The 72,089-nt window shown below is 36.4% G+C and overlaps 1 long non-coding RNA gene across 1 annotated transcript; it reads left to right on the plus strand.

The window, feature by feature from the left end:
* The first annotated feature begins 11,298 nt into the window (after nucleotides 1–11,298).
* Nucleotides 11,299–53,513, plus strand: LOC123387843. Its single transcript, XR_006602323.1, has 3 exons — nucleotides 11,299–12,022; nucleotides 12,143–12,270; nucleotides 52,864–53,513. It is a non-coding gene; the product is annotated as an uncharacterized LOC123387843 (long non-coding RNA).
* The last annotated feature ends 18,576 nt before the right edge of the window (nucleotides 53,514–72,089 follow it).

Here is a 72,089-nt window from a genome sequence, read left to right on the forward strand (position 1 = left end):
TTCTAACGTGAGGCATTTTGGTCTAAGTCTTAAAGACCTGATTTGGACCACTTTGTAGCTGTATGTTTTTGGATAAGTAATTTATAATTGCTAAACTATTTCATCTCTGGGAGATGAAAAAAGAAGGGATTCTAGGTTGTTGTGGGTATATAAAGGATATAGACAGTATGGAGTATATAAAGTGCTTAGCTGACTGCCTGGTTGATGATAAACAGTAAAGATGCGCTATCTGGGCCCCTGGGTGACTCAGTTGGTTAAGTGTCTGCTCAGGTCATGATCCTAGGGTCCTGGAATCAAACCTCACTTCAGGCTCCCTGCTCCCTCTCCCTCTGCCTGCCACTCCCCCTGCCTGTACTCTTTCTCTCTCTCTCTCTCTCTCTCTCTCTCTCAAATAAATTAAATAAAATCTTAAAAAAAGAGAAAAAGATGTGTTATCATCATTATCATTGATATATGTGAAGAATCTGAAAAGTTAGAAACTTTTCACTCCAGTTGGTGTCATTTTGGTCCAGACTCAGGTTGTGAATTTCACATAGGTATTTAATAATACTGTTAAGCTTGGTATTACCACAAGTTGGAATACATTTATTTTCTCCTATGAGCTTTGCCCATAAAATAGGTATTTGTGAAGAGCTGTCTTATTATTTGAGGCTTCTTAGAGTAGATCAGAAGAAGACATAATGAGGTTTAAATTGCCAGAGACTTGGGTAATGGAATTGCATCATTAGCAAACACTAAGTGTTCAGAGCAAAAAGGGAAGTAGGGAATAGAGCTATTAATCAGGTGACTTCACACAAATTATTCACTCTAGTTCATAAGTGTCATTTCATCAAAGGAGCTAAGTTTATTTTTATAAGCAGTTTTCCAAAAAGCCATCAAATAAGGTTATGGGAGCTGTTTCTGTCCCTCAGAAGAGAAAACTTTCCTCCCCCTTTCCCTTCCTTCCTAAGATTTGCCCTTGCACAAGGAAGAAATATGCTCAGATTGGTCGGACACAGCACCATATTTTTCTACTAAGGAAATGTGGTAAAATGCCACCATATTAAAGGATGAGGTATGATCCTGACCAGGCAGTCCTTCAGCTTCCTGTGGAGCCTGAGATAGGACCCAGCTCCTGAGGACCTCCAGGCTCTACCAGTCCTATGAGTTTGCCTTCATTCCCTACCCTTTACCCCAGGACCCCTACCTCTCCTACAGGAAGATCTGCAGGTACTTCTTCTCCTTATGGGAGTTTGTACTGGATTATTTCCCAGATATAGATGAGACAACACATGCTGTACAGTGCTGGACACTGGGGACAAATATGTTTTTTCCTGCTGTCTCTCTGTTGCTGCATTGATGTTCATGTTTTATGATGGGGATTTTCCTTAGATTGCAGCAGTAAAGACCCACCATCATATCTGGGGGAGATGTACCCACAGACTCAGTGGTGAGGTGGGAAAGAAATAAGAAACTTCATTTAGAGATTCCAGTACAGGGTATAGTTTCCATCCAGTTTTCATTCGACCATTGCTTTGAGGTATTCAATAGGCTTCGTCAAGCTGTTAATAAAGTTGGTATTTTGTTCCCTAGTTGGCCTTGTGTCTTTGTTTGGTTCTCTTTCCCAGTTACTTTCAGGTATTAATAAATAGAACTATGTCATTTTTTAGGAGTTGAAAAGTCTAGTCTTGTCTAATATCAAAATTTCACAATCTCATGCAATCCAGTGTTTCTCCTCCAGGTCAGACTTGACTTGGGTTCTATGCTGTGCAGTGGGATGAGGAGTACAGTGTATCTTTTTCATTACCCCCTCTGGTACTTTCCTCCTCCCCCATTCTGCTTTTAGCCTTTTGGGGTAGGGGAGAATGGAGAAGGGATGGGACAGGTAAAGGAAGCAAAAGATATAGAACTGTATAGAACTGGGTGAATTAAAAAGTTTCTCTTGGCTATTAAAATGCTCTTGCTTGGGGCAGGTGTCCAAATACTGACTTTATCCTGTGCAGTGTTTTTTCCAGTTGCTGTATTTGTAGATCTTTGTTCTAGATAATGTCCTCATTGCTTCAGATTTCTCTCTAGAGATCCATCCCATCAGACTGTTGCAATCATTTTGGGAATGCTTTCCTTTAGGTGTGCTTTTTGTCAGACCCATATCTGGTTCATGGGAAACAAGCACATTCACCTTGCTGTTCATGGAAATGCAGCTCACTCCTATTTCCACCCTAGCCATCTCTTCTCTCCTTTTCAGGGGAAACTGCAGCCATCCTTCTGACTGTCAAATTTTCCGGGTGCCAGTTAGTCATAAGATTGCATACTCCAAACTCCAGCTCTCTGGGTGGTTCACTAACGCTATCTTCCTTAGCTTTAGATGAGGCAAATGGCCCCTTTCCCTCTGCTATTGCACAGTGAGGCTTAAAAGTGAGCCAAGGGTTTCAGAACTAGTTCTTGGTATCATAATGTGTCATCCAGAAGTGATGTTCACTGATTATTCTGCAGAAAGTCCGAGAAAATAGGAAAAGTAAAATTTAATATCTTGTTACACTTACATGTAGATACATTACATGTGGTTAATCAATGAAAATTTTATTAAAGTAATGCTCTTGAACTCTTAAACTTGGATATAGCCCAGTCCTCCAGTAGAGCTATGCAGTTATAACCATTATCTGACTCTTGAGAAATGGACACTCACTGGTTCTGGTTATAAATCATGTAATAGATAATAAGAAACCAATAAGGGCCCCTGATTCATTAAAAAGAGCCCAGAGTTTGAATAGTAGAGATTAACACACCCATAGATTAGGGTCTAAGTGGCATACTCTTTCCCAGCTAGTTAGTGTTTGAACTGCACATGTGGCATAACTCATCAAAACCTATGTTCTTTGCTTCTAGTGCTTCATTGACTGTTAGATGTTGCAGGTATTTACACAAGGGGTTCTTGTGGCTGTAAGAAAATGGAGGTTCTGACAACTGTTTCATAAATTAACAGTTGAAAATATAAAAATATACAAATTGAAAGCATAATTTGTTAACTTTCACCAAGTTTTTTCAGGCCTTCCCTTGCCAATAAAAAGCAATTTATCAGGAACTCCTGGGTGGGTTATTTGATTAAGTGACCGACTCTGGGTTTTAGCTTAGGTCACGATCTCATGGTCCTAGGATGGAGGCCTGTGTGTCAGGCTTCTCGCTCCACAGGGAGTCTACTTGGAGATCCTCTCTCTCTCCCTCTCCTTCTGCTTCTTACCCCCTTACCTTCTCTCTCTTTCAAAAATAAATAAATCTTAAAAAAAAAAGCAATTTATCAAGCCTCTTTTCAAGAGGAATTGAAATCTTCCTCCACAATGGTACCTGGGTAATCTAACTGAAAATTGTTCTAAAATAAATACATTTAGAAATGCACTAAGGGGATACTTAGAAAACATGGTATGTATAATCAGGATTAGTCCAGAAGAGGATACTAAGTCCACTAAGGGGATACGTAGGAAGCCTGGTATAAAAAGGATTAGTCCAGAAAATTCAAGATGGGGGCCCAATTTTTTGTCTTTAAAGATGATATTCACTCTTAGAGGAGAAACATTTCACTTTAAACTCTAATATTTCCAAAAATTTTATTTGAGTTTATTCCTCAGGTCATGTCATAGAAGAATGTTTAATAGGACTCTGGCCTTCTAGGTCCTCCCAAAGTTCCAGAGTCACAAAGTAATCTGAAGAGTTTCTTATTTACTTATTTTAGGAAAAGATGGATAGATTACAAACTCTGGAGTTGATTTGTCTTAGAGTAAACATGGATTCCTTTCATTTTCTTCTTCTGTGCTTAAAGGTTTGAGGCAGTCTTGTATTTTCAGGAATTGTTATTTTTCAGGAAAACCAAAGGGTATATATGAAAGATTAAACTGACTTCCCAAGGAACCTGTTTCTAAGATCTGGAGATGAGGGGAATTTCTAGAAATAAAAATGTTGGTATTGTTTCCCTTATCATATTTTCAGATATATAGAAACTCCCTGGAAAGTTTGCCAATTCTTAACTTAATGGATTATAATGCTTTTTGTTGTTGGAGGTATGTATACTTTCTATGTCTAAGAATCAAAGGACCCTTTGACCTAAGGGTCTAAACAATGAGGGTTGGTTTTTACACTGCAATGGATGTAGGAAGTAGTTTGGCATGACATATGTGAGACTTTCATTGGTGAAGAACAAAATTGAGTTATTGTAATTTTAGGTAACAAAGGAAAAAAAAAGCCAACAATGTCTTTTAGACAATTTCACCATTGACATAAATGTCAGAATCAGGAGAATGGGAATGGACTGATTGTCTCTGATAATTATAATCATTATACTGTTGGTAAAGTCTTACTGATATTTAGGACAATTGACTATTATAGGTACCTGTCTGGATATATTTCAGAAGAAATGTTTCCAAACCTGATTTGGTTATAAGTTTAGACATACCCCCAATTTGAGAGTTCACTCTGAGGTAACTTCCAAGGAAATGCCTCCTCAGGGAAACAGTTCTCCAGAGCTTGCTTTATGTCCCAGGTGGGACTTATGTTTGTACATGTCACTTGTGGCATGTACAAAAACAAGTACATGATGTTATTTTTCAAAGTAACAGTTATTATTTAATTTGTTGCCTTTTAGCTCCAGATTTACTCTTTAATATACGCCCCATGATAATAGAGGTGATTCCTTTAGCCATCTCTCCTTAGTAAGCATATTACTAAGTTTTCTCAGCAAAGCACTTTGGAGGGAATGTGCCCCCCTGCTGTTCCCTGCTGTGGCAAATGGAAGTAGGGGTGGACAGTCTCGGTGGTGTCAAAGTGCAAACACGTGGTGGCTCTCTGCCCCAGCCATGGTCTCAGTATTCTCAGCCACTTTGCAGCCTTTGTCTAGTGATAATATTTCTGTAGCCCTCTTGAAACAGGAACTGCTGTCCCAAAGGCTTTTTGCCAGCACCAGTGTCCAAAAGCCACCCAACTCTGTTGGCTCCCAGATTCCCTTTGCACCCTAGAGGGCTCTCATTACTTTTGTGTGTCCACACCACTGATGCTTATCACCTGTTCTTTGCCTCCATTCTGGAGGGTAACCTTTTGCTTGCCCGTGAGGCTGCAGACCAGTTCCAGGCTGGACAAACCAGCAAACTTCTGTTCTACTATGGGCTGAAATAAACCTTTTTCCGTGAAGTCTGAACCTCAGCCTCAGGAAGGGGACCTGTCCTCCCCTCCAAGTTTGTTCTTTGGGTATTCTCTCTCAGCCCTAGAGTACGAAATAGAGTTTCCTTATATTTTATAGTCACTCTTTAATCATAGTTTATTTTTTATATTCATCCTCCTCTGTTTAACTCATTCTGTGGGTTCCATCACCTGATTGAATCTATGCCACTGTACAACAAATCTCAGTTGTTCACATGGGCATAAAAAAAAGTGACTTCTAGGCAGCTTTTGAACTGAAGTGGGGGACACTTTTATGAAAGCCAGCTTAGTATACAGAGTGCAATGTCTGGGGCTAGCAGATGTTTCATGTTGTGGTGATACTAGAGACGGTCTGTAAGTGGCGCTCTGTGGCACCACCCTGTAGGGTTGATGCCTCCCTGGCTGTGTCTGGTAGAGAAGGCTAATGGAGTTTGAAAGGCACTACCTGGGACTACATGGCAAGTATGAGTGATAAAGAACAAGGCAGTTACACTGTCAATAAATTTTTGCAGAGTGCCTGGTATGTGCCAGCTACTGTCCTAGGTACTGAAGATAGAGCAGGGGGAAATACAAAACAAAAATCCTTGCATTTATTTTTACTGAGTTCTTTTCTCCACATTATCTTTGCCTATTTGACACTTCAAGTTGGTGTGTCTCACTTTGTACTGGCTATTCTTGTAAACAATAGAATAAGTCATTTCACATAGCGTGGTTACAGAGATACTTGAAGTCTGTGTATGTTGGGGGAGGGTGGAAATAATTGTTATGTGCCAATGGCCATTTTAAAAGATAAATTTGACTAAAAATGTCTTTTGGCAAAACATCTCAGAAGTGATTTTACTGCCTCCAAATTAATAGCAGCAGGATGAATGGAAAATTAAACCTAGGTGGTGTATGAAATTGGCTTTGAATTTCTTGTTAATTAAGAGTGCTCAGTGACCTAGTTGTTCTAATTACATTGGTTGGGGAATTTGATCATTAGTCAAATGAAAACATAGAGCTATACCATTCTCTTAAGAAACCCAAATAAAACTCATTGTGGTTATGAAAGAATCAATGCTTTGATTGCCTCTTGCCCACAGGAGGCTCAATGGGGCAGACCTTCTTCTTGGATTCTTATAGTATTTTCTTTTGGGTATATTCATTCCATCCATTTCGATCTCTGCCTCGTAAGGTCTGAGAGGGACTAAATCCGTTGTCAGTGGTTTGATGACAAGACATTTTAACAGGGTACTTTAGGATGCCTAATTGTTTATTTTACTTCCAATCAACAATCACTTAGACTGGAGGGGTTCATTCACATGTTTTCACTAAAGATAATCATTATTTTTTAAAGGAAGAAACTGATGGGAGAACATCTTTAGATTCTTTTGTTTGTAGTTCAAATGCCCTAAAGTGGAGGGAGATTGACACATTAAACTATTCATTTCTTTTTTTAAAAATTTTTAAAAAATATTTTTATTTCATTAACATATAACGTATTATTTACTTCAGGGGTACAGATCCATGATTCATCACTCTTACACAATTCACAGCACTCACCATAGCACATACCCTCCCCAATGTCCATAACCCAGCCACCCTATCCCTACCTCCCAACCCTCCCAGCAACCCTCAGTTTATTTCCTGAGATTAAGAGTCTCTTATTGTTTTTCTTCCTCCCTGGTCCCATCATGTTTCATTTTTTTCCCTCCCTTCCCCTCAAGAACCCCCACCCTGCCTCTCAAATTTCTCATATCAGAGAGATCATATGATAATTGTCTTTCTCTGATTAATTTATTTCACTTAGCATAATACCCTCTAGTTCCATCCATGTTGTTGCAATGGCAAGACTTTTTAATGGCTGCATAGTATTCCATTGTCTATTTATAGCACATCTTCATCCATTCATCTGTTGATGGACATCTAGGTTCTTTCCATAGTTTGGCTATTGTGGACATTGCTTCTCTAAACATTGGGTGTACATGCCCCTTCGGATCACTACATTGGTATCTTTAGGGTAAATGCCCAGTAGTGCATTTCTTAATTTTCACATCCCCTGCATGTTCACATTCTCTGGGCAGGTGTGAACTCACAACTACACTTCTGTCCTACTTCTCTTCACTTTCCCCAAAATAGGAAGGAAGAGGGTGGTTGTGGAGGAGGAAATCCTCTGTGGATACTGTGATGTGATAGGAAACAGAGATGCAAATTTTTTTCTTCCCCCTTACTGCAACTTAGTTTTTCTGTAGATAAAACTCAGCTGAAGAAGCTATTACTTCTTTCTAAAGTTTATAAAGTTTAATGGTTCCTAATACTTGGGGAAATATTTGCAACTCCTTAAATAAGGTGATGTTTTAAAAATCATGTTCAAGTTTCATGGTATATACATTAAAATAACTATTTCCTTGAAATGATCTTTTCATATTTAAATTTCATGATAAGAATTTTTTTAAAGATTTTATTTATTTGACAGACACAGCTCACAAGTAGGCAGAGAGGCAGGCAGAGAGAGAGGGAGAAGCAGGCAACCTGCTGAGCAGAGAGCCCAACATGGGGCTCCATCTCAGGACCCTGGGATCATGACCAGAGGCTTTAACCACTGAGCCACCCAGGTGCCCCCCATGATAAGAATTTAATTCAAAATCCCTATTTACGGAGACAGCAAATCAAAATGTGTGTAGCATTTTTTATTTGTTTTTAAAGATTTTATTTATTTGAGAGAGGGGGTGGAGGAGAGAGAGTACAAGTAGGGGTAGCAGTGGAAAAGGAAGAGGGAGAAACAGACTTCCTGCTGAGCAGGGAGCCCTATGCCAGGCTAGATCCCTGGATCCTGCGATCATGACCTGAGCTGAAGGCAGAAGTTTAATCAACAGAGCCACCCAGGCACTGTTGTGTAGCATTTAAATATATTATTTACATTTATAATATGTAAATAAATATATTATTTACATTTATATGTACATATATTATATACACACAGTACACTGTGTGTGTAGCATTTAAATATATTATTCATTGACATTATTTCAATATAGTGGTTATAAGGGTCTTGAACTCTGGAATCATTTTATGTTAAGAATTTGATTAATAAGCCTAATATGTTTTATTTCACTGTAAGTATAACTTTTAAAAAAACTAAAAATATTTCAAAAATAGTTTTATTAAGTCTGTAGTGTATACCTGTTAGAACCACAATTGCTTGTGGTAATATTATCTTCCATTTATATGTTCCTTTTATTAGGCCCCAAGTGGAGACTTTGACATATTATAGGCTCAGTTAAGAGAAAGCTACTATTATCACTGTTTTCAAATGACAGTCCTGGTATGCAGAATCAGGAAGTGTACCATGCATGCAATGCAGTTTTTCAGAGAATAGAATAAGATAACTATGCCTTTGGGATAGTAGGGTTAAAGGAACATGGTCAGAGGAACTCCTATTTTATTGAGGCAAGATAGCATAGAGAAAAGGGGACTCTAGAGATCTTGATTCTAGTTTCAGCATTGCTACTAACCTACTATGTGAACCTGAGAAAGTCAGTCAACATCTCTGAGCCTTGGTTTCATCATTTTTTAAATGAAGGGAACTTAGGTGCCCTCTAAAATGCTTCTAGCCATCAAATATGATTCCATCTCTTTGGGGGATTTAATTTACATGCCCAAGATTATTATTAGCAAGGTACAAATCAAGGAAAAGTCACGTTTAAGCAATTTGCTAGCCTCAGATTTTGTAAATTATTGTATTTGACTATTCCAAGGCTCTGAAATTTTTATATATTGACATAGAAGACTTTCCTACACAGGACTGACATTCAGAGAAGCAGCAAAATAGTATAATCTCTTTCTCTAGGAATTGAGTAAGGAAATCTGGTGATTTGGCAGTTCATCTTGGCTTCTGGTAAAAAGCAGTCGAATCCAGCAGCTTTAAAAAAGCTGCTTTTAATAACTTTAAGTGAGAAGGAAATTTAATGGAAACAGCAATGAGAGGATGTCTTCTTGGGTTCAGTTCAATAAGCACATATTGAGCTTCTATTAAAGGTCTACAACCTCTTATTTTAAATCTGAAATCCAAAAAGTTCTAAAAATCCTAAATTCATTTAGTTGCAAAACATGACCTGAATGGATACAAGGCTATGTGCATTTTTTATTTATCCCACTTAATGTAAATACTCATTTCTTTCACTGAAGAAACTGTGATGTATTCAGCTTTGAAGTGTCACCCCAGAACCTGCAAGGAATATTCCGTAAGATGTGGTACATGGCCTCTAATACCATTCTAAGTGCTGAAAGTTTTGAATTCCAAAACTCATCTGGTTGTATGGGTTTGAGTAAAGCGTCTTGAACATGTACATGACAAGGATGAAGGTGAGTGGAAGGATGGCTGGAGAGGAACTAGGTGAAATGCAAAGGTAAATGAGATGAGTAGTATGACGTCACTCTCCTCAAGAATTTCCCAGACACTCACCAATACATGTGGTATATTTTATAGAAGAGAGAGGGATAAAATTTAAGGACACTCACAGAGGGAGCAAATATTTCTGCTGGGATCTCAGGGCATAACACAGAGGAGGGAACATTTGAAGAGGGTCCAGAAGGATGACTAGGCATTTCTCAGAGAGAAATGCATTCTAACAGAAAAAAGAGAGGCAGATACATTCGTGGTGTGTATTGGGAGCCCCAGGGTTTCTCTGCGGCTGAGTCAGAGTAGCCATGTAGATGTAATGGGGCTGGGTGTCTGAAAATGAAGTTGGGATTTTTATTCAGTACATTGTATACCATGCTAACCATATAGGTTCTGTAACCCAAGGTTAGCCCTAAAGAGGGTACTCATGTGTAAATTCTTTGCTAAAAAAGCACACCCAGGGAGATCTATAAGGGAGTAGAGCCTCAGGACAGAGAAAAGCAATGAGACAAGTAAGGGAGTGATTTTTTTTTTTTTTTTTAAGACAAAGTGCCAGAGATGGCTTTAGCTTGATCCTGAAGTGGGGTAGTATAATGAAAAGTAAGCTTTAAATACTCCTTTCAGCACTTTTCAGTCATTGGGTAGGGCCACGGGGATGGACCAGATGGGTTGATGATGGAATTTCCAGGCATTTCACCTATCCCCCCTGCCTGGGTTCTCCCAAAAGCAAGTTGAAGTGCTTACTGAAGGGGAAGAGGCAGGTGACATGCACTACAATGGTGACCAGAGGTCCAAGGAGAGGGGTGGAGTGCCAGCATTTTCTGCCATGATGCCATTTGGTGACCGCTTATTGCATCTCAGGGTTTACACAGAGTCTGAGTACTTCAAACAATCATCTCATTTAGTTCTTATACCACTTCTGTAAAATAGGTCATATTTTCCCTTTTGCAGATGAAAATTCTGAAGCTTGGAAGGTCACCTGGGCAGTCTTGTTAGTGGAGTCTTGTGTCAAGCTCTTTTTAGTCCCCAGTTCCCTGTGCATGGCAGGATTCCCTAGATCCTCTTGGCTTCCCACTCACCCCCACTTGCCACTTGAGCGATGGTAATAATCTGCTTTACATGCTACTTCTTTGCAAACTTTTCTCTGAAGGAATTGTTCCAAAATCTAAAAAGTCTCCAAATTACAGCAAATAATGGATAACCAATACAAGTTTTTATGAGGATTGGGCTGAAACACTTCTAGAAAAGCTCTCTCTCTCATTTTGTTTGGCTCCTGGATAAGATTTTCATATTCCAATAGAGCAGAATAGTCTCTCTTATTTAAATTTGACCCAATTAGGAATATTAAATCAGACTGGTGCTTACTTTGTTGTGGCTATTTTTAAAAATTTGGAATACCTTCAGAAATTTTTAGAAACCAAGCTTTGGTTTTTAAATTAGTAAATGAAAGGAATTAGTTGATGCATTTAATTCCTGAAGATTCTGAATTGTGTCTAGTCCATCTAGAATTAGATAAATCCTAATTCTGTTCATTTCTTTGGTAGTTAAAAAAATCATTTTTAAATAGTTCTAAACAGGATAGTCAAAAGAGATGTCTCAAAAAATTATGAGTATAATTAGGTTTTGAGAGGTAAATGTGTATATTTATTAAAGTTACTAAGTTTATTTCTCTCTTTTTTCTCTCTCACACAGGTGTCAATGAAGTCAATTTTGTTTGTTCATTTATTTAACAAATATTTGTTCAGAATCTATTATATGCCAGACAGAAAACAAAACAGTCCAGATTTCTCTTCTTATGGTATTTACATTCAAAAGAAAGCAGAATAAGTTATTATCATTATGTCTTATTGTTATTGCAAACAAATACAAAACAAATTTTAAATTCTAAGAGCATGGTAAATTTGATTTGAGAGTATGGAGAAAAAGTTTTTCTCTAGAAATTAGTCATTTTATATTACATGTTTAGCTGCAAAGCAAATAAATCTCCTCAGAATTGAACTCAACAATTTTATATTGAATATCTACTCTATGACAAGCACTGCTAGCACTGTTAAAATGGAAGGCAGTCATTTCTTTGTTGGCTACAATGAATATGGCAAACTAAAACCCTATGAGAAATATATCCATGTGGATGATGATCTCTTAAAATTCTAATAACTGCCAAAATGGAATTCAGAGAGGAGCCTTCAAAGTAGAATAAATACTCAGAAACACCATACATAGCATGATTAAGATTTTGTTACATTTTTAACTGAAAAGGCTTTTTTTCTTAATTAGAAATGCTTGAGGGAAGAACGCTGACTTTGAGTGACTTCTATATATTTTTTTGAGTGACTTCTATATTCATGTGCAGTTACTCCTATTATTTCAGAAGCATTCTGTTTTCTGTAGGAAACAAGTTAGCAGCATTGCAAGAATTTCCACTTAAGTACTTTGAACCTTTTGCTCAGTTTCATGCCATCCCATCTCCTCTCTTTGGTGAGAAGAGATGCTTTTCTGTCTTTTCATGTTGTGTTTTATCAGTTGTATCAATATTGATGAGCCAAGAGGAAATGAATGTTACTAAAAAATAAATCTGTTCCTGTGTGTTTCTCCCAGACTGCCTTCCATATTCATCACAGTGTCTGCACGCTTGACTGGGAAAATCATGAGGCCTCTGCCAAGTTGGTTGCATTAGTTCTACTGTGACACTCTGAAGAGAAACTTGGGTTTCAAACCAGTGATCAGTAGGTACAAAGTATTTTCTCTACACCTGTTCAACTGAAAGAAATATGGGCTTGAAATATATTCATAGACCCTAGGCCATCTTTTCCTACTTCTCCAACAAAGAGTAGAGCTTCCATTTTTGCCTACAATGCCATTCTCTTTCTTGTCCCATCTACCTTGAGCTCCCCTTGCCTTCTCCATCATGTTATGCTGGGCTAATCCTGGATTCTTTTGCAGTTTGGCAGTGCCAACCCAGATACTGAATTTATATTCCCTTCACTTATTTAAAGTGAATCTCTTCTTAAAGGGCCAAATAAAATTTTAACTCTTCTAGACTTCTCTGCTAGTTCTAGAGCTCACAGATCTCTAATCTCCATGAATATTTTTAGGGCCAGAATCAGTATTAACATTTTCTCCAAACTTTTTCATCTATGTTATTTTAATTCTTCCAATAATTCAAGAGCAGGAACTATTTTTATTCTTTGGATATATATCTCACAGTGCTGAGCACTCCCTCTTCTGTTTTACATAATTCTGCATAAATTCATTCAACCACTGAAAAAAAATTCCTTAACTACCTAGTTTGCAGTTGGGTGCTATATAAGGCACCAGAAATTCTATAAAACTTAAGGCAGTTCCTGCTTTCTAGGTTTTACAATCTAGACAAGTTAAAAAACATGAAAATATGTGTAATGAGAGCGATGTCAGAGATGCATTATTCATTCACTTACTCATTACTAAGTACTTTTCACTTGGTGAGGAATATACTAACAGCCCTTATAGTCATGGGGTTCATTGTCTATGTGTTGGGAATGTCAAAGTGTCAGAAGGACTGCAGAGGACCCAAGGAGGGAGAAAGGTTCTCTCTCTCTTTCCTTGCTATCTTTACTCTCCCTCTTTCTCTGTGAATGACAAGAAAATCAAGAAGTAAGGAAAACAAGATGTTGAGTAGCTATGAAAGAGATTGAGTTCTGTTTTCTCCAGGAAAATCTGAGAGGCTTTTGTTGTGGAAATACCTTTTACCTGTAGGCAGATAAAGCATCATTTATTATCTGCTGCCTCCCAGAAAATCAGAAGAACAAACTTGCAGTCCATGTACCTGGAGGTGGAGAGTAAAACAGGAAACAGAGACCATCACCACCACCACCATGACCATCATCACCACCACCATCACCACCACCACCACCACCATTGTTACTATCACCACCAGCATCATCATTATCACTAACACCATTACCACCATTATCACTACATCACCACCACCACCAGTTACTCTCACCACCACCACCACCATCTTCACCACAACCACTGTTACTCTCACCACCACCACCACCATCTTCACCACCACCATCACCTCTACCACCACTGTTACTATCACCACCACCACCATCATCATCACCACCACTATTAGCAGCATTATCACTACCATCACCACCACCACTGTTACTATCACCACCACCACCACCACCACCACCACCATCATCACCACTACCATCAGCACCATTGTAACGACCATCACCACCACCACTGTTACTATCACAACCACCACTACTGTCAACATCATCACCACCTTTAGCATCATTACCACCACCACCATCACAACAAAGTGTCTTTAAGACTCAGCCTCTGCATTAGAGACCCTAGAATATTGTATTGCTGAAATTGGAAGAACAAAGCTCTACATTCTTACACACCAGCAGAAGAAGAGTTATCTCTACTCACTCACTTTCTATGTACTCTATTCCCAGTGAAAATTGGCTTCTGCCCCCACCAACTTATAGAAATTGATTTTTAAAATGTCAATTTTAAATGGCCATTTCAAAATGGCCAAATTGGCATTTTCAGTACACGTACTATTGGGCTCCTCTATTGAATTTGATTCTGCTGATCTCTGTTGCCTTTATATTTAAAAAAAAAAAAAAAATCTATTTATTTATTTATTTAGAGTGTGAGTGCAGGGAGGGACAAAGAGAGGGAGAGAGAATCTCAAGTTCACGGCAGAGCCCTTTGCAGGGCCTCATCTCTCAACACTGATATACTTGAGCTGAAATCAAGAGTCTGATGCTTAACCAAGTGAGCCACCCATGTGCCCCTCATTGTCTTTAAGCTGTCAGTTTCAAACTTGAATTCTGTCACACTATAGTGTTCCACCTTTCTTCTTTGTACTTTTAATCTTTTTTTGGTCTGTCCTTCTAGGGTACATTTTCTATTTTCAGCCAATATTTTCCCTCCATCTGGAGGACTTTCCTAGATTGATCTCATCAGGCCTCATGGTTTTAAGTACTACCTATATGCTTATTGTTGGCAAATCTTTCTTATGTCTAGATTCTTCACCTAACACCTTCAGTATATGTCTTATATGCCCTTGAAAGTCAGCACAACTCACACAGAGTTCTTAATTTCCTCCTAAAAATGTTTCTTTTTCCAGTTTTTATTTCAGTGGATGATAACACCATCTACCTAGTTCTAACCAATCCAAAAACTTAAAAGCAATTCTTGAGACTTCTTTCTGCCTCACCAGCCACATCCAATAAATCCCTATTTTTTTTTCATTATGTCACCCCCTCTGTTTCTGTTACCTCTGTTCTAGTTAGCTTGAACTCTTGTGGTATAAGTGGTCTCTGGGCATTTGGCCTTTGTTTCCTGTCAATTCCATTTTCTAAACAGCTCATAAACCAAATAAACTCTTTAAATACAGATCTGATGTTCACTATCCCTGTTAAAGCCTTCAATATGATTTAATTGTCTACAGCATCAGTTTTCTTACTGTGGAATAAAAGGTCCCCATCGACCTCTATCTGCTTCTAATCACATAATCTTTCCAACCAGCACCTGCCCTGTAGTGTGTAACTGGCTGTATGATTACATACCTTTGTGTCTTTGCTCCATCTGAAATGCTCTCACCCCTTCACCTCCTTGCCTATCTGTTATAGATACTAGGAATTATCTCCAAATATCTTATGGTGGAGCCCCGTTGGGGCTCTAGGGTACCTTAAAAGAATATAAAAAAGCCAAAGGGCATTTTTAGGCAGAGTCTGTGGGAAGATTATCATAATCATGTGATATTCCACATGGCATGCCCTACATGTCAGCAAAGTCTGGATTCAAATTCAATGTAGATGGAGAAACATTCACAAAAGTTTTATCAGAATGCTTTCTCCATTTTATCCCAATGGCTACCCTTCCCATTAACAGGAAAATCCATCTGGTGAAAATGGGCAGAAGGAGAGGATTTTGTTCCTATCCTTTTGAGGGCATTGTCTTGTCCACTTTTATCCCGAATAAACCACGGCCAAATTTTATGGTGTCCTAGGCTAGACATTTGAGTCCCAAGTTATTTAAATTTTATATACTGGAAGTGTGTACTCTTGTTTTTCTATCCTCACTGTTGGTCACAGGAGCTGAGTAAATAAATGCCTTCAATCCCCGAAAGATCAATTAGCTGAAAATGAAGGAAACCTTGGGTCTTCCATTGAAACCTATTTTTCTATAAGATTCCTGGGCAAAAACTAGGGTATGGGTGATAGGTAAAATGCTTCTACTTAAATTATTAGAATTCTTCATGATTAATACTAGGCCTCTGTATGGTTCTTTATAATATACCACCGTTTATTCTCAAAGATTCAGTTAATGAGTTAAGCTCCTTTAGTGAAAGGAGAGCTGTCATGGATGTCCAGACTAGGTTTTGTTTATCAGTTCTCACCCCACCCAATATTCTGTGAGAGACTCTATCATTTCACTTTAAACAATGAATTACATGTCTTTAAATCTCTACTTCTTCTACTACCTGGCTTCCTTGACATCATACTTACTTTTATTGCCCCCAATTTTAAAATGGTGCCTAGTAGGTACTTAACAAAATGTTAGTTTGTTGAATGAGTAAACAGATTTTTGTTGGTTGCAATGAAGTTTAGGTTTTAAAGAATTCACTAAGTTTTTTTTATTAAATTTTTAAAAAAATTTTTATAAACATATAATGTATTTTTATCTCCAAGGGTACAGGTTTACACACTTCACAGCACTCACCATAGCACATACCTTCCCCAATGGCCAAAACCCCACCACCCCTCCATCCCCACCTCCCCCTAGCAACCCTCAGTTTGTTTTGTGAGATTAAGAGTCACTTATGGTTTGTCTCCCTCCCAATCCCATCTTTATTTATTCTTTTCCTACCTCCCAAACCCCCCACATTGCATCTCCACTTCCTCATATCAGGGAGATCATATGATAGTTGTCTTTCTCCGACTGACTTATTTCTCTAAGCATAATACCCTCTAGTTCCATCCACGTCATCGCAAATGGCAAGATTTCATTTCTTTTGATGGCTGCATAGGATTCCATTGTATATATACACCACTTCTTCTTTATCTACTCATCTGTTGATGGGCATCTAGGTTCTTTCCATAGTTTGACTATTGTAGACATTGCTGCTATAAACATTCGGGTGCACATACCCCTTCGGATCACTATGTTTGTATCTTTAGTGTAAATACTAAGTAGTGTAATTCCTCGGTCATAGGGTAGCTCTATTTTCAACATTTTGAGGAACCTCCATGCTCTTTTCCAGAGTGGATGCACCAGCTTACATTCCCACCAACAGTGTAGGAGGGTTCCCCTTTCTCCGCATCCTGGCCAGCATCTGTCATTTCCTGACTTGTTAATTTTAGCCACTCTGACTGGTGTGAGGTGGTATCTCATTGTGGTTTTGATTTGTATTTCCTGAGTGATGTGGAACACTTTTTCATGTGTCTGTTGGCCATCTGGATGTCTTCCTTGCAGAAATGTCTGTTCATGTCCTCTGCCCATTTCTTGATTGAATTATATATTCTGTGGATTTTGAGTTTGATAAACTCTTTATATATTTTGGATACTAGCCCTTTATCTGATATGTCATTTTCAAATATCTTCTCCCATTCTGTCAGTTGGTTTTTGGTTTTGTTAACTGTTTCCTTTGCTGTGCAAAAGCTTTTGATCTTGATGAAATCCCAATAGTTCATTTTGCCCTTGCTTCCCTTGCCTTTGGTGGTGTTCCCAGAAAAAGTTACTGTAGGTGAGGTTGAAGAGATTGCTGCCTGTGTTCTCCTCAAGGATTTTGATGGATTCCTTTCGCACATTGAGGTTTTTCATCCATTTTGAGTCTATTTTCGTGTGTGGTGTAAGGAAATGGTCTAATTTCATTTTTCTGCATGTGGCTGTCCAATTTTTCCAACAATATTTGTTGAAGAGGCTGTCTTTTTTCCATTGAACATTCTTTCCTGCTTTGTCAAAGATTAGTTGACCATAGAGTTGAAGGTCTATTCTGTTCCATTGATCATGTGTCTGTTTTTGTGCCAGTATCATACTGTCTTGATGATGACAGGTTTGTAATAGAGCTTGAAGTCAGGAATTGTGATGCTACCAACTTTGGCTTTCTTTTTCAATATTCCTTTGGCTATTGGTCTTTTCTGGTTCCATATAAATTTTAGGATTATTTGTTCCATTTCTTTGAAAAGAATGGATGGGATTTTGATAGGAATTGCATTAAATGTGTAGATTGCTTTAGGTAGCATAGACATTTTCACAATATTTGTTCTTCCAATCCAGGAGCATGGAATATTTTTCCATTTCTTTGTGTCTTCCTCAATTTCTTTCATGAGTACTTTATAGTTTTCTGAGTAGAGATTCTTGGCCTCTTTGGTTAGGTTTATTCCTAGGTATCTTATGGTTTTGGGTGCAATTATAAATGGGATTGACTCCTTAATTTCTCTTTCTTCTGCCTTATTGTTGTTGTAGAGAAATGCAACTGATTTCTGTGCATTGGTTTTATATCCTGACACTTTCCTGAATTCCTGTATGATTTCTAGCAGTTTTGGAGTAGAGTCTTTTGGGTTTTGCACATATAGTATCATATCATCTGCAAAGAGTGATAGTTTAACTTCTTATTTGCCGATTTGGATGCCTTTAATTTCTTTTTGTTGTCTGCTGAGGCTAGGAATTCTAGTACTATGTTGAATAGCAGTGGTGATAATGGACATCCCTGCCATGTACCTGACCTTAGCAGAAAAGCTTTCAGTTTTTCTCCATTGAGAATGATATTTACAGTGGGTTTTTCATAGATGGCTTTGATAATATTGAGATATGTGCCCTTTATCCCTACACTCTGAAGAGTTTTGATCAGGAAGGGATGCTGTACTTTGTCAAATGCTTTTTCAGCATCTATTGAGAGTATCAGATAGTTCTTGTTCTTTCTTTTATTAATGTGTTGTATCACATTGATTGATTTGCAGATGTTGAACCAACCTTGCAGCCCTGGAATAAATCCTACTTGGTCGTGGTGAATAATCCTTTGAATGTACTGTTGGATCCTATTGGCTAGTATTTTGGTGAGAATTTTCACATCTGTGTTCATCAAGGATATTGGTCTGTAATTCTCTTTTTTGGTGGGATCCTTGTCTGGTTTTGGGATCAAGGTGATGCTGGCTTCATAGGCTTCATAAAATGAGTTTGGAAGCTTTCCTTCCATTTCTATTTTTTGGAACAGTTTCAGGAGAATAGGAATTAATTCTTTAAATGTTTGGTAGGATTCCTCTGGGAAGTTGTCTGGCCTTGGGCTTTTGTTTGTTTGGAGATTTTTGATGACTATTTCAATCTCCTTTCTGGTTATGGGTCTGTTCAGGTTTTCTATTTCTTCCTGGTTCAGTGTGGTCGTTTATATGACTCTAGGAATGTATCCATTTCTTCCAGATTGTCAAATTTGTTTGCATAGAGTTGTTCATATATGTTCTTATAATTATGTGTATTTCTTTGGTGTTGGTTGTGATCTCTCCTCTTTCATTCATGATTTTATTTATTTGGGTTCTTTCTCTTTTCTTTTTGTTAAGTCTGGCCATGGGTTTATCAATTTTATTAATTCTTTCAAAGAAGCAGCTCCTAGTTTCGTTGATTTTTTCTATTGTTTTTTTGTTTTCTATTTCATTGATTTTTGCTCTGATCTTTATTATTTCTCTTCTCCTGCTGGGTTTAGGCTTTCTTTGTTGTTCTTTACGTAACTTCTTTAGGTGTAAGAGTTAGGTTGTGTATTTGAGACTTTTCTTATTTCTCAAGAAAGGCTTGTATCATTATATATTTTCCTCTCAGGATTGCCTTTGTTGTGTCCCACAGATTTTGAACTGTTGTGTTTTCATTATCATTTGTTTCCATGAATTTTTTTCAATTCTTCTTTAATTTCCTGGTTGACCCATTCATTCTTTAGAAGGATGCTATTTAGTCTCCATGTATTTGGGTTCTTTCCAAATTTCCTCTTGTGATTGAGTTCATGCTTCAGAGCATTGTGGTCTGAAAATATGCAGGGAATGATCCTAATCTTTTGATACCAGTTGAGACTTGATTTATGACCCAGGATGTGATCTATTCTGGAGAATGTTCCATGTGCACTAGAGAAGAATGTGTATTCTGTTGCTTTGGGATGAAATGTTCTGAATAGATCTGTGAGGTCCATGTGGTCCAGTGTGTCATTTAAGGCTTTTATTTCCTTGTTGATCTTTTGCTAGGATGATCTGTCCATTTCAGTGAGGGGAGTGTTAAAGTCCCCTACTGTTATTGTATTATTGTCAATGTGTTTCTTTGATTTTGTTATTAATTGGTTTATATAGTTGGCTGCTCCCATGTAAATATCCATAGATATTTACAATTGTTAGAGCTTCTGGTTGAACAGACCCTTTGAGTATGATATAGTGTCCTTCCTCATCTCTTACTATAGTCTTTGGCTTAAAATCTAATTGATCTAAGGATTGCTACCCCAGATTTCTTCTGATGTCCATTAGCATGGTAAAATGTTTTCCATCCCCTCACTTTAAATCTGAAAGTGTCTTCGGGTCTAAAATGAGTTTCTTGTAGGCATTATATTGATGGGTTTTGTATTTTTATCCATTCTGATACCCTGTGTCTTTTGATTAGGGCATTTACCCCATTTACATTCAAGGTAACTACTGAGAGTTATGAATTTATTGCTATTGTATTGCCTGTAAGGTGACTATTACTGTATATGGTCTCTTTCTGATCTATTATTTTTAGGGTCTCTCTTTGCTTAGAGGACCCCTTTCAATATTTCCTGTAGAGCTAGTTTGGTGTTTGCAAATTCTTTCAGTTTTTGTTTGTCCTGGAAGCTTTTATCTCTCCTATTTTCAATGATAGCCTAGCTGGATATAGTTTTCTTGGCTGCATGTTTTTCTCATTTAGTGCTCTGAATAAATCATGCCAGTTTTTTCTGGCCTGCCAGGTCTCTGTGGATAAGTCCACTGCCAATCTAATATTTGTATCATTTTATGTTACCGACTTCTTATCCCGGACTGTTTTCAGGATTTTCTCTCTGTCACTAAGACTTGTAAATTTCACTATTAGGTGACAGGGTGTGGACCTATTCTTATTGATTTTGAGGGGGGTTCTCTGCACCTCCTGGATTTTGATGCTTTTTCCCTTTGGCATATTAGGGAAATTCTCTACAATAATTGTCTCCAATATACCTTCTGCTCCCCTCTCTCTTTCTTCTTCTTCTTCTGGGATCCCAATTATTCTAATGTTCTTTCATCTTATGGTGTCACTTATCTCTCGAATTCTCCCCTCATGGTCTAGTATTTGTTTGTCTCTCTTTTGCTCAGCTTCTTTAATCTCTGTCATTTGGTCTTCTATATCACTAATTCTTTCTTCTACTTCATTTATCCTAGCAGTAAGAGCCTCCATTTTTGGTTGTACCTCATTAATAGCTTTTTAAATTTCAACTTGGTTAGATTTTAGTTCTTTTATTTCTCCAGAAAGGGCTTTTATTTCTCCAGAGAGGGTTACTCTAATATCTATGCCTTTTTCAAGCCCAGCTAGAACCTTGAGAATCGTCATTCTGAACTCTAGATCTGACATATTACCAATGTCCATATTGATTAGGTCCCTACCCTTTGGTACTGCCTCTTGTTTTTCTTTTTTTTTTTTTTGTGGCGAGTTTTTCTGCCTTGTCATTTTGTCCAGATTAGAATATATGAAGGAGCTAAAAAAATACTAAAAGGGTGTCAAAGACACCAGAAAATGCACTTTAACTAAATCAGAAGAGACCTCAAGTCATGGGGGGGAGAAAGGGGATAAAAAGAAGTTCAGAAAAAAAATTAGCAAAATAAAACAAATGAAGAAAAAATATAAAAATGAAAAATAATATATTTTAGACTGGTGTCTAGAACCTCTCCCACTTAATTTTGTGAGTATTTTGGTCTCTTAGAAGAAACTGTCTCCCAAAATTTTAAAGAATGAAAAACATATATAAGGGTAAACACAATGAAGGGATGGAATATGCCTATAAAGATGAAAACATTTTTTAATTTCTAGAAAAGGAGTTGATAAAGTAAGTTGGTTGGGAGAATAAAGAAAAAGAAAGTGGAGAGATTTTGCTCAGGCTAGAGACTAGAACATGCCTGGAGCTAGATTTAGGGTATATTTTGATCTATTAGAAGAAGTTGTAGCCCAAATTTTTTAGAAGAAAAAACCCTATGTGTATACAAAAAATAAAGTTAGACACAATGAAGGATAAAATATGACTACAATAATGAAGGTTCAAAGAAGATTATTATTATTTTTTTTTATGAAAGATATTGTTAAGATAAACTAGTTTAAAAGCATTAAAAGAGGAAAGGGTAAAAGTTAAAAAAAATTGCAGAAGAAAAAAATAAAATAAAAAGAATTAATTAACTGCAAGACTAAAGAATCATGGGGAGAAAGCCATGAATTCCATGCTTTGCTTTCTCCTCCTCAGGAATTCTGCTGCTCTACTTGGTAAGTGAACTTGGTCTTGGCTGTATTTCTAGTTGATCTTCTGGGGGAGGGGCCTGTTGTAGTGTCTTTGCCCGAGGCAGAATTGCATCGCCCTTACCAGGGGCCGGGCTAAGTAATCTACTTGGGTTCGCTTTCCGGAGCTTTTGTTCCCTGAACGCTTTCTGTAGAGGTCCGGAGGACGGGAATGAAAATGGCGGACTCCCAATCTCTGGCCCAGAGGAGCCAAGAGCTCAGGGACCCACTCCTCAGTGCGCCCTCAGAGAAAAGTGCTCAATCGCTCCCGTCTCCTTGGCCTCTGGCCCTGCTCCAAGCTCACCCAGCCTGTGACCGGTTCAAGGTAACCCCAAGCTGAGAGCTCACTCCTCGGCTCTGTCTCTGTAGCCGACTTTCCTATTCAAATGCCTGCGAGCTCTGCGACACTCAAACACCCCCGATCCTTCCGTGACCCTGCGGGACCTGAGGCCACACTGGCCCCACATGGACTTCCCCCTGGTTTAGCCTCTGGAGCGATGTCTCTCAGTGGAGCAGACTTTTAAAAGTCCTGATTTTGTGCTCCGTTGTTCTGCTGCTTGCTGGGAGCTGGCCCCTTCTCCTGTGGTCTAACTTCCCATCACTTTGGATTCACAAAGTGAATCCAACCTTTCAGAAAGTGGTTAATTTTCTGTTTCTAGAATGTTGCTCTTCTCTTCGGCCTCCTGTTGGATTTGTAGGTGTTCGCAATGGATTGATAAGCTATCTAGCTGATCTCCTGCTACCTGATGTCGTCTCAGCCTGCTACTTCTCTGCCATCTTTTCTGTGTCGAATTCACTACTTTTTAACACCTACATAGTAATCACTGAACTCTTTTTGTCTGATAACACATTTCTTACTATCACATTGAGGCAAGAGTTTCTATATTTCAGCTATTCCCAGATGTACTAGAGATAAGGGCATAAATCACCTGGCAGTGTTCTACGAAGCTAATAATCTAAAAGAATTTCGATAGGAACATGTATTAAATATAGCATGTGCTAGGATGTTGCATTGTGTGACAGGGAACTGACATGCAAGCATAGGTAGTGTTGCCCTCAGAAAGTAAAACTGGCATTCAACACCTAATGAATTGGAACAAAAATATAAAAGTCAGCTAAGGAGAGAGTAAACTTATTCCCAAGGGAGAGAAACATATTACTAAAACCTGACTGAAGATGTTACAATGGAAGGAAGGCAATACCGAGCCTTTGGTTGGGAGAAAACCTCTCAAGGCCAAGTGTCACCAGTATTGCTCTTGTGGAGATGGCTGTTTTAGGTTGCCTTAGACTAATGCCATCATAAGGGGAGCATGGCAGGAAGAAGATCTATTTCACATGTAGTAAATGGCATGAATGGAGAAGGCAGGGCAACAAGTAGTCCAGTCTGGCAGGAACATGGTGGTGACAAATAGGAAGCTGGTGCTAATAATCAAGCAATAGACTGAGTATCTATAGGAGAATTAGACATTATCCTAAGGTGTGTGATTATTCGTATTCAGGATATAGGGGTTATTGAAGATAATTAAGACAGGAATTTAATTTAAGATATAAGATCACACATGTGGTTTTGTTCACAAAAAATTAATAATGAATAACTAGGAAGCCTATTCGAGGTTTTTGCAATATAGAATATACAAGAAAAATGATTAAGTCCTAAACTAAGCAATGGACAAGGAAGAGTGTTGGGTACATATTGCAAAAAAGAACATGAGACAAAAAAACATAAAACACTTCTAGCACTGACAAATAGCAGGCAATTTTTTAACACCACTCAACTGTCTAAACTTTACTTTGGATCAACAGAATGTGTGAATGATGTTGTTGCTAAAGCCCTAAAGCACTACATTTTAAAATTGTTTTTTATATTGTGGTAAGTATACATAACATGAAGTTTACCATTTTAACCCTTTTTTAAGTATACAATGTAGTTGCACTAAATACATTGACAATATATGACTATTACCACTATCCTTATCGAGATCTTTTTCATCATTCCAAAATGACACTCTGTATCCATTAAACATTAACTCCCTGTGCCCTCTCCTCCATGGTAATCTCCTCTCTTGGTAACCTCTATTCCACTTTCTGTCTCTGTAAGTTGGCCTATTCTAAATAGGTCATATAAGTAGAATCATACAACATTTTTCCGGTGGTATGTGGCTAATTTCACTTAGCATATTTTCAAGGTTTATTATTGTTTTAACATGTGTCCTTCGAAAGGACACATGTCATAGAAAGTCATAAAAAGTATGACTGAATACTTTTCCATTGTATGCCTGTGTCACATTTTGTTTATTTCTTCATCCATTGATGAATTGTTTTTACATTTTAGCTCTTGGGTTGTTTTTACACTTTAGCTATTGTGAATAATTCTCCTATAAATACTGGCTTACAAATATCTGTTCAGTCCCTGTTTTTCAATTATTTTGGATACCTACTTAGAAGTTTTAAAGCCTTCCTTCACTGTGATAGGTGTAGGAATGAAATGCCAGATGGGTACACTATGCAACTGAGAGCACTGAATTCCCATTACTGTCCCTACTACTCAAAAGAGGGTCAAAACATTGAATCAGTCATTATTGGAAGTGAAAATGCCTTGAATTTCAAGGAAATGACACTTTTGTTTCTCAAAGTTCAGGAGAACAACTTTTTGTTCCTCATTCAATAGGATGTACATGTCATCAGAGGTTCTTCATGCAAACACATGACATGGCATTTCTCCAGCAGCACACAAACATGGAAATACATAAAAGGTTCTGGGCTGTGAGACTGAGTCTCCCATTGTGAGAGCCTGGGGAGAGTTAAATCACACCATTGAAATACACTTTTTCTTGAAGACTCAACTCACCTTTTTTTTTTTTTTTTAATTAACATATAATGTATTATTTACTTCAGGGGTACAGGTCTGTGAATCATCAGTCTTACACAATCACAGCACTCCCCATAGCACATACCATCCCCAATGTTCATAACCCCACCAGATCCCTGACCTCCTACTCCTCTCCAGCAGCCCTCAGTTTGTTTCCTGAGATTAGGAGTCTCTTATGGTTTGTCTTTCTCCCCAGTCCCATCTTGTTTCATTTTTCCCTCCCTTCCCCCACAAATCCCCTCACCTTTTTAACAGCATCTAAAGTTGATGCTGAATTTGACTCCCATGGGAACATAGTGCTGAGACAGAGAGATAGTAAAACTGAATCTCAAACATCAGTATTTTCTGAATCAAGGCATATATTTGTGTGTAATAGTAACATATTCTGAAATCATACCCGTTGCCAGGAGGCTTTCTGTTTTTTTTTTTGTTTGTTTGTTTGTTTGTTTAACGTGTGAATTGTTGGGCATATAGTAAAAGCTAAGCATCTGTTTTTCAAATTGTATTGCATTATTGTGTTAATATATATGTAAAAACTAGCACCTGGCTTTGTGGCAGCTCTGTAGATAGAATTAGAACTATCTAGCAGTCAGGACCTGGGCTGCACACTCTAGTTCAGAAACCACTTAATCAGCATCCCCTTTGGACATTTAGAATCTGCCGAAAGGTAGCCCAGAGTAAGGTTGAAGTGAACCTAGACTCTGATAAGTCTAGTTTTCTTTCTTTCTTGACTACCTTAAATATTAACAAGTTTAAATGAAGCTAAGATATAGAAAAAACTTTGAAGGTAAGGAAATTTATCAAAAGTGGTTTCTCCATTACAGAGTCCCCTGGGGATAAAAACAGAAAAAAAAATTTTTTTTTTAATTATTTATTTGACAGAGAGAGAGATCACAAGTAGGCAGTAGGCAGAGAGGCAGGCAGAGAGAGAGAGGAGGAAGCAGGCTTCCCGCTGAGTGGAGAGCCCGATGCGGGGCTTGATCCCAGGATCCTGGGATCATGACCTGAGCTGAAGGCAGAGGCTTAACCAACTGAGCCACCCAGGCACCCCAGAAAAAATATTTTTAACTCAGTGTTTTTATGATTCATTAGCAGAAAGGCAATTTTAGTAACTCTCTTACCTGTTTCATTTATGCCTATTCTCTCCTCAAAGGGGAGTCACATTTATATCATTTTGGGGGTTAAAATTTAGCCCCAGATCCCAAGGAGAAGTATCACAGTGATTTGAATTTACACAAAGGTATAAAGTTGTGGGTCTGAATCAGGGAGGGCATAGGAGGTGGGCAGAGTAAGAGACAGTCATTGAGTCCATATAGGGAGAGCTGTGCTGGAAACAATTTGAAAGGATACTCCCAGGATACTGGAATAAAAACATCTGACTTTAAAATGGTTTAGGGCTAACCCTAGGTGCATATTTTTATTAATTTTCCTTGACATTAAAGGCTTTTAAGGTAAGCTTCAGGACTGAAACATGTTGGAAACAATTGAGAAAAGCAGGCTTTTCTCATCCAAGCTTCTGGTTTGCAGTGTGTCTGTGTATGCTGCTTGCCGAGTGTTGCTAGGCAAGGAAACAGAAGAGCAAATTCAATATCTAGTTTTGCAAATTTGTCTCTAAAGGTTCAGGGGATTTGTTCAGACAGAATTTCGTATAGAGTTTTTCCTGTCTTAAATTAGGAGACATTGGTGACTTTTTTTTTTAAGTCCATAGGACTTAAAATTGCTATTTTTGTGGAAGCTCCATTCCTTGGTTTCCCTGAGGAAACAAAAGAACCACTTATTGTCACAAAAGGTCACTGGTTTGGTGACTCCTTTTCCTGTTATTGTATCATTCTCTTACTGTATACCCACCAGTTTGGTAAGAGAAAGAAAGGTGGATCCTAAAAATTACCAGCCTTGTTCTTGATTTGGTGTGGCTTTGAAAGCCAGAGGTTTTGAGGACACTCCTTATCCTTACCTGAAAAATAATATGCAAAGAGGAGTGAAAGGGGAACATGGTTTGTTCAGACTCTCATAGGGAATGATATTTTTCTTTATTTTTGTTTTTTTTCCCCAAGTTTTTATTTAAATTCCATCTAGTTAACATACCGTGCAACATTAGCTTCAGGTGTAGGATTCAGTGATTCATCACTTACATACACCACCTGGTGTTCATCACAAGTGCCCTCTTACTACCCATCCCCCATCCTCCTGCCCATCTTCCCTCCAATAACCATCAGTTTGTTCTCTATAGTTGAGTCTGTTTCTTGAGCCCATGATCCAGCAATTGCACTACTATGTATTTATCCAAAGAACACAAAAATATAGATTTGAAGGGATACATGAACCTGATGTTTATAGCAGCATTTTCAACAATAGCCAAATTATGGAAAAAGCCCAAATGTCCAACAGCTGGTGAATGGATAAAGAAGATGTGGCATGTGTATATATATACATACACACACACACGTACACATATGTGTATGTATATATACACACATATACATGTACACATACATGTACACACATATATGTATATGTATACACATATACATGACACACATAATACTACTCAGCTATCAAAAAGGATGAAATCTTCCCATTTGCAACAATGTGGGTGGAGTTAGAGTATTATGCTAAATGAAATAAGTCAGTCAGAGAAAGACAAACACCATAGTCTGGGTTCTTTTTTTTTTTTTTTTAATTATAATAACAACAACAGTACTTAAGTGCATTTGAATGTGTCTTACAGACATTGCAGGGCACTGCTTTCCTCATTATGGTTTGTAAATAGATCACTTATTGATCTATTGTCAAGCAAAACAGGAGATCCTTGTAAAAAAAACTCTTTGTTTTTGTTTGTTTATTTGTTTTGGAAATGAGGCATCATTTTGATGAACTCCTTTCTACTTACCTGAATTTGTTACAAGGAAAGTAGAATATAGCCAGAACAATTAGGAACCTCCACACAAGAATTTAACTCATTTACACCTTCACTAAACTATTATTAATTGCTGAAATGTGGTTCTCTATGTACTCAAAAATACATATAATTTTCTAATTTTTTGTGTGTGGAGGAAGCAAAACTCAGTATATTCAGAAGGTAATTCAGAACATTATAATATTAAAGATAATTTGAACTTGTGTCCAGGAGGTTCTTAGAAAAATAAAATTTGAGCTACAACAAGATAAAGTATTAGCTGGCCTTATAGGACAAACCATCACTTGGTTCTAGTAGAAGAGTTGAATGATTTTATATTCTATTAAGTGAATTAATATATTTTTATGAAAACTCTTGAAATGGATAAGAAGCAAAGCAGGAAATCTGGAGAAAATAGGACTGTTTATTCATGTGTTTGCTTCTCTCAAAGCTGAAAAAACACATTTGAAAATTTCATAACCAACCTCAGTCCTGGTTTAATGTGAGCAAAATAAGTGGTATATCTCTATTTCTCTATTGAAAATTCTGCTGTTAACTTGAATTACATACCTACTTCAGAAATAATGATCATTCCTTTGTGCATTTATGCTTGAAAATGTTTAGCCAATTACAAATGAGCTGCCAAGGCATTGGAACTATTAATGTAATAAATTTGCTAATCAGTGTATCTCCAGTACTAGAACAATGCCTAACACATATCTGCTATTCAATAAATATTTATTGAATGAATGAATAAATGAAACTGCCAGAGTGAGGCAATTCCATCTTTACTGTGTATAAGTTTAATCTTCCTAATAATCAGGATAGGGGGATTTCTGGGCATCTAGAAATTCATATGAAAACATTCAAAGGGAGAGAGAAATCCATAGAAATATTTGTAGGGTTGAAGGTTGGAGAGTGGTACAAAGTCAATTTTACCCTAGAGTTAGGTAATTGTTCTTTCTTTCTTTTTTATTTTAAAGATTTTATTTATTTATTTGACAGAGACACAGTGAGAAAGGGAACACAGTAGAGGGAATGGGAGAGGGAGAAGCAGGCTCCCGCAGAGCAGGGGGTTGATCTCAGGACCCTGGGATCATGACCTGAGCCGAAGGCAGACGCCCAATGACTGAGCCACCTAGGCACCCCAGGGAATCTTTCTTTAAATTCTATACAATCACAGTGTTCACAAAGAATAGGTTAGAGCAGAGGTTCCTAAACTTTGCTTGCTTCTAGTACTCTTGGTATCTTAGTGATTTTTTTTCTTATGATACTCCTAGGCCAAAAGAAAAGTGAACAGTTTCATCTATTAAGTGGTTATATTTAAACACTTAATAAATGTTTAAGTCCAAACAACTTAATATCCATTTGAATAAATAATGCACATAAATTTAAAAAAAAACCCACATTTTTATTTCATTCTGCAATAGCCACAATTACTTACTAATGGAATGTGTGTGCCCATGAGGCACTTCATAACATCTCAGATTTGGGTATCACTGTCATCCTCAATTTCGTTTGCACACTAACTTTCATACAGTTCTTGACTTTTATCACAGCAACCACTGAAAACCCAGCTTTACAAAGATATGATGTGTCAAGCAGAAAATGGTGATCTAATGTTAAAGTGGTTCATGCAGCATTTGGCAGATGTTGGGGATGGGTGCATTTTCCTCAAAAATGTAAACCGTCCACTGCACCTGTGAGTTTGACTACAGTGTCCCAGAGCCCTTTGGGCAGCATTTAGAAGCCATTGGATTACAGAGATGAGATATGCATGATAATGATAATAATGTCAACTGCTGACTCATCAAAAAAGAATATCAACCTGAAACAAAACTGCATTTATTTTTAACCCAGTAAGGGAGGTCAATATTTTGTTGAGGTTTGGGTAACATTTGTGAGGGGAGAAGTGAAGGCAAGAATGTATATTTTGTTTTTTGAGTTTGTTTAAGAGAGATCATTCAGTGCAGTAGCAACTGATTGGGATTTGACAAAGTTCTTGACATAATAGTTTAAAATCAGTGACCATAGTGAGACAGATTTCAAGGAAGTGTGGAAATAAAAGTAGTCATGTTTTTTGGCTTAAAACAGCAGAAATTTGGCTTAAAATAGCAGACATCTCACCTTCTATGGTTCTTTTTTTTCTTTCTTCCAAGTTTGTATTTAAATTCAAGTTAGTTAACATGTAGTTCTGTTTCAGGAGTAGAACTCAGTGACTCATCACATATGACACCCAGTGGTCATTGCAACAAGTGTCCTCCTTGATGCCCATCTCCCAATTTCCCTGTGCCCCACCTACCGCCCTCCATCAACCTGCAACCTGTTCTTTACAGGGAAGAGTCTCTTAAAGTTTGCCTGTCTCTCTGTTTTAATCTTATTTTATTTTTCCTTCCCTTCCCCTATGTTTATTTCTTTTGTTTCTTAAATTCCACATAAGAGTGAAATCATAGGGTAGAGTTACCCTATGACCCTGCAATTGCACTACTGGGTATTTACCCCAAAGAAACAGTGAAACAAAGGGCCATCTGTGCCCCAATGTTCATAGCAGCAGTGGCCACAGTCACCAAACTGTGGAAAGAATCAAGATGCCCTTCAACAGATGAATGGATAGAGAAGATATGGTCCATATATACAATGGAGTATTATGCCTCCATCAGAAAGGATGAATACTTAACTTTTGTATCAATATGGACGGGACTGGAGGAGATTATGCTGAGTGAAATAAGTCAAGCAGAGAGAGTCAATTATCATACGGTTTCACTTACTTGAGGAGCATAAGGAGTAACACAAGGACAATGGGTAAAGGAGAGAAGAAGGATGTTGGGGGAAATCGGAGGGGGAGATGAATCATGAGAGACTGTGGACTCTGAGAAACAAACTGAGGGTTTGGGAGGGGACATGGGGTGGAGGGACAGGTGAGCCTGATGGTGGGTATTAAGGAGGGCACATATTGCATGGAGCACTGGGTATGGTGCATAAACAATAAATCTTGGAACACTGAAAAAATAAAATAAAATTTTAAAAAAAGAGTGAAATCTTATGGTATTTATCTTTCTCTGACTTATTTTGCTTAGCATAATACACTCTACTTCCACATCATTGCAAATGGCAAGATTTCATTCTTTTTGATGGCTGAATAATATTCCTTTGTATATATACCACATCTTCTTTATCCATTCTTCAGTCAGTACATACTTGGACTTTTTCCATGGTTTGGCTATTGTTGGTAATGCTGCTATAAACATTGGGGTGCATCTGTCCCTTTGAATCAGTATTTTTGTATCCTTTGGGTAAATAGCTAGCAGTGCTATTGCTGGGTTGTGGGGTACATCTGTCTTTAACTTTCTGAAGAACCTCCATATTGTTTTCTAGAGTGGCCAAAATAGTTTGCATTCTCACCAACAGTTTGAGTGTTCCCCTTCCTTCACATCCTCACCAACATCGGTTTTTTCCCGTGTTGCTGAGTTTATCCATTCTAGTATGTATGAGGTGGTATCTCATAATGGTTTTGATTTGTATTTCCCTGATGATGAGTGATATTGAGCATCTTTTCATGTGTCTGTTAGCCATCTGTATGTCTTCTTTGGAAAAATGTCTATTCATATCTTCTGCCCATTTTATTTGGTAAGTGCAGTTGAGTGGTCTATTGTGCTGAGAAGAGCGGCAATTAGAGATTATCGAAAATTTGGATACATAGATTTGGAGGAATTTCATTAAATAAAAAATAATTATTTGCACTTTCAGCTTCTTGTGCAAGAGTTTCTTGGAAGAGTAAAATCACATTAATGCAAATATTGGACTGTGTGGCTTTAGTTTTTAATAAAAATGACAAAATTAACAATAGTTTCCAAGACTTTTTCTTGTAGCTATGGTTCTTAGCACTTTACATGCATTTTTAAAAATATTCTCAATTTTATGAGGTAGAAATTATTATCCTCATTTTTTACACAAAAAGGATATAAAAGCAAGACACTTGTCTATGGTTATGAAATGAGCACAAGACAGAGCATAAGTCTTTGTTGTTTTTTTTCAAACAGCAAAAAGGCATGGCAAGGATGATGAGAGTAATTTGCCAGTTTGTGCATTGAGTATTTATTTTCAAAATGCCCTTTAAGCATTCATATTACTCTCGTTATGGCCTTATAATGGTCTGTGGGCCTCCTTGACCATGCTGTGGAAACAGCTTATTGTAACTTCCCTATTTATTGACCCTGGTTGTTAGTGGCCAACTGCCCTGGAGCTGGCCTCATGCCTTACATTGCTATTGACTCTGGGAGAATTCCTGAAGGCAGGAAAGCCTTTGGATATGGAGAACAGGTCTTCCTCTGGGCAGCACAGGGACTATTGTGGAGAAGCTCATACCTTATGTTATAAGGGTTGCTTAGTTATAGAATAATGCTGCAGATTGTGACTTACATCTGAAAAGAGAAAAAGCAGTGTTAAAGTGATTTGCATCCTTCCTAGTTAAAAAAAAAAAAATTGGCTTTAGATTGCAGTATTAGTAAAAAAAAAAAAAAAACAAAACAGGTTTTGATACAAGAATTTGGGGATTGAGTTCAGGCTCTTCCATTTCCAAGCCATGGTTAGGAAGGAAGTTACCTAGAATCTCTGAACGTCAGGTGTTTCTTTAGTTAAAGTTATCGTGAATAGGTACTTCACAGGATTGTTGGGAAATTCTAGTAAGGTATTATTCAAGTATCTTAAAGAAGTTTTTAGCACAATAGAGCAGTATACATATATTAATTATTGTTATTATTGTTGTTGTTGTGTGGTTCAGTGAAATTATGTTACACAGAGTCAATTACTAGCAAGTCCTTTAAATCTATTTCATGCTACTTCATGTTAATATGTTTATTCCTTGAAGCGCAGGTGTTCATTTGTATCATTCTCTAATGCTGGACATGTTGTAATCTAACACTCTGGCAGCTCATCTACAATACACTAAACATTTCTAAGCACAAATGCACACTGGATTGACAATTGTTTCTTCAAGCTATATTTGAGTTAGAAATTTAATTTCCAAGCAAGCTTTTAAATGCAGAGTTTATATTATATGTGTCAGCTTAAATGCATGCCCACAGACACACTCACACCGTGACAGAACTGCCCATATTCAGTAATTCATTTTTAGAAAGCTTCCTTAGTCCAAGGGCAAAGCTCAAGGGGACTTTCACCTTTATTTTTTTTTTTTTTTCTGAGAGGGAGATGCACTCTTTGATTTCCTATTAGTCTTTTGAGAGGTATAGCTCTTATTTACATCGAAATAAATTGTGTAAATAAAGGAGAAAATGAAGAAAATACATGAAAAACAAATATATTTGGTCCTCCCACATTACTGAACTCCACTGGATTTATTCAGCATTTTTAAAAAGTCAAATTATCATTTATCAAATCAAAACATAGTTCCTTAGTTTACTCCATAGATTTTGACCATGAGGTGAAGACATAGAATACATAATTAACCAAATAAAGATTGATTTCAGAGTTTATGTTTTATTAAGTGTAAAAGAACACCTAATTTGCAATGTGACCTTGGTATTCCATTCAATGCTAATTAGAACATTTATATGCTAGGTGTCAGCTGTGTCTTGAAATCAATGAAATAATAATAATGCCTTTGTATACATTGATTTGTTTTCATGGAAAAAGAGCTTAACTAGAAGGATATGGGATTTTCCCATGAATTCAAGGATAGAAAGATAGTGAGGGTATCATGACAGGCACTAGAACTGAAATTCATCAGGACCTTGGTAGTTTTTCTTATCATGTGCCTTTTGCAGGTAATACACATGACTGTTTCTAGGCATCTCTCATTGTCCGTTTCTTCCTAAAGAATGGTTTTCTGTATTCTATTTATACATCTCTGTCATGACTTCCTCAGAGGGGATCCTTTACCCAGGAGTCTGCACCATTTAAGAAAGAACCAACCACCACTGACTGACCTTTCTGCTCTTTGGTCCAATTCCGATTACTGGGAGAAAAACTCTCATTACCTTAGCCCAGACTTTTCATTGTTAGGTCTTATGTAAACTACCCAATGGGCTATAGTCATAGAACAGGGAACTGAAGTACAAGAATGACTCCAGCAGTGGGGCAAGCAGTGGCAGCTCTCAGAAAAGGGAACTTGGGAAAGATAATCAATAACCCCCAAATCACGGTAGTATAAAGGTATTTTTAAAAAAAGATTTTTTTTTGAAGGCTTTTAATAAAATTTTTTATTTTTTATAAACATATATTTTTATCCCCAGGGGTACAGGTCTGTGAATCACCAGGTTTACACACTTCACAGCACTCACCAAAGCACATACCCTCCCCAATGTCCATAATCCCACCCCCTTCTCCCAAACCCCCTCCCCCCAGCAACCCTCAGTTTGTTTTGTGAGATTTTTTATTTATTTATTTGACGGATCACAAGTAGGCAGAAAGGCAGGCAGAGAGAGAGAGAGGAGGAAGCAGGCTCCCCACTGAGCAGAGAGCCCAATGTGGGGCTTGATCCCAGGACCCTGGGATCATGACCTGAACCGAAGGCAGAGGCTCTAACCCACTGAGCCACCCAGGTGCCTCAAGATATATATTTTTTAATCATAAAAACACTTTACTGTTGTCACAGAAATTAGTGTGCAAAGATCCAGCTTCACAAAAATCTGAATTTAGTTTATGTTCTTAGTTTTTCTTAATGAACAAGTTTGTGAATGTTATTTTAGCCAATCCTTTATAGTGCTTGGTATAGTTATTTAAAGGAACTTTATGGATGTATCCTTTTTAAAAACACCCAATCAATCAATATGCCTTTATGGAGCATCCCTTTCTGGGCATACTTTTTTACTTAATTAATTACTTAATTTACTTAATTACTTAATATAATTTCCTACAGTATATTTGTATAACAATCGGCAAAGTGTTGATTTGCTTTAAATTATTAGAATAGATACTTCATAGTATCTATTCTCTCTATATATTTTGTTTCCTTAAGCCATGAAATTCTCTGTTCATTTGGTCATAAATTTTTGGCTCTTTCTCCTTCCTTCAGTCTGTATCTGCTTATATATGATCTATTTATAGAATTAGAGTCTTAATTCTAAAAGAAGCAAAGGACAGAACTTGAGTTACCACAAGAACTGAAAAAAGGTAAGTGTGACTGGAATCTAGTAACCAAGGGGAGAGTGACACATGTGCATAGATACCAAGAAAGAACAAAGACAGGTAGAAAGAAAGCATTTTATGGATGTTGTCATTTTTGTTTCCAGTGTGTGGATTTACTGTTTATGGCTTCAGTATCACTGAAGACCAGTATAGCTTGCAAAACTCACTCTCAAGATGTTCCATGCTCCTTAAGTTAGTAATGATTTCTTGGAATGGAGAAAAATCTGTGTGCAGTAGGACCCCCAGATCATCTTCCCTCGTTGGAGACCAGGTGACTCTCCCCCAAGTAAGAGGCTAGCCATTAATGTTCTGGGAAAACTGAATTTGCAAATCTCTGGACCTCTGTACACAAGATACAGCAATACATTGGTGTGGCAAATTTTAAAGAAGAAAAGTAAAAAACAAAACAAAAAAACAACCCAAAACAAACAAACAAAAAAAACAGAGACAATGCAAAGAGGATTAACAGATACTTAAACAAGAGCAACTGTTATAATTGAAATCCTCAGAATGACAAGAGGTAGTGCATCCAATACAAACAAACACAAAAAAAGGCTAAAGTATGTTCCTTATGTAAAGAAACAGAATCAGAAAAACTTCCTGTAAACTAAAATAAAATTAGTTAGGAAAATCTAGTGGATGTTGAGAAAATCCCTGGGAAAGTAGAATCAAAAGATGAAGAAATGGAAAATCGAGGAAAAGAGGTATGAAAACAAGACAATCAATCTAAGAGTTTCATCATTCAGCTTATAGATATTGCATAAAGAGGGAGCAGAGAAGTCAGACATTAGGAAATTGCTCAAGAAAAAGAACACAAAAATATTTCCAGAACTAAACTACAAAGGCCTTCAGGTGAAAAGAAACCAGCAAGAGTCCAGCAAAAAAGATTTCACATCAAAGTACATTTTTATGAACTTTCAGAAAAAGCAGACGTTTTCAAACTTTCCAAAGAAAGAATTAAAATAGAAACAAAATGAAACAAATGAAACAAAACCAAGACCCTGGAATCAGAATGGCATTAGAACTGTTGAAAGCAATACCAGAGTTAGGATATTATGGAAATATAGTTTAAAATTGAAAAAGAACATAGTCCTCAACTTAAAATTATGTAACTAAATGAACTACTACTCAAGTATTTATGTAGAATGTTTTTCAAGAATGCAAAAAATTATTTTTTATTTCTGTGCCTTTTTTCCCCCAGCTTTATTCAGATATGTTTGATAAAAAATAATATGTATTCAGGTTGTACCTTGTGATTTTTTAAAAGATGTACAATGTGATGATTTAACATACATATACATTAGTTACTGCAGAGTAAGCTTCAGCAAAATGAGAGGAAACAAAAAGATAAATGACAACATGGAACCCAAAGGAAGGAGGCCCAATTCTTGAAGTGAAATCCTTTCTTACAGTCTGCCTGCCTACCTTTTCTCCTTCTTTCCTCCCTTTTTCTTTTCTTATTTTTTTTTAACTTGAAATTGGTACCACATTTTAAATCTTGTAACCTGGAATCTGTAGATGTTTGCAACTCTTAATGAGATAACAATTTCCTTAGTCCAAAATAACTTTGGCATCCTATCTTTAATGAGTCCTGTGGTTACTGACAGTGATAAAGAGATAATCCCAAGAGTAGTGTGGCTGGGGGAGAAATGCAGGAGAGAATACATGAGTTGATGAAGAGTGTGAGGAAAGCGAATTGAGAACTTCAGGAAGCAGAATGAAAATTAGAACAATATGTTTTCCCTTGGACAGATAGAAATGGAATTAAAGCTTGGTGGGAAAGTCTGAAGTCTTACCTTGCAAAACATCCTCAAAGCTATCAAAATATTTTATGCTTTTATTAGAATTTCTTCTTTATCTCTTCAGAGCCATGAGTACAAATTAATTACAGATACTCTGAAGAGCAGTTGAAGGAAATTTCTCATAACAGCTATACTGAACACCAGAGAAATAACTTAGAAGGAAATTGACAGTTATTTGGTCATATATTGCCACTCAAATCTATGGTTAGCTCATTTTATATGTATGCATTGTTTTATAGTTCATATTGAATGAAACAGTAAAGTAAGTAAGTTCTTTAGCACGCTGTATCAGATATTATACTTTTTATCAGTAAGCTTTCCATTCAGGAAACATAACTTAGATGAAACCATTTATTCCATTTCACTGTGTTATTTTTAACCAGAAATTTGATGAAAAGAGCAAAACAGGAGAAATTGATCAATAATACAAGAAACTGAAAGCAAAGGGTATGTGGACTAACTGTTCTCCCTATAATAATATTATAATGTATATTATCTGTCTCTATTGATATAATTCAGTATATGATAATGTAGTGATGTGTTTCTTTCTTTTTTTTAAAATTTTATTTATTTATTTGACAGAATTAGAAGCACAAGCAGGCAGAGCAGCAGGCAGAGGGAGAAGGAGAAGCAGGCACCTTGCCAAGCAAGGAGCTCGACATGGGGTTCGATCCCAGGACCCTGGGATCATGACCTGAGCCGAAGGCAGTTGCCTAACCAACTGAGCCACCCAGGCACCCCATAGTGATGTGTTTCTTAAAAACTCTTAAAAACTTAGACATTTGAATTCACAATGCTGATATGGCCCTGCATAGTGATGCCACAGTGGATGACCTTGTTGGTATAGTGGAAGAAAACAGAGTTTGTATCCCTTATATGTATGTGTATTTATTAATCAAGAAGATTGATCAGATTTCCTTTAAGGAATTGGATATAATTTATAAGGTGACTCACTGTGTACCCATTTCTGCCCATCACTGCTGGAATTTTGATGACCTATTAGAAAAGATCTGGAACTGTCTGAAAACTAGTGAGGATTTACACCAAACCCAAAGGCCCAATTGCCAGATTATATGTCTCCAGTGGTGCTGCCTTATTCCAGGACCATGGTGGAGGATTTCTGCATGAAGATTCACAAAAATCTTACCAAAAAATTTAAACACACTCTAATCTGGGGTCTGTTTGTGAAACACAATCCTCAAAAAGTGTATGAAGGCCATGTAGTAGGGGATGAGGTTGTCATTCAGGCTGTGAAGAAGTAAAACCTTCCCCTCTGCCCATCTGTTGGGCCAACCACAGCAGCTTTCCCCATGACCAAGCACTCTATCCCAAACCCCTTCTGGCTTTGGCAGCCAGTGGATCAGGATTCACAGGAGGGAGATAGTGGCATCAATATTGGAACTTGTCTTAATTTAGTGTCACCCTGTGAATTCAACTACATAAAGGACATGGTAGACCACCTAGATATGTGCAGTTCATGTGTCATTGTCAGCCTTGTTTTAGGGACGGACTGAATGAGGATGGGTATGTACAGGGAGGCAGCTGCAGAAGGGGCTACTTGGGAGCTTGGTCTTAAGTGTGAAGTGGATAAAAATGTGACTGCAACACCAAAAAAAAAAAAAAAAAGTCACTGCAACATCTTATTTGGTGTTTAGCCATGGGAAACCCTTCCAACTGGCCTTCACTCTTCTCATGTGGTTTTTCACACATGATTCTGGAAAGAGTAAGGACATGATGTAAGGTAAGTGATTATTCCCGGCAAGTCTAGCCCATATGGGAGATGGTGTCATATGGCAGTTGAGTAAAAAAAAAAATAATAAATAAATAAAATAATAAATAAATAAAAGAAAAAGTTAGACATTTGAGAGACAATGATACCTGTTAGATTTTGCCTGCTCTAGTAACAAACAGCTCCATGCAAGGGACAGAACCATGTTTGATTCCTGGGTATCAGCTGAGTGGACTGAAAGAATTCTTTTTTTTTTTAAATTTTTTAATTTTTAAAAATTTATTTTCAGCATAACAGTATTCATTGTTTTTGCACCACACCCAGTGCTCCATGCAATCCGTGTCCTTTCTAATACCCACCACCTGGTTCCCCCAACCTCCCACCCCCCGCCCCTTCAGACCCCTCAGATTGTTTTTCAGAGTCCATAGTCTCTCATGGTTCACCTCCCCTTCCAATTTCCCTCAACTCCCTTCTCCTCTCTAACTCCCCTTGTCCTCCGTGCTATTTGTTATGCTCCACAAATAAGTGAAACCATATGACAATTGACTCTCTCTGCTTGACTTATTTCACTCGATAATCTCTTCCAGACTGAAAGAATTCTGATGTCTGTTGACTCTCTTCCTTCCCCACCTGTCGTGGTATTATTCTCTGTCTTTTCCTATTTGTATCCTGACTTTTTTTTTCTCTAGTTCAACAACTAAAGTATGTTCAGGTCTGTACATCACATATAGTGCTCTGCTTAAGTTTGCTATCACTTAAGACTGCAAGGAAATGACATTTGCAAGATTGTGAATTTTGAGCCAGATTACACAGTGAATGCTATTTCTTTTCTTTTTTTTTTTTCTAAGATTTTATTTATGTATTTGAAAGAGAGAGCATGTGAGCACAAGCATGGGGAGAGGAAGAGGGAGAAAGAGGAAAAAGCACACTCTTTGCTAAGCAGAGAACCCTATGATGCAGGGCTCAATCCCAGGATCCAGAGACCATGATCTGAGACAAAAACAGATGCTTAACCAACTGAGCCACCCAGGCACCCCCCTGAGTGCCATTTCTTAAAGAAACAAAGCTTGAGAGATTTATGTGAGTAAATCAGCAACTAAGCCAGCAACTAAAGTTATTTGGAGTGTTCTGAAAAGTCTTGCTTCTTTTCCTTCTTCAGGGAAAAGGCTATTAAAGAGATTAATAAACAGTGGTGAATATTATTCTGTTCAGGAGATTTATTCAATTATACTCCATTTTTCTTCTTTTTCCACCTGGCTGAGCTGGCAGTTTTTGTATTTACTTTTCTGAGTCTAAGCATGCAATGCAAAGAAGGCACACTTTAGTAGAAGAAAAAATGAGAAATATCTATAGGGCATTTGTGAATATGGACACAAAGTTAAAACTGAGCTAATAGTTGTAGTTGTTCAGAATTCTGTGCATTTTTTGTGACTATATTATTAGAGGGAATTCCATGCATTTTTTTTCTTTCACAAGTTGGTTTTATATATGGATCATTCATGTATGATATAAAATGTGGCATAAGGTTTTATGTTGTGAACATACCTACAGATGAAAAGATCATCCCACTTGAACGTTGAATTTCCCATCGGCTATGTACTACTTTAAACATTTTTATTTTTGACTATAGATGGTTTGGGTGTGCTATTTTCCTCTGCCTTTCAAATTCCTCAGAGTTGGCGTCTCTCTTTTCTTTTTTCTTTTTTTTTCATTTTTCCCCAATTGTATTCAGTGCATTTATTGCTAGTACAGAGCATCATATTTCCATTGCTAATATGCCTTTCAAATGGTCAACGTTAGAGTTGGTTTAGATTGAAAGATATTTGAAATATAATTGATATATTATGGGTAAAAAGATGTACTGAATTTCAACTTTCTAGACTTACTAAAGGAAATAAACAATAGTTCCTTTACCCCATTATAATTATAGACTCAATGAAATAAATTATTGGAAAAAGAAATTAAATATATAAGAGATTATAAGGGAAAGTTGGTGAGAAAGATATAAAAAGAGCTCAACTAGGGTTGACTTTGAACAAAGAATAAAAACAAAACTTATAGAAGAGGAAGATATAAAGGAATAATTGGACTTTGGGAAAAATTTTAAAGTGTAGAGGAACTGAACTAAACAAGTTTGTATTTGTGGCTCTGAACAAGTTTGTATTTGTGGCTCTTATCTATTCATAACCATCTTCTTCCCTCCCTCCAACCATCACTGTTGTTATACCAACCTGATGATTTTCTTCATAATATCTACTGCTACCTGAAAGTATTTTGTTCTGAGCATGTCTTTAGTTGTTTATATTCATCAGCACCTACAAAAAGTAAACTCCCTGAGATTAGGACACGTGTCCATTTTATTCATACTGTATACTTAGCATGCACCTGTAATATAGTAAGTACTCAATAAATATGTAAATGGATGGACATTATCAATAAAGCTTCACATGAAAACAAAGGAAGGGGATGTTAGGTGAATAAAAAGCTTTAGGACATACGCTGTAGCACATGATCTACCTAATATTCATGGTATTAACTAAAGCTACTGTTTATTGTATTGTTTATTTTATTGTTTATTAACTAAAGCTACCTATTATGTGTCATGAACTAGTCAAAGTAATTTGTATATACTAAGTCTAATATTGACAATCACCTTTGAAAAACTGTTACTGTGCTCATTTTAGAATAAGGAAATTGGAGCTTAGAAGTATGTTTAAAAAGTTAGGAAGTTGGTAATTAGGGTAATTAGTAATTGGTAATTAGTGTGTCCATGTGTTGATTTTCATTTAGCTGGAGATAAGTAACAGATTTTGAGCAGTACTTATGACTCCGTTTTTGTAAAAAAAATAAAAAAATAAACTTATAAAGACATCCAGTTGCATAGTAAAATAGTTTTCTCCACTTATTTCAGATAGTCTAGAAGCTGGAATGGAGAAAACAGTCTTCCCAAGATTTCAAATAAGTACAGGATTTTGTGAGGGACTCTGGGGACCAGGTGAGAAGGTCAAAAATTCAAGTATCACTCCAAGCACTTATAGGGATTGGACCTTAAGTCCAGACCAAGTAGGATGACAAACAAACCTAGGAATAGACCAATAGACTGGTGCTATTTGAGAATATTTCAGTGGGAAGGAGTAATCCAGTGAGTTTAACTCGTTTCCTCATACCTCACTGACTTCCTAGCTTATCTCTTATCCTTAATACTTTACTGAAACAATGCTTTCCATTATTTCTATTATGACACAATGAAAACATTTCCTCATAATTTGATATTTTCCCCATCATTTTTACATACAATCTTTCCACAGCATTAAGCCCTGTTGATTTTACATTTCCAAAAAACCTTCTGTTGATTTATGTGATGATGCACTTCATTGACTTAGTTCTTATTTTTGACTACTCACTTCATCCTAGCCGCTCTTCATCCCCTCTTTAGATGTAAATATTCTAAGAGTTGATGTTTTTTTGTTTTCTTTTTCTGACTCGGTGCTCATTTTATGGGAGTTATCTGTTCTCAAGATCATACTGTACCAGACATCCCCCCAATGTCCAAGTGCCACTTACATCTTATGGATTTCTTGCTAATAATTCAAAGTCAATATACCCAAATCCATTTTTTTCTTGATTTTCATTCTTCTACCTCCTATGCACCCTGGGTTGTTGATTCCCAAGAGTGTAGGACAGAAGCTCAGAGTAACTCTTGACTTTTCTCTCCTTCCCTATCCAATCTGTTATTGAGATTACTTGAGTCCTCCTTGAAGTATCTCTCATATGCACCTCTTTCCTTGTTTTTAAAGACTGTCTATTTTGTATTATTACATAGTCTAATTCACCTCCTTGATTCCAAAGTTTTCCCTCTGCAATCCATAAGTAAGAAGCATCTTATGCCTCATAATATAATATAATATAAATCTTAAATACTTCCCATTGCTTACCAAAAGAGCAAAACTTCCTTAGCATTGTATTCAAGACTTTAATTTTCTTTTATTTCTTTTTTAAAATATTTTATTTATTTGACAGACAGAGATCATAAGTAGGCAGAGAGAGAGGGAAGCAGGCTCCCTGCTAAGCAGAGAGCCCAATGTGGGGCTCAATCCCAGGACCCTGGGACCATGACCTGAGCCGAAAGCAGAGGCTTTAACCCACTGAGCCACCCAGGTGCCCCAAGACTTTAATTTTCTATAACTTTTCTTTCCAGGTTTATTTTTTTCTCCTACTGCACCCTTTGTTCTAGACTCTCCTTTCAAATCTTTCAACAGCCATTCTATAGTTAGTTTTTAATATGTCCTGCTTTTCTTCAAGAAAGCATTTGCTCTTAAGTGTCCTTCATTGTATTATTTTCCTTTCCTTCCATGTATTCCTTTCATGGAAACATCACTACACATTATTCCAAACCTAGCTTAATTATTAGTTCTTCCATGAAGCCTCCCCACCCTTATTCTTGTCATGACATCACCACCCTATCCTAATATTCATGGTATTAATTACAGCTACTATTGCATGGCATTTTGTTTATATATTTTGTGATGCTTTTATTAGAGAGATATTCAATTTAGAAGTGAGAAAGAAAGTAGTGTCAAGGATTAGACTTAACTTGCTATGTGGCCTCTGGTGAATCACTTAATCTTTCTCTTAGTTCCTTTATCTGTAAAAGTAAAATTATTAATATCTACTTCATTGAGCAGGTAATGTATGCAAAATTCATAGAAGAGTGTCTAGGTCAGAGAAAGTGTTAAGCCAGTGGTATTTATCATCATCATCATCAGTCATTGGAGTCATCATTGTTGTCATCTTTTGTATTATAGTTATTTGAACAGATGAGCATTTGTGTTTACCCCTAGACTTTGAGCTCCTAAAGAGTATATATATTTTTGTTTTGTGTCCTAAACTATAGCCCAGAGAGAGTAGACAAACATTTTAAAATATTTAATTAAAATAATAAAAGCAGGGATCTCAAAGAAAAGTTTGTGAATATGAAGTTTGTCTATGTGACATTTTTTTCTTTGAGTATAGTTGATACACAGTGTTACATTAGTTTCAGATATAGAATGTAGTGATTCAACAACTCTTTATATTATGCTGTGTTTACCACAAGTGTAGCTGCCATCTGTCACCATGCAATACTATTATAATGTCATTGACTATATTTCCTATGCTGTGCCTTTTTTTCCATGAATTATTCAAGTTCCAAAACTATGTGACTTTTTAATCCATGATGCTGATAACTTGGATGATTAGCAAAATGGCGCTATATTCCATTATTAGAAGTTGAGAGGTGGTGGATTTACCTGGTTCAGAAACATGATTGATTTCAAGGATAAGACATCTAGGATTAGGAATTTGTATTTGATAACTACTTCCAACTCCCCTTCTCCCTGTGCTCACCCCAGAACTTGTAGATTTGATTGTGTAAAATTTTTGGCTTCACTTGGTTAAAAATTATCTTATAAATGCATTACAAAGTAACTTTCCCTTAAGGTATAAAATGTTGGTTGTTTATATGCTTTTTTAAAAAAAAATTGTGTTATGTTAGTCACCGTAAAATACATCATTAGTTTTTGATGCAGTGTTCCAAGATTCACTGTTTAAATACAACATCCAGTGCTCCATGCAATACGCACCTTTTTACAGATCCAAAATGGTATAAACCTGCTGTGGGATGAGTCTGGGCATAGATAAATAGTGATATGGGCTTGAATTAAAGGCAAGTAAGCTGATGGCAATCATCCAGGACATATGCTCCTATTACAGTGAGTATGATAATTATAAAAATGTTACTAGAATTCTATATAACCTAGGATGGAGCAAAAAACATCTCTTTCTTCTGTGTCATTGTGACTTTTCTCTTCTGTTTTATATTTTATTGAAAAAAGATCATAATTTCTCTGGAGACATCTATTAAAAATGTGAATGCCTTTTTCTAAAACAGGTATTTATACTATAGACATCTAATCAACTTTCCTTGGCAATAACCCGGATTACATTAATGTGACATTGAAATGCTTCTCATCCTAAATTCAAGTAAGACAGTATAACATAAAACTCATAACAATAAGAAAACTTGTTTCTTGAATTATGTGCTTCTAGAACTTCTTTTTGACATCTTATACCAGACATTAAATTTGTGAATATTTGAGTCCTACTATTGCCTATATTGTTTTATTATACAGTTTGTGACTCTATCAAAAGTCTTATTTATAAGATGATTTGTAATCCAAGTATGTTTTCAATTTTTCTATTGTTATTAAAATTAATGGTACTTAGCTTATCAAAGGCTATGCTTTATAAATGAACAATCAGATATCAATGAAAAAGACTAATAGTGAATTATAAATGGAAATCAATCTCAACATAAATTAATAAGCTGAAGAAATTGATTTTTCATTTCTTTTGCTACTTCATTACGCACATTAATGCCTTAAATGAAAAGTTATTCCATGTTGCCTAAGATCCAAGATCTGGCTCTATCATTTGTCAAAACAGGTCATATTAAAAAAAAAAATCCTTTGAGATCTTCACTAGTCTTTAACATAATTTTGACCAGACATCACTTAAAATGTTTTTTCCCGTATATGAGTTCTGGCTTAGTAATTCACTGTCTTTTTAACAATGGATAGCTCAGCTCATGTTTGGATAATGTTTTCTTTCTTGTTTTTATTGAAGGTGGTCCCTGGGGGCAGCTGTAAAATACCCCTAAGAGCTTATAAATAAGGTTAATGAGATTGTCCTTTCAAAATTAAATTATAAAAATCAATGGATAGTGTATTAGAGCAGAGATATGTAGTCATCTGAAAAAAATTAAATTTACTGGCACAGACAGAGCAAGACTTGACTGAATACATAAATAAATCTAAAAGAAAAATAATAATGAGTGAGGTTGTTATTAGGCAAAAATATCAGGTAAAGTTGACCTATAGGAGCAAACATTGTCTATGTCCTTTCTAAACACAGAAAGAACATACTGGCCAGTGGCATTATTATGAAGATCCATGCTTCAGGCCATTATTTGAATCATATAACTCACTTTTGTTATGGTTCTGTTCTCATCAAAGACCAGGCCCATTAAAGGTTGAGTATCCTTAGGGTCTCCCATTGGAAGAAAGAGCTAATTATGCTGATGTGAGTGTTTTAGATAATAGGACATTCATATTTCTATTTATATATTGGAATTCTAATTTTATACATCATTCTCTGCCTATAAGGTGAATGAAGTTTATTCCCTGAAAGATGGATTCTCAATGTGCTGACATTTAGTGTTTTTTTTTCTAGTTTTGCTGAGATATAACTGACATATAACATTATGTAAGTTTAATGTGTACACAATGATTTGATATAAATACATGTTGCAAAATGATTATCACAGTAAGTTTAGCTAAGATGGATTGAGTGCGTGTGTTTGTGTGTGTGTGTGTGTGTGTGTGTGGTGAGAACTTTTAAGATTTACTCTTAGCAACTTTCAAGTATATAGTACAGCATTGTTAAATGTAGTCACCAAGCTGTACGTTAGATTTCCAGAACTTATTCATCTTATAACTTGAAGCTTCATACTATTTGACCACCTTCACTTTTTTCCCCCACTTCCACCCACCTGCCCTTGGCAACCACAAGTTTGTTCTCTATTTCTATGAGTTTGGTATTTAGGTTCCACATATAAGTAAGATCATATAGCATTTGTCCTTCTCTGACTCATTTCACTTAGCATAATGCCTTCAGGATTCATCCATGTTATTGCAAATGGAAAGATTTCCTTTTTTATGGCTGAATACTATTCTGCAGTATATATGCACCGCATTTTATTCATCCATTGATGGACATTTTGGTTGTTCCCATGTCTTGGCTATGGTGAATAATATTGCAATGAACATGGAGGTGAAGACATCTCTTTGAGATCCTGATTTTATTTTCTTTGCATATATACCCAGAAGTAGAATTGCTGAATCATATGGTAGTTCTACTTTTAATTTTGAGGGTAACTTCTATACTGTTTTCCATAGCGGCTGTACCAGTTTGCATCCCTATCAATAGTACGTACCTATCAATAATTACTTTTATTGCAAATGGTTTAAATGTTCCAGTAAAAAGGCATAGGATGACTGAATGAATAAAAAACAAGACCCATCTATATGCTGCCAACAAGAGATTCACTTCAGACTTAAAGCAACATACAGACCGAAAGTGAAGGGATGGAAAAAGATACTACAGCAGATGAAAGCAGGAAAAAAAAAAAAAAGCTAAGGCAGTAATATTTGTATCAGACAAAATAGACTTTAAAACAAAGACTGTTGGGGTCCTGATTTGCTCAATTGGTTAAGTGTCTGCCTTTGGCTTGGGTCATGATCTCATGGTCCTGACATCAAGCCCCACATTGGGCTCCCTGCTCAGTAGGGAGGCTGCTTCTCCCTCTCCCCCTGCTCCTGCTCTCTCTTGCTATCTCTGTTGCTCTCTCTCTTTCTTTCTCTCTCAATAAATAAATAAATAAATAAAATCTTTAAAAAAAAATAAAGACTGTTGCAATAGGCAAAGAAGGGCATTACATAATGATAAAGGGATCAATCCAACAAGAAAATGTAACAATTGTAAATATCTATACACCCAGCATAGGAGTCCTTCAATACAGAAAGGATATATTAACAGACATAAAGGGAGAAATTGACAGCAATGCAATAATAATAGGGGACTTTAATACTCCCTTTACATCAATGGATTGATCATCCAGACAAAAATTAATAAAGAAACAGTGACTTTGAATGGCACATTAGGCCATATGGACTTAACAGATATGGATGGAATGTTCTAGAACATTATTCAGCCATAAAAAAGGAAATCTTTCCATTTGCAATAACATGGATGAATCCTGAATGTTCTAGAACATTCCATCCAAGAATAGATTATAGATTCTTTCCAAGCATACACGGAATATTCTCCAGGTCAACCACATGTTAGGCCACAAAACAAGTCTCAGTATGTTTAAGAAGGTTGAAAATTATATCAAATATCTTTTCTGACCATATTGTATGAAATTAGAAATCAATACAAGAAAAAAATACTAGAAAAAAGGTGAAGGTTTTCACCTGGTGAAGGCTAAACAATGTGCTACTAAACAACCAGTGGGTCAACAAGTAAATCAAAGAGAAAATTAAAAAATACATAAAAAAATAACTGCCAACAAACAAAAGTCCAGGAGCAGAAGACTTCATTGGTGAACTATACAAAAATTTAAAGAAGAGTTAATACCTATTCTTTTCAAACCATTTTCCAAAAACAGAAGAGTAAGGAGAGCTTCCAAATTTATTTTATAGGGTTGATGGTACCCTGATACCAAAACCAAAGACACTATGAAGAAACAAACAAGCAAAAAAACACAAAAAACAAACCAACATCTCTGATGAGTATAGATGCAACAATCCTCAACAAAATATTAGAAAACTGAATTTTAACAATACATTAAAAGGATCCTTCACCATTATCAAGTGGAATTTATTCCAAGGGTACAAGGATGGTTCAGTATCCACAATCAACCAACATGATACATCACATTAACAAAATGAAGGATAAAAACCACAAGATTATAAGTCAATATAATTAAGGTCTTATATGAAAAACCAAAAGCTAATGTCATATTCAATGTTGAAGAACTAAGAGCTTTTCCACTAAGATCAGAAAAGAGACAAGTACATTTGCCACTTTTATTCATCATAGTACTAGAAGTCCTAGCCTCAGCAACCAGAGAAGAAAATGAAATAAAAGGTATCCAAATAGTACCCAAAGCAATCTACAAATACAATGCAGTCCCTATCAAAATGCCATTAATATTTTCATAGAACTAGAACAAATAATCCTAAAATTTGTATGAAACCACAAAAGACCCCCAATACTACAAAGCTATAGTAATCAAAACACATAATACTGGCACAAAATAGACACATATATTAGTGGAATAAGAAAGAGCCCTGGAATATACCCCCATCTGTATAGTCAATCTGCAACAGATGAAGCAAAAATATAAAATGGAAAAAAGATTTCTTCAATAAATAATATTGGAAAACTGGATAGCTACATGCAGAAGAATGGAACTGGACCACTTTCATAGAGCACACACAAAAATAAACTCAAAATGCATTAAAAAACTAAATGTGATATCTGAAACCATAAAACTCCTACAAGAAATCAGACAGTAATCTCTTAGACATCAATGGTAGCACCATTTTTCTAGATATGTCTCCTCAGGCAAGTGAAACTAAAGCAGAAATAAACTATTGGGACCTCTGAAAGTAAAAAGGTTTTGAACAGTGAAGGAAACCACCAACAACATGAAAAACTGGAACCCACTGAATGAAAGAAGATATTTCTACATGATGTATCCAATAAAGTGTTGATACCAAACTATATAAAGAATACATACAACTGAACACCAACCCCCCCGACAAATAATCCAATTTAAAATGGGCAGAGGACCTAAATAGATATTTCTCCAAAGAAGACATACAGACATACTCAACATCAGTAATCATCAGGGAAATGCAAATCAAAACCACAGTGAGTTTCTAACTTACACCTTCAGAATGATAGTATCAAAAAGACAAAGAGATAACAAGTCTTGGAGAAGATGCAGAGAAAAGAGAATCCTTGTACACTGTTGGTGGAAATTGGTGCACCAGTTGGTAAATTGTTGGTAAATTGATGCAACCACTGTGGAAAACAGTATAGAGTTTCCTCAAAAAATTAAAAATAGAAATACCATACAATCCAGTAATTCTACTGTGGGTATTTACCCAAAGAAAATAAAAACACAAATTCAAAAAGATATAGGCATCCCTGTATTTATTGTAGTCTTATTAAAGTAGCCAAGTTATAGAAGTAACCTAAGTATCTATAGATAAGTGAATGAATAAAGAAGATGTGTGGACACCACACACAGACACACACACACACAGATACACACACTGGACTATGACTCAGCTATAAAAATTATTGAGATTTTACCATTTGTAACAACATGGATAGCCCTAAAGAGGATTATGCTAGGTGAAGTAAGTCAGACAGAGAAAGACAAACATCATGATTTCACAAAATCATGTGTGCATTCTAAAAAACAAAACAAAGCACAAATGGAATCATAAATACAGAGAACAAATAGGTGCTTGTCAGAAGTGCTTGGGGGTGATGGGTGAAATAGGTGAAGGGACTGAGAGGTAAAACTTCTAGTTATAAAACATCACAGGGATGAAAAGTACAGCATAGGGAATGTAATCAATAATATTTTAATAATGTTGTATGGTGACAGATAATAACTGCTCTATGGTGAGCATAGTGTAATGTATAGAATTGTATTGCTATGTTGTTCCCCTGAAACTAATAGAACTTTGTATGTGAACTATACTTCAATTAAAAAAGGAAAAATGTCTATTCAAATATTTTGCTCATTTGTAATTGGGTTCATCATTATTATAATAATTATTATTATTTTGGAATTGAGTTGTAGATTTTTTATTTGTTGGATATTAACCCTTTATTGAATACTTGATTGATTTAAAAATATTTTACCTCATTCCATAGATTGCCTTTTCATTTTGTTGATGGCTCTTTTGCTGTGCGGAAACTTTTTAGTTTGATATAATCCCACTTGTTTACTTTTGCGTTTGCTATTTGTGCTTTTGGCATCATATCCAACAATCCATGGCCAATAACATTGTCAAGGAGATTTTCCCTTGTATTTTTTTCTAGGAGTTTTATGGTTTCTGGTTTTGCACTTCAGTCTTTAATCCATTTTGAGTTAATTTTTTTGATTGGTGTAAGATGAGGGCATAGTTGACTTTTTGCATCTGAATATCCCAATTTTTCTTTCTTTTTTTTAAATTAATTTATTTATTTTCAGAAAAACAGTATTCATTATTTTTTCACCACACCCAGTGCTCCATGCAATCCGTGCCCTCTATAACACCCACTAGCTGGTACCCCAACCTCCCACCCCCCCACCACTTCAAACCCCTCAGATTGTTTTTCAGAGTCCATAGTCTCTCATGATTCACCTCCCCTTCCAATTTACCCCAACTCCCTTCTCCTCTCTAACAATTTTTCTAATACCACTTTTTTTTAAAAAGATTTTTATTTGTTTATTTGACAGACAGAGATCACAAGTAGGCAGAGAGGCAGGCAGAGAGAGAGGACAGGAAGCAGGCTCCCTGCTGAGCACAGAGCCCGCCGTGGGGCTCAATCCCAGGACCCTGAGATCATGACCTGAGCTGAAGGCGGAGTCTTTAACCCACTGTGCCATCCAGATGCCCCTCCAATACCACTTTTTGAAGAGACTGTCTTTTCCCCATTAAGTGCTCTTGGTTCCCTGATAAAAATTCATTTGACTATATATGTGGGGGTTTGCTTCTAGAGTCTTGATTCTGTTCTATTGGTCTATGTGTCTGTTTTTATGACATACCATACTGTTTTGATTAATATAGCTTTGTAGTAGAATTTGAAATCATCAAGTATGGTGACTCCAGCATTTTTTTTCTTCCAAGATTGTTTTGACTATGCAAGGTCTTTTGTGGTTCCATACAAATTTTAGGACTGTCAAAAATGTCATTGGGATTTTGATAGGGACGTCCTTGAAGCTATAGATGGCTTTCAGTAGTATGTCATTTAAACACCGTTAATGGTTCTGATCCCTAAACAAACGATATCTTTCCATTTATTTGTGTTTTTTTTCAGTTGCTTTCATCAATATCTTATAGTTTGCAGTGTATAGATTTTTTACCTTCTTCATTAAATTTATTCCTAAGTATTTTATTCTGTCTGATGCTATTGGAAATGGGAATGTTTTCCTTATTTCTTTTTCAGATAGATCATTGTTAGTGTATAGATATGCAACTGATTTTTGTGTGTTGATTTTGTGTCCTGCAACTTTACTGAACTTGTTTATTAATTCTAACAAGTTTTTGATGAAATCTTTAGGGGTTTCTCTATATGATATCTTATCATCTGCCTACAGAGATATTTTTAATCTTTCATTTCTGATTTGGGAGTCTTTTATTTCTTCTTATTGCTTAATTTCTCTGGCTAAGACTTTCAGTACTGTGTTGAATCGGAGTGCTAAGAGTGGACACCCTTTTTTTGTCCCTGATCTCTGAGGAATCTTTCATTATTGAGTATGATTTTGGCTTTGTTTGACAGTTAGATTTTAAGGTTATCTGTCTGATGGCCAGAACTCATTGCTTGATGATTTTACCACCATAAATTCAATTCTGAAAACTCTGAGATAAGAGAGAGAGAGAGAAAGAAGGTGGGGTGGAAGAAAGAGAGAGAACACTTTTGGCTGGTGAGGCTCAATTTCACTATTTCCTCTGAAACTTCTCCACATAAAGCACAGTGGAACTTCTTGTTCTGGCTTGGGAAACTGCTCAAAATTTGATCTAGACTCTATCATATTGTGGTTTTGCAGTAATCAATTCTTTTATTTAGATGATAGATTAGTGGTTTTTTCCAAAGATGTAGTAAGAGGTGAGCTATAATAAGACTACTATAATGGTTTTAATTTCTACCTGGAATTACTTTTTTGTATATATGTTGAGAGGTAATCAGTAAAAATGAAGAGCTCCATATATAAAACTGTTACAGTGACAGCCTTTTACTTTTGGATAGTATTTTTTTAATATTGAATAGTATTTTAGAGTTTAGAATTTCAAATTAATTCTCCCTTGATCTTTTTAATAACTGTATGAAGCATGCAGGGAAGTACTATTATTTTCAAAGTGTAGATTAGAAAATTGTGGCTCAGAGAGTTGAAGTGACTAGCCAAAATCATGTCATTAAGAAATGACAAACAGCACAAGCAGATATGCCTCCAAACACTAATCCAGTGTTTTCCCAATTATATTATTCTGTCTTGCATATAGAATTAAATAATTTTTAAAACTCCAAAAGCTAAAGATTGAAAAAAACTTGTTTTTATAAAATGTCCCTGTATTTAACAAAGCTGTGATAAGAAGAAAATGATGAATTATGATTAACCCATTCATAAAATTTTTATCATGCACCTGCCACGTACTGAGCTATATACTAGAAGTTCAATGGGATACAAGATCGATAGAGTTCCTGTTTTCAGAAAACCAACAGTTTTGAGGAAGACCATTATTATGCACATAATCAAACAAATGACTCTGTCAGTGCAGCTGTGATAACAGATGGAAGCTTGTGAGACCTTCCCCTGGGAGTGACATTTACTCTGAGACCTGTTGGAGAGGAAGTTAGCCATATATGACATGGGTCAGGAGGGTGTCTCTTTATCTAGAAATCATGGAAAGTTTAACTTAATCATCTTAAATAAAAACAGAAAAATTTAAGTTCTTACTACCACTTTTTGTCCACATTCAGATTCTGACATGTAAGAGATGGAGGATGGAAGAAGAAGGAAGAAGATGATGCTTCAAATGAGCTGATCCTTGATAATTAATTACCACAGCTTCTTGATTTTCATTATTATAGTTTAGCTGAAACTTTGAATAAAAAAAGCCCCACAAGGTTTAGGGATGTCTAATAGGATATTGTGTTGCAGTAAAAACGATTAGTTAGAGGTCCAAACTTAATTGTCTTAATAAGCCACTTAATCATTCATGACAGACAAGAGAAGCCACAAAGGACCGCAGTTCTAAGGCCTTCAGTTTTAAGTGTTCAAAAAGCTCATTAGTAGAAAGTAGAATATAAAATTATTTTATTCAGAAGTCTCAGTTATTATTAATCTCCATTTATGGAATTTCTTTGTATTACTTCTTCTCAGTAGCATGAGGAAAATTTTGAAGTGGTCCCCATGCAGAGGTAGTAATAAGCATCTTCATAGCAAATAGAATGAACCAGAAATTACTTTGAAAATAAAATTTTGGCCATGAGAGGCTGAATAATTTTCATTATAAGTGAAATGATAAATAGAGCCCAGACCATGATTAACTGGAAGCCTTGGGGGAATGGGTTTGTTTGGCAAATTATTAAAAATATTTAAAAAAATAAACTCACCTTTTAAAAGGGGACCATTTTATGCTTGTCTTTTCTCCTGATTATAATAATATGTGCTAGTGTTAGAAACTTGAAAAATAATTTTTTTAAGTTTTATAGAAGACAATATTCAGGGATAAAGTAATTCAACAACCAGGTACCAATTGCATCTTAATATTTCCTTCAAGTCCTCTAAGAATTTGTACACATAATTAAATATATGAAAAAATTGACACAGTACTATGTATAATATTTCAGATTTTTGTCAGTTGTATTATGAAGATTCTCACATAACATTAAATATTTTTGAGTTTTTAAATTTTTATTTCTGTATACTATTTTTACATGCAGATGTGCCACACATTGTGTTTAACTAGTTCTTATGCTAGATATCTTGAATGTACCTTTTTTTTGCATTCGTAAAAATGCTTAAGGGTCTGATATTTTTTCTTTTTGCATAGATTGCTATAAAGGAGTGTTTAAAATGTATATTAACACTTTATATTTAAAGAGTATGAATGTTTAGGGGCGCCTGGGTGGCTCAGTGGGTTAAAGCCTCTGCCTTTGGCTCAGGTCATGATCTCAGGGTTCTGGGATCGAGCCCTGCATCAGGCTCCTGCTCAGCAGGGAGCCTGCTTCCTCCTCTCTCTCTCTGCCTGCCTCTCTGCCTACTTGTGATCTCTGTCTGTGAAATAAATAAATAAAATCTTAAAGAAAAAAAGAGTGTGAATGTTTAAAGTGTATTTATATGTATTATAAAACTGCATGCTCAGTATGTCTCATTTTTTAACAATTTGTACAAAATGTACATTCATTTATTTTCATGACTAATAATACAATTACACATTTCACTACATCTTATAAACCTTGAGAATTACTCATTAAATTATTGTATCTAGTGATAAAGGTAGACTGAGCTGATATGTGTGCATCACTCCTCATCTAAAATCCTTAAACTTGCAGAAAATTTATTTAAAAAAATAACCTATAGCAGTCTGGTATAAAGGAAAGAAAGCTATTAGCAGACAAGATATTTGTAGGAATTGCTGAAAATAAGAAAGCAGATGGCATTGGGATCTTAGGGAAAGAAGAGAAGAGAAAAACATAGACCAAAATAAATGGCAAAACTGTTGCAGGAGAAACAATTCCAGGGATATTTCAAGTTTAAAGTCAACACACACAAAGGCAGTGTTTTTTTGTGGTTGAATTATTAACTTAAAAGATTGCTTATTTGTTTGTACTCCTATCCCTTGGAGTTCTCCCTAAATAAATTAATGTGTCTGGAGAGAGTGCAGAGAGTGAATGTTTTAGTTTGAGAAAGAAGTAAATATTAGAGGACATCTTGACATCAGGGAAACACTTTAAATTGCTCTGTATGCCCACCTTGAGTAAAGGCCTTTTTGTTTTAGGCCATAGATGTTTGTCCTTAGCTTACCTGTCTGCTTCTCCCATGTTTTTGTATAAGCATGCTCAACTTATACAGAGAGACCATTCATCGCTTCATTTAGAGGGAGGCCTGTTGGACAGCTAGAATATTACAAGTGTAGAAGACAAGTTACCCATGCCAGTCAACACTGTCCTTTATTCATTAAGTAAGCACCACCAACCAAAAAACAGCAGATATTTGAGGAAAACTAATAGCATCTTCCTATTACCATAGAATTGCCTTGTCACCTTTATAGAAAATCATTTAACCTTATTTCTCAACTCTTTTATGTTCTGTTGATCTTTATGTCTACTCACCCACTAACACCAAACTAACTTTATATCTGTGACTTGAAATCATATAGGATAAGTGCTCCAATTTTGTCCTTCTTTTAAAATGTTCATGGACTAGTAATTATGCATTTACATACATAAATTATGCATTTACATACATAAATAAATACAAAATGATTTTTACATACATAAAAATCAACTTGTTACTTTCTACAAAATACCTGCTGGAATATTTTATTGGGAATGCATAAAATTTATACATCTATTTGAGAAGAATTGACATATATTTAGTCTTTTAATCTATGAATATGGTGTTATCTCTTTATTTATTGAAATCTTCTTTATTTTTTCTCAATAATGTTTTGTAGTTTTCACTGTAGAAGTTTTGATCTCCTTCGAATAGGTATATTTCTAGGTATTTCGTGATTTAGATGTTACTGCAAATGAAGCTGAATACCATTTTTTTATTACTGCTGGTGTAAAACAAATACAATTTTTTTGTATATTAACATTATCTTGCACTCTTCCAAATCTAACTTATTTATTTTATAATTATTTTTGCATAGTTTTTGGATTTGTGTACATATACAATCATAGGGACTTAGGACAGTATTATTTAGCTACTTTTTTCTTATTATGGTTGTGTGGGACTTATGAATTCAAGTCCCATTATATGTCAGAGCTAGATGTCTGAGGGTCTGTCCCTAGGATGGCAGCCATGGAATTTGAGGTGCTAGATGTGTGGACAAGTTCCTTCCAGGGAGATGCTGATGACTTGTGTTTGTTGTTAGAGCAAGCCAGGGGTAGAAGATTAGGGAAATGTTCACTGGCTCTTCCAGGCTCTGGGAAGGCTTCCAGCCAGCATCTAGATGCACCCTAAATAGAACTGTATCTTCAGGCAGTAGCTTATAAAGTAGGCAGTGAAATTCCTTCCAGGGAAGGTTTGAAGATGGGTGTTTTTGCTTGCTCTCCCTGTGCTGAGCCCTGGGGGTACATTCTGCTCAAATCTTCATCCACCTGCTTAGTACTGCTTCTTTGTTTGGTATAGCCTTGTGCAACTCATGAACACAAACACTGTTGGTTTTCAGAATTGGTAGTTTTGGGGCACATCCCACCAGCAGTAGACTTAAAAGTCAGAGTACTACAGGTATGGTCCAAACCCTTTGCACCTCAGGGAGAAGCTGAGAGTTGGAGGTTCTCTCTAGATTCTATGGTGCTATACTTAGGGTGAGTCAGTTTTTGTTGTTGTTGTTTTTAAAAATTTATTCATTTATTTGAGAGAGAGAGAGAGAGAGCATACAAGCAAGAGAACAGCAGAGGGAGAGGGAGAAGCAGACTCTACACTGAGCAGGGAGCCTGACATGGGACTTGATCCCAGGACCCTGAGATCGGGACCAGAGCTGAAGGCAGCTCTGTAACCAACTGAGCCACCCGGGTGCCCCTGGGTGAAGTTTTTGAGGAGAGTGTTTCTCAGTCTTTCCTACCAGTTTTGACGTGGGCATTTTCTGAGTCATCTGATGTATAGTCACTCAGCTAGTTTCTGGATTTCTGTCAGAAGGAATTGCTCTGTGTATAGCAGTATATTCAGAGCATCTATATGAGGAAGGAAATTCAGGAGCCTTCTGTGTTGCCATTCTGATTCAGAGTAGTCTATTTCTTACAGGGCAGGTCTGCTGGAAACAAAATTTTTTTTTCTGAAAGTGTCTTTATCTTGTATCCGCAATGGAAAGATACGTCACATTTTCCCCCCTGATTTAATTGCCTGCAGCATCCCTAATACCTTCAGGGCAAAGCCGCAAAGACAGGGAGGTAGGAGATTCTGGTTATTTCTCCAACTTGACTACCTTCCATTGTATACCTGCTTTTGTTTATTCTTTAGAATTCTTTAGTAATTCCTTTTGTATTTTGCCCAGACTTTACAATTGTTAGTATGAACCAGAGCGTTGGTCTGGACTAATAACTGTTGTATGCTTGCTACTTTTTACTATTTTTTGAATGAAATTTATCATAAAAGTTGATTAATTTCATACTATGCAAAAGAGTGAAATAGTTATATATTGAAATATAAGTATCTCTAAGTTATATTGAGCAACATGAACAAGTATAATTTGTTTAAAAACGAAAACAAAAATAGAGAGTGTACATTTGAATATGTTATAAATTTTTAAATTTTAGAACAATTTTAATTCCAATTAGACAAATATTTTCTCATTGTTCTAGTTCTAATTTTTTTCTTGAATATGCTAGCATGTTGTTTTCTTCTAAATGAAATTTGAAAGTACATTATTATATGACCATTGTTCTATTCTTTATATAATATTTTTAAAATTATCGTTGCTTATTGTCACTCTGGTTTAAGACTCTGATAATGTCCTTTAAAGTTCATGATAGTGATAATAATGGGTAATATTTTTAGAACTATTATTTTAAAGATTTTATTTATTTATTTGACAGAGAGAGACACACACACACAATGAGAGAGGGAATACAAGCAGGGGAATGGGAGAGGGAGAAGCAGTCTTCCCGCTGAGCAGGGATCCCAATGCAGGGCTCAACCCCAGAACTCTGGGATCATGACATGAGCTGAACGCAGTTTCTTAACCAACTGAGCCAACCAGGTTCCCCTTTAGAGCTATTTTTAAGTGGTAAACTACACACCAGCATTTTATTCTATCTATTCCTCTAAACCTAAGTCACAGAAATGTTAAATACATATCTAGAGAAAATGACAGTATCTGAACTTTTAGCGACTATATAAGAGAGTCTTCTTATTGCACATAGGAGAAATATAGCCTCAGTCAATGCAGTGGTTAGACAAGCAACCACAAGTTCTTTTTCATAAAATTAAATATATATTTGGAGATTATTACTTGTTTTCATCATTAAATAGTTTGGGAGCTAGCTTGTGTGCGAGGAATATGATGACACTGGACAACTGGAAAGTGGTTAGAGAAATACATGAAGGAGGGCATTGGGAGAAATACAACTTGCCTGATAAATTTTTAAATCCAGCTAATTATTATTATTATTATTATTATTTCATTATTTTACTGGGAATGGCTCTGTACTATGATTATAAAAGCAAGGACATTTTCTTTCCTTTCTTTCTAACTGCCCTCAAGTTCTAGCATCTGGGACTCCCAAGTATATAAGTATTATAACTATTATTATAACTAGTATTTTATGTATTATAACTACTTAATATAATATTAGGTATTATAACTCCTATTTTATGGGTAACTGCCTTTTTCAATCTACTCTTTGACCCTAAGCAATATTTCTAATAGGATTTTCACATTCTAAGATTTTACTTGAAACAAATTGGGAAACTATATATTTGAGAGTTGAGGAGAGTCTCCAAAGAACTGGTATCCAGCTAACTTCTGGCATTTTTCTTTTTAGTGTATATAATTTTTTGAAGCTCTCTTTTCTCCATGAGCCCAGTGTAAATTATTCTACATTATAAATGTTCTGGTTTAATGGTATGACTCAGTTCTCCATAAAGTCTATAAAACTCTATGTACTTCCTCAGATGTATAAAAGAGGGAAAGCAGTTATTTTACTAACAACTATTTAGTGTACTAACATCTATTAAGAGTATACATATATGACTTTAAAATGTATTTGAAACTCAAATCATTAAATTATATGGAAAATAATCTATGTGATGCTTTCTATTAAATGGAAGATGTTATAACGTATAAAGGCATTTAAAAGAATTCTGTTTCACTGTTTAGGTAACAGTGCATGAATAAGTTTCAGAGCATGAATATGTTTCAATCTCCAAAGTCCTACAGTGTTACTGTTCTTTGACCTTTGGTTAATTAAAAGATATTATTGTTAGCATTCAGCAATAATAACCCAATGCCGATCATGAACTTAATGATAAGCATTCATAGAATCTACAACTCTGACTAAAACATATGTGGCCTTATACTGAAGAGGATAGTTAATGCCAAAGAAAAACGACAGATGTCCCTCAAAACTTGTGTTCAAATAATAGTAGATTCAGAGCTAGCTCAGCATTTCCCAGAGGCTGATATTTCATCATGGCTCTGTCAACACAGTTTGATCAATGTCTTCAAAGGGAAGGTAGAGGCACACAGATGATTAACTTCAAGCATTTGTCATTGAGACCAAGCTTGGAACAGTCCTCGGCAGTGTGATGGATGTCACAGAGAAACCTCTTTGTCTCTGCCAGTCAAATGTAGTAACCGTGAAAGTATTTAATGATATAGGAGAATCTTCATTTCTCACCTTCTACTTCCTTGAGTTTTCCCGGGCAATGTTAATATTCTGCAGTGCCAAAATGATATAGCCAGAAAAGGGAAGTTAGGGACACAAGAAGGAGAAAGGAAGGACCTCTACGTTTGAATTTTCCAGAGACTATTTTCTCTTCCTTTTTTATTTCACAAAATACCCACATGTATATGATTGGTTAACATACATGGTGGGAAAACTAAGGATTTGGATTCAGGACACATGGGTTTTGGGCCCCATTCTGCCACTCATTAGATGTGTGAACTTCAGCGAGTTATCTACATGTTCTACTTTTCATCATTCTCATCAATAAAATAGAAATAATAAAGCCTGCTTCATAGGATTTCATGAAAATTAGTGTACATGCAAGTACCTGGAGCATAGTAGGAAAGGCAGGCCTTATAGAGATTTAAAAGAAAAAACATGTATATTTGTGTATGTACACACACACATGAAAAGAAGGATGGGATTCTTGTATATCACTTTTTCTAATGTAAGTCAAACCAAAAAGAGGCTATCTTCAGCATTGTTTTTATTAGCAAAATTCAAGTAGTCAACCATAATTTTACATATATATATATATACACACACACATCTATGTAAAATATGTATTATATTTGCATACACACATACATAGATGTACATTTTTGGTAGTGTTTCTTCACAGTTACACAAATGCTGCATTAATTAGTACTCTAGCCAAAAGGGTATCAAAACTAATGGTCTTTGTTTTCTTTAAGAAAACACGCTGCTCAAAAAAAAAAAAAAAAGAAAAGCATGTGCTGTACTGCCTAGATTTTGCCATCCTTATGGGGAAATTTGTTGACTTTTTAAAATAGTACAATATAACAATGACATTTATAAACCATAACTCCTTTAATAAATAATCTGTAGTTCCATTAGTGACTAAAAATATTACTTGATATTTACTTGGAAAGATCACTAGTTTATTTTTTTATAATTTAATGGATCTTTGAGAATAACTTTATTTCTAAGATTCTAATTTGTTTCTAAATGACTAAATACTTTTCTATATGACTGCCCCAGATGGAGAGGATGATTCCTTTAGCAAAGATGCTGGACTATGTAAGAGTCATTTAATTCAGGAGCATTGGGTTTCCTATCTCATCCCTAGGAAGTTGTGTGCTACTAGATGACAGGAAGCACAGTCTTTGCCTGTGGTATAGAAAATTAATCCTTTAACCCTGGAATTAGCTGACTACAATGTTTAGTGCATCATGGGTAACAGAGAAAGGGAAAAGGAGAATGAAAATATAGGAAAAAAAACAGGAATGTGCCTGTAGCCATACAGCCATGCACACACTGTGAAAGGCAGGAAGAAGGTAAACACAAAGGTACAAAGAGTGGGTTATAAGAACAAGCATTGGTGTTTGAAATATACTGTTAGAATATTAAGCTTTCTTAACATAAGACCCGCTCTTCTCAGAGCTCTTATTTTCTTTTGAGAAATGCATTGAATTTAAAAGAAAATTATGCTTTGGAGATCTTCAAGAACAATAACTCATCTGACCTCACTTCTCAGATAGGACTTGGGCACTGGGCATCCTGAGGAAGTTTGTTGGATGTATAAATAGTGTATCACTTCCTTGCAGGCTGCAGTGCAGGGAATCGTGGAAGTGATATGTAGGGAGCCTCTCCTGAAGAAAGAACTGAGGCCATGCAGAGTCTCCATCAGACACTTCTTGTTATTTGGCCATGCAGATAAGATGATTCCAGATATGAAGGTACTGGGCAGAAAGGGGAGAGACCTTATGAAAGTAGAAATTCAGACTGTGGAGCATGAGCCTGAAGGAATGTCCTGTACCTAAGGAATGTAGCCTAAAGGGCTATTCTGGTTGGGACAGTGGCCATAAGGTGACACAGTTTGAAAGTGCTTGTACAAACCTAAAAGTTTGCAAAACCTGAAAGTTGTCCTGTCATTCTCCTTGTTCCTGTGATGCCCCATCCTTCCTGGAAACAAAGCAGGGAGAAACTGACTTTTCCTTTCAGGCATATTGTGCAGGGTTGATCATTTCATTTAGCTCTTTTCCCCCCATGGCTTGTAGGCTGCACCTATGCCAGGGGTTTTATCCTAGGACACGCATTTGCTCTAGAGCTAAGTGAATGACAAAGATCAGTGTTGTTAGATCCATTCATGGATAAGAGAATTCCTTGCATTTTAAATATTCATATTTTACAGCTCAAACTCCCCTTTGTTGATTAATTCTTGAAGTCAATTGCCTTAAATAGTTTAGTGCATCTTAGGGCTTAGTGTAAAATTACATTATGTTTTCTGAAAATTTCATCTTTCTTAATTTCATACAAATACTTAGATTTCTGATTTTTGGCAAAGTTAGCTTGAATATTTTGTAAAATGTGGAGTTAGGAAAGCTTAACATCTAAAATTAGTGGTTTGAAGAGACAGAGCTTTCAGCTCTTGACTCAATTTCACATGAAGTTTCTAAGAGACAGTGCTGGGGTGTCACCCACTCTTGCTGCATTCAGTGACATTTGTGTACTTTATCACCTTCCAAGAATAGTTTGAATATATCAAGACCTATAACTAAAATGCTTTGCAATTTTTATTATATTTTTATTATAAATATTTTAATTTTTAATATATTTTAATTATAAAGATTAGGTTAAATTCTTCCACATCATATATATTTATATAAAGTCTTTGTTTAATAAACTACTCAAGCCTATAATTCTTTCTTGCCTGCTTTAACACCATTTCCACTCTAAAAGCAATTATACAAATAATGAATCATGAAACACTACATCAAAACCTCATGAAGTACTGTGTGATGACTAACATAACATAATAAAAAAATAAAGCAATTAGAAACCTTTGAATGTATTGTAATATATAAATATATATGTATGTATAAAGTTATCTTTTTACTTAATGTGTGTGTGTTTATGTGTACAGAAGATAGTAAAACAGGGCTTTTATTTTCCTGTGAGCTGAAGCCCTATTCCAAAATACTGATATTCAAGCACAGACTTTGTATTGACAACTGTCAGTTGCCCCAGCCGATTTGCACTGGCAGAAAGACAAACACACCTATTGGGTCGATCAAATAAGATTTTCTTTTCCAAATAATTTAGAGAGAAGTTGGTGCTGTCAGCAATAATCCTTAGGACATTTATGGAGGTGTTAGCTTCCAGATGATGTCAGGTTAGACATCTGTGGATGTCAACGTCTGGGTCAGCAAGAACCCTTCAGAACCTCAGGAAATACAACTGCCAAACCCACTTCTCAAGTTAGCATTATACTTATACATATGAGGCTGGGGGGCATGTCTACAGATGATACCTAAAGTAGTTTGGATGTGCATTGAGAGGACCACTTCTTCTGAGCTAGGTGTATTTATCTCAGTCTCAGGATTATACAAGGTGACTGCTGAGTAACAGAGCAGAACACACACGTGAACACATCTCTCATTGACCACACTTGTCCTTCCCATTTTGAGTAATCCTGGTCCACATATGTTCCTAAACTTGAAGCTACAGAATAGGACTCAGGTTGATTATCCAGAGCTCTCTGAAAGCTGTGTTAACAGAGTCTTATTCTTCAAACACTAAAGAGGCTGTCCTGAGTTCTACTTCTTCCCTAACTTGATGGCTTAGTCTTAAATTTCACTAGTTATTTTCTTCGGGTGTCTGGACATATTTTCCCGGGAAAAATTCAGAGTCCTGTGCCTCAGTAGGACTGAATACTAACACCTTCCTTTTGTTTCCCTATCACTTTACTACCTAAGGAAACTTATCCGGCTAAGACAGACCAGTGTGACTGGCAGAGTGAGCAGGCTGAGGCCGTTCTTTCAGTCCTCTCAGAAGTAAAGTGAAATGAAGACATGCAGTGCAGATTATTTTTAAAATAAACTAGGTGACAACTATCTCAGTTGTCATCAAATTTTTACCTAAATTCATCATTTGGTTGGTGTTGTCAGTTAAGACATTGATTATTTAAAAATAAATACTGAATGTAGTAGAAGTGCCTTCCTATGTTAGATGGGTCTTAGTACTTTGGGATAAATTTGAGACCTAAACCTCTAACAAAAATTCCTAATGGTATAGAATCAAAACTATGAAAGTGGCCTGACTGATATAATCTAGATACTTTTACAATTTTAGCTGAAACTGTGATCTGTGTCTTTTAGTACAGGATCTCAGCGGGACAACAACAGCACTTACTTCCAGGCTGTTTTCAGGCACGAGTGTTGGCTTGCATTCTCAACGTTCCTATCTCTATGCATTCTCACAGTTTGCTGATGTGGTCCTTGGACTCATCTCCCTTCCAAAGTAATTTCCTTCTACTTTTCAACCTTTGACTATCTCACATGGGTTGATTGTTCATTATCCATAACAGGCAGCTTGGTGAATTATTTGTACTCTTCTACTGAAGTGAATCAAGCTACAGGGCATGTAGAGAAAGGGAAGGGGAAAAAAATGAGACAAGTTGGCATGTACAGCTCTTCCTTTATATGAATTTGATTTTAGATGCTCAACATAAACACTTAATGGGTCAAAGGCTGTTAAGATTTGAGATTTCCAGCTCTTTCAATATGTTCTGACCTTCTTTTTTTTTGTATTAAAAGAACAACTGAAAGGCAGTTATTGACATGATTTTTTTCTCTTCTCTTTAGCAATGACAATTTCGCAGAGCTGGCCAAAGGCAAGATGAAAAAGGGAGGAAACTTCCTTTATTAGGTTTCTGGGCTTTTCCAGTGCATACTATGTGATTTTGAACAATTGCATAAATTCTCAGAGTCCCAGGTTTTCTCATCTATAAAGAAAATGTGATATTGCCTGCTCCTCAGGATTATAAATTTACTGGATAGTTTGTGACGTTCTACTCTATGCTATATTCTGGGGATGGAGCAATGAATAAAAGATAAAGGTCCTGGCTTCCAGATGCTTATATTCCAGTAATAAGAGAAAAGATCTAAATAAAGAAATAAAATGTATAGTTCATCAGATGGCGATAAGGCCTTGAGGGAAAAATTATTTGAGAAGGAGGGAGTGAGGTGGGGCACCACTGTGCAGTGTCAAATACCCATAATCAGAGATGCCTTCTCTGTAATGTGATCGAGAGATATTTGAGCAGACACTGAAGACATAAGGAAACAAGCCATGAAAGAAGTCCTTAGAAGAGCCTTCTTCCTAGATCCCTAGGTGTATGGTGCTGGATCCCACAGATCACACAAAGGCATTTTTATCCACGGGTAAATGCCAAATTGTTGTTATTGTTGAGTGGAATTTAAGTTTGGGGTGTCTGTTTTGGCTATCTTGCTGTCTCTCCTTTGCACCTATTTTCTAAAATTCACTCATTTTGTAGTGTCATGGAGACTGAGAAATCCTATAATCCTGTGTCTATAAGCTGAAGACCCAGGAAAGCCAGTGGTATAGTTCAAGTCTGAAGTTCTGAGAACCAGGGGAGCCAATGGTATATATCTCGGTCTATAGGCAAGAGAAGTGGAGATGAGTTGTCCCTGTTCAACAAGTGAAGCAGGGGGAAAAAAGGCTTATCCATTTGAGTGTCAGAGAAGTTAGAGTATGAATATGGATACAAGTGTGGATAAGTGATTGGATTTGATGATGGAAATGTGAAATCATAGTTTTTTCATTTTTATTTTTAAATTTATATACACTAATTTTAGTGAAATGCACTCCTGTGGTGTGCAGTTCTAAGACTTTAACAAATGGATAAGTCTTCTGCCCCCATAGGATTCTCATTTTAGTGTGTTGAAATACATGTGCAGGAAAATGAGTGATTAAAGTAAAAGAAAATGTAACCAGAATTCCAACCATCCCTAAAGGCCCACTTGGGGATAAATTTAATTGAGAGAAGTCAGCAAAGTATCTATTTTCCTGATTTAGTCAGCGATTCCTATGCCCGTACAGACTACAGACTGGTTAGAGATTGACTTAACTGGCTTAGGAATTTCACCAAAAGGATATGATGGGGAGAGACTGTGGCAAGGGGTTTGATAGGGTATGTGGGAGACTAATTATGATGAATGATCTTGGAATCTCAGCCTGATAAGGGGGAGTGGAGAACATGAGACAAGTGGAAGCAGTGAAAAAAAAAAAAAGATAAAATTAATGGATTAGAAGTTATGGTAGATCAAGGGACTGTTGAGGAGGAAGCAAGGAATGGGATGGAAAGACAGAAATGGTCAGTGAATAGGATCCTAGAAATTGAGATTATGATGGGGAGGGGTCCAGTGACTGTTCATGACAGGGGATGATGTGTTATTTGCTGAGGTAGTGTATGAGGTAAGATACTAAGCAGGTACTATAGTCCTCTAGAAATGAAGTGAGATTGGATGGCCTGGAAATTTGTAGATGACGGCATCCAAGTGGGGTATATTAGTTTCAGATTGTTTCTGTAAAGAATTACCACTTACAGTTCTGGAAGTCAGAATTTCAAAATCACTTTCATTACCCTAATGTTAAGGTGTCAACAAGGCTGGTTATTTTTGGAGGCTTTGAGCAAAAAGATCTGTTTCCTGTCTTTTTAAGCTTATGGTGGCTTCCTTCATTCCTTGGCTTGTGTCCCCTTCCATCTTTAAAGCACATCACTCAATTCTCTGCTTTTATTGTCCTACTACTTTCTCCTCATCTTTTGTCAAATCTCTCTATGCTTTCCTCTTATAAAGACACTTATATTTAGGGTGTTCTTGACCTGGTTAATCCAGGATCCTCTTCCAATAGCAAGATCCTGGACTTAATCACATCTTTGCCATGTAAAGTAACATTCATAGGTTCTAGGAATTAAGACTGAGATGTTTTTGGGGCCAGTATTTAGCCCACTACATGATGGTGTAGGCTGATCAAATGAGCTTCACAAGAGATTGGAGGTTTAGTAGAAAAGAAACTTAATAGTCTGGAAGCAGCAAGGAGGACACCCATTTCTATTTCACTTAGGGCAAGGAGAGAAAACAGACTCCACTAAGAGGGATTGAGGAGAAGTAGAAGTATAAGCGAATAGTCAAATTTCCACTGGATCAAAAAGATGGAAGGAACTTTCAGAAAGTTAGATTAAAGATGGAAGAGATTTTGCCAATAATCTACTTTGAGCTCTGAGCATAAGGGAAGTATTTGAGAAGAGAGAATGTATGAGATTTGTAGATATACTCAACTTTCTGAGGTTATAAAATGTTGTTGAAAAATCCAAACCCAATCTGACATATTTTCCCCTTACTGATCATTTAGATTTTGTCTGAATGTTTTTTTTTTCTCCATATCTTTAAAGTTCAACAGTACTTTACTACATATGAGTTGGTGTTGACTACTCTGGGTTATACTTCACAAGGGGTTGATGTCCTATTCAATATGGTATTTTGTCTAGGAGAAAGAATTCTTTACATTGCACTTTAAATTTTTAATTTTTAATTGCTATGTTTTTCTTCTTTAGCTATTTCAATTATATCTAAGCTTTCTTTGTATGTCTTCTATATCTTTCATTTGAAAAACCTTTGTATCTTTATTTCTATTTCATTATAGTCACCTTTTCATCTTCTATCCTCTATTTCTACTTTGTTTTATGTTGCTATATTCTTGTATTTCTTCAAATTTAGTCTTTATTTCTATTTTTTTTCATTTTCTTTTTATTTATTCATGTTAGTTTTTAAAAAAATGTGTACTCTCCTTGAGGTGCCTGGGTGGCTCAGTCAGCTAAGTGTCTTCCTTCAGCTCAGGTCTTGATCTCAATGTCCTGGGATTAAACTCTGCTTGCTTCTCCCTCTCCCTCTGCAGTGCCTCCTACCTGGGTTCTCTCTCTCACACTCTCCCTCTCTCAAATAAATAAATAATTAAAAAAAAACACTTAAAAAATTGCTACACTCTTTTCACTCTCTCCATATTGATTCTGGAAGCCTGTCTTTGCTTTTTTTTTTTTTTTTGATCTTGAAGGATGTGTTTGTTTCCAATGTTATGAAATTTCATGATGGCAAGCCTCTGAATGAATCTAATTTTTTAAAGATTTCATTTATTGATTTGACAGAGGGATAGAGAGAGATCATAAGTGGGCAGAGAGGCAGGCAGAGAGAGAGGGAGAAGCAGGCTCCCTGCTGAGCAGAGAGCCTGATGTGGGGCATGCCCAAGCCAAAGGCAGAGGCTTTAACTGACTGAGCCACCGAGATGCCCCTGAATGAATCTATTTTTATACTTCACTGGGCACTTTATGAACTCTCTCAAACTGGGCACTCATGTCTTTCTGTACATTGAAAATCTCTTGAGTAATTTAATTGATGTTTCCCCCTCTATTTTCTTCAGTTCTTTCTGGAATGTCTATTATTTGGATATTGAGTTTAGTGAAAGTTCTATTTTTTTTTTTTTAAGATTTTATTTATTTATTTGACAGACAGAGATCACAAGTAGGCAGAGACAGGCAGAAAGAGAGGAGGAAGCAGGCATTCCACTGAGCAGAGAGCCCGATGTGGGGCTCGATCCCAGGACTCCGGGATTATGACCGGAGCTGAAGGCAGCGGCTTTAACCCACTGAGCCACCCAGGCGCCCCGAAAGTTCTATTTTTTTTTTTAAGATTTTATTTATTTATTTGAGAGAGAGGAGGTGAGAGAGAGCATGAGCGAGGAAAAGGTCAGAGGGAGAAGCAGAGTCCCCGTGAAGCTGGGAGCCCGATGTGTGACTCGATCCTGGGACTCCAGGATCATGACCTGAGCCGAAAGCAGTCGTCCAACCAACTGAGCCACCCAGGCATCCCAGTTCTATTTTTTTTTTTTTTAAGTTTTAATTTTTAAAAATTTTTTCAGTGTACCAGAATTCATTGTTTATGCACCACAGCCATTGCTCCATGCAATACATGCCCTCCATAATAGCCACCACCAGGCTCACCCAACCTCCCACCCCCTGCCCCTTCCAAACCCTCAGATTGTTTTTCAGAGTCCATAGACTCTGAACTGGTTCGTCTTCCCCTCCAATTTTCCCCAACTCCCTTCTTCTCTCCATCTCCTCATGTTCTCCATGTTAATTCTCATGCTCCACAAATAAGTGAAACCATATAATAATTGAATCTCTCTGCTTGACTTATTTCACTCAGCATAATCTCTTCCAGTCTTGTCCATGTTGCTACAGAAGTTGGGTATTCATCCTTTCTTATGGAGGCATAATACTCCATAGTGTATATGGACCACATCTTTCTTATCATTTGTCCATTGAAAGGCATCTTGGTTCTTTCCGCAGTTTGGAGACTGTGGCCATTGCTGCTATGAACATTGGGATACAGATGGCCCTTCTTTTCACTACATCTGTATCTTTGGGGTAAATACCCAGGAGTGCAATTGCAGTAGTGCAGTTGGGTAGCTCTATTTTTAATTTCTTAAGGAATCGCCACATTGTTTTTCAAAGTGGCTATACCAACTTGTATTCCCACCAACAGTGTAAGAGGGTTCCCCTTTCTCCACATCCTCTCCGACACACGTTGTTTACTGTTTTGTTAATTTTGGCCACTGTAATTGGTGTAAGGCGGTATCTCGATGTGGTTTTGATTTGAATCTCCCTGATAGCTAGTGATGATGAACATTTTTTCATGTGTCTGATAGCCATTTGTAGTCTTCATTGGAGAAGTACTGTTCATGTCTTCTTCCCATTTTTGACATGATTATCTGTTCTGTATGTGTTGAGTTTGAGAAGTTCTTTATAGATCCTAGATATCAACCTTTTGTGTGTACTGTCATTTGCAAATATCTTCTCTCATTCTGTGGGTGCCTCTTTGTTTTGTTGACTGTTTCCTTTGCTGTGCAGAAGGTTTTGATCTTGATGAAGTCCCAAAAGTTCATCTTCGCTTTTGTTTCTTTTGCCTTTGTAGACATATCTTGAAAGAAGTTGCTGTGGCTGATATCGAAGAGGTTACTGCCTATGTTCTCCTCCAGGATTCTGATGGGTTCCTGTCTCATATTGAGGTCTTTTATCCATTTTGAGTTTATCTTTGTGTATGGTGTAAGAGAATGGTCAAGTTTCATTCTTCTACATATAGCTGTACAATATATGTACAGCACCATTTCTTGAAGAGACTGTCTTTTTTCCACTGTATATTTTTTCCTGTTTTGTTGAAGATTATTTGACCATAGAGTTGAGGGCCCATATCTGGGCTCTCTACTCTGTTCAACTGGTATATGTCTCTGTTTTTAGGCCAGTACCATGCTGTCTTGGTAATCACAGCTTTGTAGTAAAGCTTGAAATCAGGCAACGTGATTTATTTTTCTTTTTCAACGTTTCCTTAGTAATTTGGGGTCTCTTCTGATTCTATACAAATTTTAAGATTGTTTGCTCCAACTCTTTGAAAAATGCCAGTGGAATTTTTATTGGAATGGCATTGAAAGTATAGATTGCTGGGGCACCTGGGTGGCTCAGTGGGTTAAAGCCTCTGCCTTCAGCTCAGGTCATGATCTCAGGGTCCTGGGATCAAGCCCTGCATCAGGCTTTCTGTTCAGCAGGGAGCCTACTTCCCTTCCTCTCTCACTGCCTGCCTCTCTGCCTACTTGTGATCTCTGTCTGTCAAATAAATAAATAAAATATTAAAAAAAAAGAAAGTATAGTTTGCTCTGGGCAGTATAGACATTTTAACAATGTTTATTTTTCTGATCCATGAGCATGGAATGATCTTCCATCTTTTTGTGTCTTCTTCGATTTCTTTCATGAGTGTTCTGTAGTTCCTTGAGTGAGTTCCTTTACCTCTTTGGTTAGGTTTATTCCCAGGTATCTTATGGTTCTTGGTGCTATAGTAAATGGAATCGATTCTCTAATTTCCCTTTCTATATTTTCATTGTTAGTTTATAAGAAAGCAACTGATTTCCGTACATTGACTTTGTATCCTACCACATTACTGAATTGCTGTATGAGTTCTAGTAGTTTGGGAGTGGAGTCTTTTGGGTTTTCCATATAAAGTGTCATGTCATCTGCAAAGAGAGAGAGGTTTGACTTCTTCATTGTCAATCTGAATACCTTTTATTTCTCTTTGTTGTCTGATTGCTGCTGCTAGGACTTCTAATACTATGTTGAACAAGAGTGGTGAGAGTGAGCATCCTTGTCGTGTTCCTGATCTCAACGGGAAGGCTGCAAGCTTTTTCCCATTGAGGATGATATTTGCTGTGGGTTTTTCATAGATAGAATTTATGAAGTTGAGAAATGTTTCCTCTATCCCTATACTTTGAAGCATTTTAATCAGGGATGGATATTGGATTTTGTCAAATGCTTTTTCTGCATCAACTGAGAGGGCCATGTGGTTCTTCTCTCTTCTCTTATTGATTTGTTCTATCACATTAATTGATTTGCAAATGTTGAACCATCCTTGAAACCCAGGGATAAATCCCACCTGGTCATGGTGGATACTCCTTTTAATGTGCTGTTGGATCCTATTAGCTAGGATTTTCTTGAGAATATTGGCATCCATATCATCAGGGATATTGGTCTGAAATTCTCCTTTTTGGTGGGGTCTTTGCCTGGTTTGGGGATCACAGTAATGCTGGCTTCATAAAAAGAGTCTGGAAGTTTTCCTTCTGCTTCAATTTTTTAAAACAGTTTCAGGAGAATAGGTGTTATTTTTTCTTTGAAAGTTTGGTAGAATTCCTCAGGGAATCTGTCAGGTCCTAGGCTCTTGTTTTTTGGGAAGTTTTTGATCACTGCTTCAAGCTCGTTACTAGATATTGGTCTATTCAGGTTGTCAATTTCTTGCTTGTTCAATTTTGGAAGTTTATAGTTTTCCAGGAATGCTTCCATTTCATCTAGGTTGCTTAACTTATTGGCATGTAACTGTCGATAATAATTTCTGATGATTGTTTCTATTTCCTTGGTGTTAGTTGTGATCTCTCCCTTTTCATTCATAATTTTATTAATTTGGGTCCTCTTTTGGATTAGTTTGGCCTTTTCTCTTTTGGATTAGTTTGGCCAATGGTTTATTGCTCTTATTGATTCTTTAAGAAGAAACCAGCTTCTAGTTTCATTGATGCGTTCTACTATATCTCTAGTTTCTATCTCATTGATCTCTGCTCTAATCTCGATTATTTCCCATTTTGTGTGGGGAGTTGGATTAATTTGTTATTGATTCTCCAGTTCTTTAAGGTGAAGAGACAGCTGGTGTATTCTGGATTTTTCAGTTTTTTTGAGGGAGGCTTGGATGACTATGTATTTCCCCCTTAGGACCGTCTTTGCTGTATCCCATAGGTTTTGGACCTAAGTGTCTTCATTCACATGGTTCCATGAATTGTTTAAGTTCTTCTTTGATTTCCTGATTGATCCAAGCATTCTTAAGCAAGGTGGTCTTTAGCTTCCATGTGTTTGAATTCCTTCCAAAATTTTCCTTGTGGTTGAGCTCCAGTTTCAAAGCATATTGATCTGAGAATATACAGGGAATAATCTTAATCTTCTGGTATCTGTGGAGCCCTGATTTGTGACCCAGTATGTGGTCTATTCTGGAGAAAGTTCCATGTATGCTCAAGAAGAATGAGTATTCTGTTGTTTCAAGGTAGAATGTTCTGTATATATCTATGGGGTCCATCTGGTCCAATGCATCATTCATTGGTCTTGTTTCTTTATTTTCTGCTTGGATTATCTGTCTATTACTGAGAGTGGCATGTTAAGATCTCCTACTATTTATGTATTC

Source organism: Mustela putorius, unplaced genomic scaffold (assembly GCF_011764305.1).
Source record: "Mustela putorius furo isolate JIRA1106 unplaced genomic scaffold, ASM1176430v1.1 tig00003863_pilon_pilon_pilon, whole genome shotgun sequence".
Taxonomy (NCBI): domain Eukaryota; kingdom Metazoa; phylum Chordata; class Mammalia; order Carnivora; family Mustelidae; genus Mustela; species Mustela putorius.